The sequence below is a fragment of the Physella acuta genome, unplaced genomic scaffold, assembly GCF_028476545.2.
Source record: "Physella acuta isolate Inbredline_101_S28 unplaced genomic scaffold, ASM2847654v3 ptg000996l, whole genome shotgun sequence".
In the NCBI taxonomy this organism is placed as follows: Eukaryota; Metazoa; Mollusca; class Gastropoda; family Physidae; genus Physella; species Physella acuta.
Genome location: NW_026732513.1, coordinates 1 through 63,765, shown reverse-complemented (window position 1 = coordinate 63,765; position 63,765 = coordinate 1). Strand labels below are relative to the sequence as shown.

Sequence of the window (63,765 nt, the reverse complement as noted above, 5' to 3'; positions counted from 1 at the left end):
CCCCCCCACCCCCCCCCCCACCCCCCCCAATCTCCTAAATGATGTCATCCGGTGCGGTGCGCACCCCCCCCCCCCAATCACTACCCTAACCCTCTGGGTGTGTGTGTTTGTGGGGATCTAATATGAAGTGAAGTATTTGGGATATAAAAGTTTAGGGTTAGGGTTGCTACATAACATGTGGTTAGGGTTGCTACATAACATGTGGTTAGGCTTGCTACATAGCATGTGGTTAGGGTTAGGGTTGCTACATAACATGTGGTTAGGGTTAGGGTTGCTGCATAACATGTGGACTTTGGGTTAGTGTTGGGATTAGAGTTATATAGAGTTAGAGTTAGGGTTGAGGTTAGGGTTGGTATTAAAATGGATATAAAAATAAGCTCTCGAACATTCCAGGCTGAAAACATTGCCGTCCAAAAAATATTTGTGGGGGGTCGAGGCTCAGCTTTCTCAAGCAACTTATCAATGACGTTATTGTTGGCTTAAATCGCTTTGAATGATAAATGCTAGAACTGTTTGTGTATTCTATAGGCTACACCACACAGCCCAACTAATCACATCTCTTTATTCACGCTCAAGGTCTACACCCCCCCACCCCCGGGCTGACAATTATCAAACACAGGGATCATTGTTGTTTTTAAATTTCATTTGCTGAACATAATATGCAATCATTTAAAACGTTATATTCTAATCTGGGTATATTATGTAATCATTTAAATGTTGAATTCTAACATATTGTAATAATTTACAACGTTATATTTATCGCTCTTATAGATTTAGTATTGTGATTGTTTTAGTAAGATCAGGAATATTTTTCACCTTGATCAACATTATAAAAACGACATTGAATTAATTTTATTGAATTTTGTTGCTCAATTGATAAAAACAAAATCATTATATTCAACTTATTTAAAAAAAAAACTTTACAGCAAAGCGAGAGGTTTTTTTGGGAGGGGGGGGGGGGATATTTTACTGGCCTCACTAGGGGGAACTAACCTTAGCAGCCCCACCCTCTATTGGCCTACTCGGTAGGTCACGTGGTTTGGCTTTGCCTTCCTTGCTGGAGGCTATACATACAGTAGTATACAGCCCTGTGTTACAGTATGTGTTACAGTATGTGTTACAGAGTTGTGTGTTGAGCAGAGTTTCTTCCAGGCATCTCTTCGGGGGGGGGGGGGGGGGCAAAGCTCCCCCGAAAAAAAATTACCGCCCCCCCCCCCCCCCCCCCCCCGAACGAAATGAAATTTATATAATTTATATAGAAAATATATACTTTTAACAGTGTCCCCCCACCCGAAGAAAGTCTACCGCCCCCGAAAATTTCAAGTGCCCCCCCCCCCCGGAGAAAAGTCTTTTATACAACCAATTAAAGATCTATGTAACTGACCACATAACTTTATGAAGTCTTTTATACAACCAATTAAAGATCGATGTAACTGACCACATAACTTTATAAAGTCTTTTATACATCCATCATCTTCAACTTGAAATTAAAAAATAATTAATAAAAATCATTACACTATTCTTTACTCGTGCCGAATTTCAAAGATATTGTTCGGTCAGAAGTGCTTGAAATTTCGCTCGCTCTTTTCGATCTAGACAGACAGGAGAAAGACAGAGGAAGCAAGTTAAATAAAAGCTTGTTTAAAAGATGAATGACGAACGAATGAATGGTTGAATCAATGAATCAATATCTATCTATCTAATCTAATTTATCTCTCTATCTCTCTATATATCTATCTCTCTATCTATCTATCTATATATCTATATCTATATCTATATCTATATCTATATCTATATCTATATCTATATCTATATCTATATCTATATCTATATCTATATCTATATCTATATCTATATCTATATCTATATCTATATCTATATCTATATCTATATCTATATCTATATCTATATCTATATCTATATCTATATCTATATCTATATCTATATCTATATCTATATCTATATCTATATCTATATCTATATCTATATCTATATCTATATCTATATCTATATCTATATCTATATCTATATCTATATCTATATCTATATCTATATCTATATCTATATCTATATCTATATCTATATATATATATATATATATATATATATATATATATATATATATATATATATATATATATATATATATATTATATATATATATATATATATATTCGAATGTATCAACCATGAACTTTTTACCGACTCGACCACGCCTCCATCACAGTACGTGTCCACTGGTTATGACTCCGATTTCAGCCTGCTTTTCTTTTTGGATTTGCTTCCATAGCCTTTGTCCAACCAAGAACAAACTACAAGGCAGTAGTTGTTTGATTTTGGACTTGTCTCTCCTAGAAGAGTGGCTGTCCCCAGCTAACGAGCCTATCTGCCCGAGGGTTCGAACGCGAGACTTTTCGGTTTAGCTACCATGTGCTTTACCGACTCTACCACGCCGACCCCTTATCAATAAAATAATAAATCAATATATAAGAACAAAACACAAACACTGGACGCAAGGACAGGACACAAATACAAAATACTGAATCAACGACATAAAATGTGTTGACAGTCGTGAAAGTTAAAAAAAAATTAGGGTTAGGGTTTGTATTCTGTTGTATTCTCTTGAAATATTTATCTAACCCTAACCCTGCTTGACCTAACCCTTGGGGTGGCTTGATTTCATACCCCACCTGACTGTTGACCCCCCTCCCCGCCCCACCTGGCTATTGACCCCCACCCCCGCCCCACCTAGTCGAGTTGACCCCCCCACCCCGCCCCACCTGACTGTTGACACCCCATCCCCGCCCCACCTGACTGTTGACCCCCCCACCCCCGCCCCACCTAGCCGAGTTGACCCCCCCCCCCCCCCCCGTCCGCCTGGGTCTAAGAAACACTACGTTAAAATAACTTAGGCATGAGCCAACGAATCCAAATTTTGACCTACTAGAAGCGTGGTACAATTGCCTCTCCTAAAATTTAATTAATTACTTGATTGCCGCAATATGACAAGCGTCCAACAGGAAGTAGAACGATGATTAACGTTTATTTACAATGGTAGACGATGATGTGTAGATGCAGATAATAACATATGTAAGTGTAGATGCAGATAATAACATTTTAAGTGTAGATGACGATAATAACATATGTAACTGTAGATGCAGATAATAACATTTGTAAGTGTAGATGCAGATAATAACATATGTAAGTGTAGATGACGATAATAACATATGTAAGTATAGATGAAGACAATATCATACAGTGTTTCAGACTTTTTCCTCCGGGGGGGGGGGGGCACTTGAAATTTTCGGGGGGGGGGGGAGGGAGGACATTTTCTTGGGGGGGGGGGGGTGGACACTGTTAAAAGTATACATTTTCTATATAATTTACATTGCGTTCGAGGGGGTTAGGGTTAGGGTTATTTAACTTGCTTCAACTGTCGTACTTAGGGTTAGGGTTATTTAACTTGCTTCAACTGTCGTACTTAGGGTTATGGTTATTTAACTTGCTTCAACTGTCGTACTTAGGGTTAGGGTTATTTAACTTGCTTCAACTGTCGTACTTAGGGTTAGGGTTATTTAACTTGCTTCAACTGTCGTACTTAGGGTTAGGGTTATTTAACTTGTTTCAACTGTCGTACTTAGGGTTAGGGTTATTTAACTTGCTTCAACTGTCTTACTTAGGGTTAGGGTTATTTAACTTGCTTCAACTGTCTTACTTAGGGTTAGGGTTATTTAACTTGCTTCAACTGTCGTACTTAGGGTTAGGGTTATTTAACTTGCTTCAACTGTCTTACTTAGGGTTAGGGTTATTTAACTTGCTTCAACTGTCGTACTTAGGGTTAGGGTTATTTAACTTGCTTCAACTGTCGTACTTAGGGTTAGGGTTATTTAACTTGCTTCAACTGTCGTACTTAGGGTTAGGGTTAGGGTTATTTAACTGGCTTCAACTGTCTTACTTAGGGTTAGGGTTATTTAACTTGCTTCAACTGTCGTACTTAGGGTTAGGGTTATTTAACTTGCTTCAACTGTCGTACTTAGGGTTAGGGTTATTTAACTTGCTTCAATTGTCGTACTTAGGGTTAGGGTTATTTAACTTGCTTCAACTGTCGTACTTAGGGTTAGGGTTATTTAACTTGCTTCAACTGTCGTACTTAGGGTTAGGGTTATTTAACTTGCTTCAACTGTCGTACTTAGGGTTATGGTTATTTAACTTGCTTCAACTGTCGTACTTAGGGTTAGAGTTATTTAACTTGCTTCAACTGTCTTACTTAGGGTTAGGGTTATTTAACTTGCTTCAACTGTCGTACTTAGGGTTAGGGTTGGGGTTATTTAACTTGCTTCAACTGTCGTACTTAGGGTTAGGGTTAGGGTTATTTAACTGGCTTCAACTGTCTTACTTAGGGTTAGGGTTATTTAACTTGCTTCAACTGTCGCACTTAGGGTTAGGGTTATTTAACTTGCTTCAACTGTCGTACTTAGGGTTAGGGTTATTTAACTTGCTTCAACTGTCGTACTTAGGGTTAGGGTTATTTAACTTGCTTCAACTGTCGTACTTAGGGTTAGGGTTATTTAACTTGCTTCAACTGTCGTACTTAGGGTTAGGGTTATTTAACTTGCTTCAACTGTCGTACTTAGGGTTATGGTTATTTAACTTGCTTCAACTGTCGTACTTAGGGTTAGAGTTATTTAACTTGCTTCAACTGTCTTACTTAGGGTTAGGGTTATTTAACTTGCTTCAACTGTCGTACTTAGGGTTAGGGTTGGGGTTATTTAACTTGCTTCAACTGTCGTACTTAGGGTTAGGGTTATTTAACTTGTTTCAACTGTCGTACTTAGGGTTAGGGTTATTTAACTTGCTTCAACTGTCTTACTTAGGGTTAGGGTTATTTAACTTGCTTCAACTGTCGTACTTAGGGTTAGGGTTATTTAACTTGCTTCAACTGTCGTACTTAGGGTTAGGGTTATTTAACTTGCTTCAACTGTCTTACTTAGGGTTAGGGTTATTTAACTTGCTTCAACTGTCGTACTTAGGGTTAGGGTTATTTAACTTGCTTCAACTGTCGTACTTAGGGTTAGGGTTATTTAACTTGCTTCAACTGTCGTACTTAGGGTTAGGGTTATTTAACTTGCTTCAACTGTCGTACTTAGGGTTAGGGTTATTTAACTTGCTTCAACTGTCGTACTTAGGGTTAGGGTTATTTAACTTGCTTCAACTGTCGTACTTAGGGTTAGGGTTATTTAACTTGCTTCAACTGTCTTACTTAGGGTTAGGGTTATTTAACTTGCTTCAACTGTCTTACTTAGGGTTAGGGTTATTTAACTTGCTTCAACTGTCTTACTTAGGGTTAGGTTTATTTAACTTGCTTCAACTGTCGTACTTTTGACTTTCGTCTTTTGTCTTATTGGTCGAAACTGGCGACGTAATTTTGACCACTTCTAACGGACCACTTTCAACCTTGCCACGTAGGTCAAGACCCGTTGACAACGCAATCTGACATAAAATTTTACTTAATTGGATGTTTAATTTTTCGAGCTATCATATTGGAGCATATACGTACATTATTTGCCTTCATTTTAATAAAAATAAACCGGAAGTGGTACTTTTTCTACTTTGAATTTTTCAAAAGCCTATAACTTGAGTACTATTTCAGATAGATACATGAAATTTCACAAGTAAGTAAAAGATCTAATTCTCTACCTTCTGTCAAATTTTGAGTAATTTCCGTTGACCGGAAGTACTAATTTACGCTATTTCCGATTTCTCAAAAACTAATGTAAATTTATAAAGTACTAATAATATTCCGCACTATTATGCACATTTTATTTGGCGTTCACTTGTGTGCAATTTTTTTTTCTACGAGATTTTATTCTATTTTTAAAAGTTTAAGTATTTAAAATGGATTAAAATTCATGTCTATATCCCGAGTTCCCATCCACTGTTTTTTTATATAAGAATATTCGAGAAAGTTTAGGGAAGATCACTCCCGGTTTTTAATTTTTTTTCATATACCATTGACCGATATGTTAGATTAAAAGTCACTTTTGCTACACGGGCCATAAAATGAGATAGGACCTATACAAATGTTTAAAACTGTCTTCATTCTATAAATGATTTATGGCCTTAATTGTTGTGGTTTGTTATCTCTTGAGGTTGATTTTTGCAATGATAGACGTTAAATAGATTTGAAAAGTCTATGTAATCATACAAAATAAAAATAAAAAAATCTTTAAAAATTCAAATTAAAAAAAAACTTTTATCAAATTTGGCAAGCGATAAAACTATAGTTTCATAAAAAAATTAAAGCCGTTAAGGAAACATAGATTACACTCGTTTTTATATTTTTGTATTGAAAATAAGCCGTTGAAAAGCCGTTCAGCATTATTTTATCAATTCAAATTAAAAAAAAACAACCGCCCTCAACCTCTATTTGAAGTCAACCGGAATGGTCAGGGAGAGTAAAACAATGAAAGTCACAACAATTGTTTTCCATGATAAAATACACAAGAACAATCAATAGGGTATAGCCTAGTAGTTTATTTATATCAAGTAATATAACATCCCCTATCATCAAAACACCAAGACTCTACTAATCCAAATTAGAAATAAAATTACTATAAAATCACTAATAACTATTTGTTTGAGCATTTTTATTTCTCTAATGATATAAAATATTCAATTTTGGCTAAAAATATGCTCTCTGGCAACAACTGTTTGGAACCAGCATTTTAAGGCTATTACTAAATAGGATAATAAATTTTAGTGTTTTATATATATATATATATATATATATATATATATATATATATATATATATATATATATATATATATATATATATATATATATATATATGTATGTGTGTATGTGTGTGTGTGTGTGTATGTGTGTGTGTGTGTTTATCTGTATAAAAATATTTAGGGGTGAGAAAATTTTTTGCGGAGGTAGGAGGAAAAGGGGGGGGGGGGGTCTCATTTTGTCACATAATATCTGGATGTGTATCGCCATAATATCTGGATGTGTATCGCCATAACATCTGGATGTGTATCGCCATAATATCTGGATGTGTATCGCCATAATATCTGGATGTGTATCGCCATAATATCTGGATGTGTATCGCCATAATATCTGGATGTGTATCGCCATAATATCTGGGTGTGTATCGCCATAATATCTGGATGTGTATCGCCATAATATCTGGATGTGTATCGCCATAATATCTGGATGTGTATCGCCATAATATCTGGATGTGTATCGCCATAATATCTGGATGTGTATCGCCATAATATCTGGATGTGTATTATCAGGACTGGATGGTTCACGTCACGTTTGCCTGTCGTCCCTACTGGGACATAGGCCGCTGACAAGAGCTTTCAGACGTCTCTGTCCAGGTCTAGTCTCTCCAACTGTCCCCAGGTGTATCCAATCTTCTTGGTGTCTTCTTCCAGGTCACGTCTCCAGGTCTTTCTAGGTCTGCCTCTCCTCCTCCTGCCTTGTGGATTCCAGGTGAGGGCCTGTCTTGTTATGCTGGATACAGGCTTCCTGAGTGTGTGGCCAATCCATTTCCATTTTCTCTGGAGGATCTCTACTTCAACTGGCAGTTGATTTGTCCGTTGCCATAGAACATATTTCTGATAGTTTTAGGCTAGCGAATTCGCAGGATCTTTCTGAGGCATGCGTTTATAAATGATTGTATTTTCTTCTTATTTATAGCAGTTATTCTCCATGTCTCGGCTCCATAGAGTAAAACATATTTTACTAGTGTGTTGACGATCCGGATTTTTATTCCAATGGTTAAATCTCCAGAACCCCAAACATTTTTTAGTTGATTGAAGACTGCTCTTGCCTTGCCCATCCTTATTTTTATGTCTGCTTCTGTCCCACCCTGCTTATCAACAATGCTTCCAACGTAGGTGAATCTATCCATTTCTTCTAGGGCGTCTTCTGCCAGTGTTATAGGGTTGTTGTTTGATGCATTGACTTTGAGAACTTTAGGTTTCCCTCTGTAGATGTTCTGGCCAAGGGATGTAGAAAGATTAGCAACCCTGTTGGTTTTATCCTGCATTTGCTGTTGTGTGAGAAAGAAGGGCCAGGTCGTCAGCAAAGTCCAGGTCATCCAGCTGGCTCCACAGTGTCCACTGCATACCGTTTCGCGTTTTCTCTGTTGACATCTTCATAATCCAGTCTATGGCTAGCAGGAACAGGAATGGTGAAAGTAGGCAACCCTGCCTTACTCCAGTCCGTACTGGGAAGGCCTCTGTAGTCTGTTGGCCATGCACTACTCTACATTTCAGACCTTCATATCAAGACATAATAATGTTGACTATTTTCTGTGGCAACCTGTAGTGTCTCAACAATTTCCACATTGACTGTCTATCCAGGCTATCAAAGGACTTCTCATAATCTATGAAATTAATATAGAGAGATGAGTTCCACTCTTGGGTCTGTTCAACGATGATGCGCAGGGTAGCAATTTGGTCTACGCAGGACCTTTCCTTCCTAAAGCCCGCCTGTTGATCTCGAAGCTGGGGATCTATCACTTCCTTTATTCTGTTTAATAATATTCTGTTGAAGACTTTGCACTGGATGGTTAAGATGTTAATATTTGACTTTGTTTTCTTAAAGTCTTGCCAGAAGTGAGCAGCTACCCCAATGGTGCACCTGTGGCCAGTTGCTTCACGATGATGCCCAAACACAGCGGTACGCAGAGCCAGCTGGACAGAAGTTTCTTCCAAGTCACAACTTCATCCAACAGCTACACGCCAGGGCAGAAGATTAGAGGTAACTTATGACTTATGGTGGGGGGGATAGATGTATTCTAGAGGTAACTTATGTCTTATGGTTGTGTGGGAAAGATGTATTCTAGAGGTAACTTATGTCTTATGGTTGTGTGGGAAAGATGTATGCTAGAGGTAACTTATGACTTATGGTTGTGTGGGAAAGATGTATGCTAGAGGTAACTTATGTTTTATGGTTGTTTCGGATAGATGTATGCTAGAGGTAACTTATGTCTTATGGTTGTGTGGGAAAGATTTTTTGGTTCATTGTTTGTATTCATCGTCTCAATTTATTTTAAGTTTATAAAGTCTGAAAGTATACTCTTTTCTTAACATGAAAATTTATATATGTGTATGTGTATGTGTAGGCGTGTGCGTATGCGTGTATGTGTATGTGTATGTGTATGTGTGTATGTGTATGTGTATGTGTATGTGTATGTGTATGTGTATGTGTATGTGTATGTGTATGTGTATGTGTATGTGTATGTGTATGTGTACGTGTACGTGTACATATGTATATGTATATGTATGTGTACGTGTACGTGTACATATGTATATGTATATGTATGTGTACGTGTACGTGTACGTGTACATATGTATATGTATATGTATATGTATGTGTACGTGTACGTGTACGTGTACGTGTACGTGTACATATGTATATGTATATGTATATGTATATGTATATGTATATGTATATGTATATGTATATGTATATGTATATGTATATGTATATGTATATGTATATGTATATGTATATGTATATGTATATGTATATGTATATGTATATGTATATGTATATGTATATGTATATGTATATGTATATGTATATGTATATGTATATGTATATGTATATGTATATGTATATGTATATGTATATGTATATGTATATGTATATGTATATGTATATGTATATGTATATGTATATGTATATGTATATGTATATGTATATGTATATGTATATGTATATGTATATGTATATGTATATGTATATGTATATGTATATGTATATGTATATGTATATGTATATGTATATGTATATGTATATGTATATGTATATGTATATGTATATGTATATGTATATGTATATGTATATGTATATGTATATGTATATGTATATGTATATGTATATGTATATGAAACTGTATGAAGTTTTTGAGAATAGGCCTACTGTTGGAGATTTTTCTACGAAAAAAAAAATTTAAGTTCGCAGGGATGGCGGCCCGGCAGGGCGCGATAAACTTTTTCTACTTTGAATTTTTCAAAAGTCTATAACTTGATTACTATTTCAGATAGATAAATGAAATTTCACATATAAGTATAAGATCTAATTCTCTGCCTTCTATCAAATTATGAGTAATTTCTGTTGACCGGAAGTAATTTTCGCTATTTCCGATTTTTCAAAATTTATTAAGTGCTAATAATATTCAGCACTATAATGCACATTTTATTTTGGGTTCACTTGGTGTGCAATTCTTTTTTCTACGATATTTAATTCTATTTTAAAACGTGTAAGTATTTAAAATGGATTAAAAATCATGTCTATATCCCGAGTTGCCATCCCCTGTAGTTTTATATAAGAACTAGACTACCCGTTATCTAGTTAGATAACTGTAGGTTACGATGGTCATCCATAAATGACATCACGTCTGTCACTTATCATCACAAAAAAACCAGACCCCACATTCAAAAAGATGTTTTTTATCTTTTAAAACACCGATTTCGGACTATCCCTTCATATACTGACGTCACAGGTGACCTACTCAACTCTACTTCACCTGCACAGTGTCCCGCCAAGTCTCAGACAACATGTTTTTATCGTTTAAAAAAACGATTCCAGCCGAGCATGTATCTGACCACACTATCCCTTCATATGCTTAGGACAAAGAAACAGATAAACTCTACCTTACCTTCCATGTATCCCGCCAAGTTCAGATAGGCAACTTTATCATTCACATCTCAAAAATAAAAAAATTGAAAAAAAAAAATTTAACATTGACGTGTCTAGAACCTATGCCACCCGCATGAAAGCCGATTACACTAACAACTTAGCTATTTAACTCGTGACGTCATTTATGCTTTTTTTATAGTATAGTTTAATACTTTGAGTCTCCTTATGCAACTTGATTTACGCGCATAGATCTAGATCTAAGTCTAGTAGTAGTAACTTTCAAATTAAATTTTATCTTAAATTAGCCAATTACATAGCAAAACAAAGATTTATATAAAATAATGAAGGTTTGAAATTATCTAGATTTAGATTCTACGACTCATTTGCTTAAGTCTTAAGTCTAGTTTTGCGTAACTCTTGCTAGATCTAGACCTAGATCTAATCATTAGACCTATTCTAGCTAGATAGATCGATTATTGTAAAACTAAATGAAAAAGACAGTTGAAAATTTATAGAAGTGTTGGAACGTAATAAAAACAGCAAACGGACGTATTGTTAAAGTTATGGCCGACAGAAAATTAGCTTTAGAACGCGTTAAACTTTTGAATGGGCCTATGATGGAAGCCGCCATTTTATTGTACTAAAAAGTAAACACGTCATGTGACGTCACTATTCAGTCAAGGTAAAGCCATTTTTTTTTTAAATTTGAAATTAATGTGGTTAATCTACCAATGAATAAATCAATAAATTAATTAACTTCTTTAAATAAATTTGTGATTAACAGTCTGTCTGAAAACAAAAATTGTTCTCTACCTACATACTATTTTACAGTTCGCCATATAGCGTACATCCTCTACAGTAGTCAATCAGACAAACAAACAAATGAATATTCAAACATGTAAACAAACTTGAGTTTTAGTAGTATACTAGACTACCCGTTATCTAGTTAGCTAACTGTGGGTTTCGGGGGTCATCCATAAATGACATCACGTCTGTCACTAATCATCACAAAATAACCAGACCCCACATTCAAAAAGACTTTTTTTATCCTTTAAAAACACACTATCCCTTCATATACTGACGTCACAGGTGACATTTAAAAAGTTCTATTTAATTTTAATGACGCCGACTTCAAAATTTAGCCTTCATTCTCCAAAGCAAATTTTAAAATGCTTTTCTGGCATATCTAGACCTGGCCACCTATAGCATGTTTATATAACGTGAAAACCCGCCATTTTGCTCGTGGTAAACATAGCCTAAAAATAGTCGGAAGTCATGCGTCCGGTCCGGACGCCATTGTTGTTAGCAACCGACCACGCCTCCAATAAAGCGAGTAATCCTACTATATCTAGCTCTAGAACCTAGATAGATAAATCCGATGTATTCTCGAATTAGATGTTCATTGAAGCTAAACAAAGATTTATATAAAATAAGGCATGAAATAGATTCTAGATGTAGAATTTGCATTAAGTCTAGATCTAGAATTTACGTAGTCTAGTGACCTTAGATCTAGATCTAAAATCTTGATTTCATAACATGTTCTTCCTTCGACAGCTGATCTGTAGATCTAGAGAAATTTATTGTAAAACTAAATGAAAAAGACAGTTGAAAATTGATTTTAAGTGTTGGAACGTAATAAATACAGCAAACGGATGTATTGTTAAAGTTATAGCCGACAGAAAATTAGCTTTAGAAAGCGTTAAACTTTGGAATGGGAACAAAATCTTCTTCGATAGAAGCCGCCATTTTATAGAGTCCTTGCAAACACGTGACCTAAATCACGTGATACCTACGCCCGCCGCCACAGTGGTGTACATCAGACGTAAACACAATCAGCTGTTCGCCAGCGCTGGACGTGTTCACCAGCGCTGGACGTGTTCACTGTATGTAAAGAACCGCACCCGCGGAAAAGGAAAAATATGTTTAAAAACTTGAACTCTTAGGAATTGAAGATCATTATACAGTTATTGACAGTTTCGTGGATAATATAAATATGTGGCCGAAATTTCTAAATAAAAATACTGTTAGTAATACCGTTTGCGTTTAGAGTTTAAGTAGACGAAGCTGATCAAATGCAGTAATATATTATAGGTTATCTACTGTAGCAAACGTGAGACCACTTAACTCCTACAAAACCCACACTACAACGGCTAATATGTATAGTCCATGGGTAATAACCAATCTGGGTAGCATGTTATACAATTTAAGACCCTTATAATCCAGCAGGGAAGTAATCAGACACATTAATACTGACGTTCAACCCTCATGATGGCTGCCCCCACCTGTATCTAGCCCACAATAAAACCTAAGAGGAGTCTGCCCTGCCCTCCCCTGAAAATGTCTCACCTCCGTGATACCCAGCCCCACAGAGATAGTATTTCTTATATAATTTTGACCCTCAGGGTCCAGCAGGGAGAACAAAGGGGAAAGTCCCACTGCTCTCCCCTCAACACTTCTCACCTCGGTGTCATGTTATGTCATTTATAGCACACATCGCTTATCAGGAGAAAGCATTAAGGCATTAAGAATCTTAACTCTGGACAGCTACACACTAGTATACTAACTACACACTAGGTGCCTACTGTAAACTACTAGACTGTAGGCCCTATGTAGACCTGCAATTGTATCAATTGTAGACTGGGTCCATTGTTATTATTCTAAACCATCTCACTTATAATGTTTCTAGCTTGATTTGTTTCTTTTATAAACAGTGTATTTTTAAAAAAAAATTAGCCTAATCATTAACCAAATAATAATAATGTGGTTATTTGTTGTTGGCTGGTATGATCTAGATTGTACTACTAGGCTACAAAAACTTAGTAGACCAATTACTAGATATGAATTTGAATTTAATTAAACTCAGTCCAGTATCAGATACATATTGCTGTAAAAAGACAACAAAGTAGGTAGGCCTTAGTAATTTATTAAAGCCTTCTACTACAGTAATATCAACTACATGCTTGTATAAAGTTTTTACAATTTAATTTAAGTAGCAGATTCTAGATCTAAGTCTAGTCATACAATCCATTTCAATTTCAGAAAATTTCGTTTGCTAAAAAAATGATTAGATAATAGAGCGAGATTTTAGATCTTAGAGACAATTAAATGCTTTATTAGGCCTATTATGACTACTTTTGATTTATTATGGGTGTATTTTGAATCGAATGTAGATCTAAAGTAATTAAATTTAAGTAAAGAAGTAGATGCTAGATTCTATGTCTACCCAGCGGAGCCAGGTATTAGGCCTACTATTAGATCTTATTATTCTTATTATTACTTTTGACTTTGTCTTTTACTATTAGTATTTGTGAAGGTCGAGCATGTTTGTTTTATTAGTAGTTATCTTTTATAATTAAAATGAAGTTTATTATTTTACTGTCCTTACCTGAAACAAAGTATCGAGAACTGCATTTGATCAGATTCGGCTACTTTAACTCTAAACGCAAACAGTATTACTAACAGTATTTTTATTTAGAAATTTTGTCCACATATTTATTTATACGAAACTGTCAATAACAGTATAAGGATCAAGAGTTAGTTTTTTAACGTATTTTTCCTTTTCCGCGGGCGCGATTCTTTACATACGGTGAACACGTCCAGCGCTGGCGAACACGTCCAGCGCTGGCGAACAGCTGATTGTGTTTACGTCTGATGTACACCACTGTGGCGGCGGGCGTAGGTATCACGTGATTTAGGTCACGTGTTTGCAAGGACTCTATAAAATGGCAGTATCACGAACGGACGTGACGTCATATGAAAGGACTCTATTGTACTAAAAAGTAAATAAAAAATGTGACGTCACTATTCCGTCAAGCCAAGTCGTTTTTCTAATCTTTTAAAATTAATGTGGTTAATCTACCTATGAATAAATCAATAAATTAATTAACGTCTTTAAATAAATTTGTGATTAACAGTCTGTCTGAAAACAAAAATTGTTCTCTACCTACATACTATTTTACAGCTCTCCACTTAGCGCCGATTTTCTCCAGTATTCAATCAGACAAACAAAAAAAAACAAATAAATATTCAAACATGTAAACAAACTAGAGTTTTAGTAGTATATAGATAGATAGAAGATAGATTGATAGATATTCGAGAAAGTGTAGGGGAGATCACTCCCGGTTTATTTTAATATGAGAAATTGCTGTATAAAAAACAACCCCTAACCCTTCTCGATTCCTAGACCACATAATCCGTTTTGACATAACCAAGTTTGTTATACATTCTGTGTATAATTGACTAGTAAATTCTGCTCTAGTGAATGTCACAACGAACAACGCCATGGAATTTAAAGGCATCCAAATTCGGGCTCGGAGAGCGGATCTCAACTCAGAGGAGTTTATCGGAACTTTCGACATTCTGGGCAACACAAACAAACTGACATATGTGCGGTGTCAAGACATGCCACAGGTTGGTCAATACGGCAGTTAGGGGGTTAATAGGTGGGGGAGAGGTATCATGTCAATTCATCTCACATTCTATTTAGAAAATTATTAAACACAATAACAATAGGGTAAACAAAGAAATGCACTCAATCATTTAGAACTTGTTGTAACCGTTTCTATTAATATAGGACAGTAAATATTATTATACGAGAGTATTATTTAGGTTATGCCATTTCTTTTCCTTTCTTTTTGTTTTTTGACAATTTATTTATACATTATACAAAATATTCAATTTCATTTGATTGTAATTTATAACCATTAATCCGAATCTATTCTCCACAGAGTATGGTAACCCATAGCAACAATAGCACGGTCTCCTATGTTTTGGTTGATTGGTCAGTTAATCAAAACGTTGGACCAATTGTATTTGAGTAAGACTCGCCTTTTAAATTTGCCGACAAATATATGATGTCAACATTGTGGTTTAGTGACGTCAACATTGTGGGTTAGTGACGTCAACATTGTAGGTTAGTGACGTCAACATTGTGGGTTAGTGACGTCTACATTGTGGGTTAGTCACGTCTACATTGTGGGTTAGTGACGTCAACATTGTAGGTTAGTGACGTCAACATTGTAGGTTAGTGAAGTGTCAACATTGTAGGTTAGTGAAGTCAACACTATTGAATTGATGGCCTGTATCATAATCAATGTAAGCCCTGCTAGGGGGGGGGGATACCTTAAAATCTACCCTTCTAGGCTTATCTAACTAACTACTGTCCGGTCAGTGCAAGCCCGGATAAACCCAGACTGGTTAATAACCTAACCTTAGTCTAAATAATAAAACTACTAAAAATAAAACAAAAACTTAAACAATATAATAACATTTCTTTAACAAAATAAATATGGAACCAAGCTTATAAACAAACTAGAATTTAGGTAAAACAGAACACTGGAGACATACAAAACAGAAACAGAACTCAACGGAACAAAACACCCAATTTCGGACCACCGTCCTAAAGAAGAAAAATAGACAAATCAATTCAAAATGTAAAAACAGTTATACACAAGGCACTAAGAAGTTGACACAATTGAAAATAAAATGGATATTGTACAAAATGAACTTTCAAATAAAAGTAGTACAAAGAACACACTTAAACGTAAATATCAGGTCACTGAGCATAAAACTACTAGTTCAGTGCACACAATAATCAGCCTCAACAAGAGGTTCTCATAAAATATATAAGTAAAATCTAGAGATAGATTCTAGATTCTCTAGATCCATGACTAAAATTTAAACCCAGACCACCATACTACCACGTGGTCTAGATACATCAACCATTGAGATTTCTCAAAGTCGAAGAAACTAAATAGTATGTAGTCACTTCGTATATAAAATAAGAAAACCATTCAAAGGAAACCATAATAAAACAGTATAAAAATAGCTCTACGTTACCATACACCATATAAATGTGTTACAGAAACACTTAACACACAGGCCTCGACATTCCCGCTGAATGTCCCTCCCATTTTTGGAGTAAATTCAGATGATATATTCGAGAGAGAACCCTTATTTTTGACATTAACCCTAACCCTAAACCTTATTGTTGACATTAACCCTAACCCTAACCCTTATTTTTGACATTATCCTAACCCTAACTCTAACCCTAACTCTAACCCTAACCCTAGCCCTAACCATAATCCTAACCCTAACGCTAAGTCGGGCGTCACCCGGTGCGGCAATACATGGCGTCACCCCCACCAAGACAAAAATTATACTATATTATATATATATATATATATATATATATATATATATATATATATATATATATATATATATATATATATATAGTCACCAAAAAATCTAATTCTAATCTAAAAGACCTAACAGTACTGATAATTATGTACTAAAATCAGTATCCAGAAAAAAAAGGAAAATACAGAAAAAACTTTCAAACATCTCACGCATAAGCCTGCCACGATTTCAAAAGGTTTCGAACTTAATTGAAGTCTCGCAGCTGAACACTTCATTCAATACACATAGAAAATAGTTCTTAACAGAACGATAATTAAAGATACGATAGAAAGCATCAATTGAGACCATCCAATACAATAAGATTAACAATCATAACAAGCGTTCAAACAAAACATTCACAAACCATTACAATATGTGAAAACATAAAAAAAAATGCTGGAGAGGCTTAACTTTAACATAATAAAATAATAATAATTAATACAATCACCGCCCTCTACCAGAAACTTAAGTCACAGTTTCTTTTCATCCCAGCTATAACATTATACTCTGCTACTAAAATAATAAATACATTAACACCATCAGTAGAGTACGCGGGGGGAAGGTGGGGGGAGCCGGGGGGGGGGGTGCCCCTCCCCCACTTTATGGACAGTTGCGCCTTTTTCAGAGATTTATTAAATAAAATTAAAAACAAGTTTTTCGGAGGCACGAGCAAGGCGCTTTTCGTCACAATGTCAATCTACGCTAGCGTATGTAAATCAGCTGTTTGTCACCATGACAACCCACGCTAGCGCCTGTAAATCAGCTGTTTGTCACCATGACAACTCACGCTAGCGCCTGTACATCAGCTGTTTGTGTTCTTCTAGCTGGGTATGGACAGTCAACCACCCACACATCGATCTGATTCACAAGTGTAGCCTTTGCTTGAGTTATCAGGCTCGATTCAGCCATCCATCTTTTATACTTGAGGCCTATTATTTTCTGGTTTTAAGATCAGTTTGGAGACGTAGGGCAATTGTTTACGTAAAGCGTACCCCGTAGAATACGTTTCTACTTATCTTTGATATTTTAGCACTAGCAGGAAGTGAAATTGCAGGTCCCCTTTATGTCAACTGATATAGAACATTTCCCAAAGGCATCTTTTACTACAGATACACGTATTTTTGGGTGGAATGTGTTAAAAATCTGAATCAATTTTCTAACAAACACATTCTCACACAACTTCAAAAACGTCAGTATGAGTCAAGGTGATCAGCTGTACAGATGTACTAAACGAACATATGGTTAAATACCTCGGGTAAACTTAGTTAAAACAATACAAAAATACTGTAGATAGGAGTAAAACTGCCTCCAAAAGATGAATAACCAAAATTCAGAAATAGAAAAAAACTATAGTTTAAAAAAATCACAATTAGAATTATAGATTTTGAAACAGGTAAAACGGAGAATATTGTTTTTGCAATCACAACTAAAGAGGCGTGTGAGCAATACAGAGATCTAACCCACACCTAATTATCATGTTAAAAATAATTAAAGAACACAAAAGGCAGTAGCTAATTAAAAACTATAATGATCTGAGAGGCAATTTGATTTGAAAGAAATGAATTATGATAGTTATTAAAATGATCAATTACTTTTAGATTATGATAGTAGTGAAATACAAATTACGCTTATATATTCTCTTCGCTATCACATACATTCTTTATGCTTTGAAATTTTAGCATTTATAGCAATAAAATATTTAAGTTTGAATTAAGACAGTCGTTTATAAAACGAATTCTAGTAGCTTATTATACTAAATAAAATAAAATAGATGATTGACCTCGATGAATTTAAAAAAATATAATTAAATTTGTAGTCCTATATATATATATATATATATATATATATATATATATATATATATATATATATATATATATATATATATATATATATATATATATTAATTGAGTGATTATTTCCCCTGCAATGGTTTCCTTGCCTTGTCTTAATATTCGTAGTGAGGTCGGGTGTCACCCGGTGCTGCACTTAATGGCATCACCAATTTTCGATTTGCACCCCCCTCCAATTTTTTATTTCCACCCCCCCTCAAATTTTCGATTTGCACCCCCCTCTCGAACTTTCGATTTGCACCCCCCCCCCTAAAGTTTTTCTCTATATATTTTACTATTTTTTGCCTTGGTGTCATCCCCCTAAATGGTGCCACCCGGTGCGGTCCGCACCCCCACGCCCCCCCCTCGCTACGCCTCTGCCCTAACCCTACACCGTAGCGAAGCTACGTCATACAGCTAGTGTGTATACATCATATATATATATATATATATATATATATATATATATATATATATATATATATATATATATATATATATATATATATATATATATATATATATATATATATATATATATATATATATATATATATATATATATATATATATATATATATATATATATATATATATATATATATATATATGGTGCCTTTTGGTCGACATGCCGCTCCCCTTAACCCAAAAACCTGCGAACGCCTCTGAACACCACAGTTACTCACAATATTCATTGCTCTATTTAGTCCTAGATATTTAAACTGCATGTATAGGCGCTAATTAATCAATGCTCTAATTAGTTATGGATGAAATGACTCTATTTTTCAGCGTGACAGTAGTGAAAAGCTATTTGTACATTTATTTTGGCATCAAATCAGCAGTGATAAACCCAGCAGGCACGGGGCCTTTTGTGCAGCCTGTTGTTCATGTAAGAGTTATAGAGTATGTGTGTTTGTGTGTTGGTGTGTATGTTTGTGTGCGGGTGTGTCTGTGTGTGTCTGTGGGAGTGGGGTGGTTGGGTTCACAAGGCTGAGAGAAAGATACAAAATGAGCGACTGATATGGGTTAGCATATTCACGTGACTTGTTTTTTTTAGGCGTCGTCTGTCTCGCCTTTGGTGAGCCCTATAGACTGGGGTTTGTGCGGGAAATCCAAGGGCTGTCTGCTCTACCCCCGCTACTGCACTGGAGGGGACTGCAAGGCGGGGGTGAGCTTCTACGTCAACGGATCCACTGTGAACTTTGAACTTATGGCTAAAGCTGATGGCTACGTATCATTGGGCTTTTCTGACGACATGATTATGGTAGTTATTACTCTAATCCTAACCCTGCACTGCCGTTTTAATCTATAGTTTCTTGCAATTTACAACAAAAAAAAAATTAATAATTTTTTGTTAATGAACATTAATGAACATTTTTTTTCATGAAAGGGAAACGACCAAACTATAAGTTGCGCTACGTTGTTTGACCGAGTTAGCATTCAACACGGATTCAATCACCTCCAGAAATACAACAGCAGAGAACTTAAGGTCAGCGGTGCAGTAGAAAATTTAAACAAATTATTAAGTCGGCCGCCACAAAATTCATTGGTATAAACTAATAAAATGATAAAAAAACATTGAATATAGTTATGTTAAGTACAAACGTTATACCGTGATGTAAAATATAAACTAAATACATTGATGCCTCAGATAATCCTCTATGAAACCCGCCCATCACAAAATGTAAAGGTTTACCATAAAAAATAAACCGGGGGTGATCTCCCCTAAACTTTCTCGAATATCTATAATAAAAGCGGGCTGAGCGTGTCAGTCCTTCCTTCCGTCCTTCCTTCTGTCATCGCTATAGCTTTTGGAACCATAAAAGTAAATATCGCACCATGCAGCGCTTTTCAGTGCGTCGCAGCGTCTTATTATAAGTTTGTTTATATAACGACATAAAGTTATTTTATAATTGCCACTGTATTTACTCTTTTGCATAACGTAAAGAAAATATTAAATACACGAAAATTGCTAAAACATATTAAAAAGATTAATGTCAAATATCATTTTCGTTTATATTCCTAGAAAAAGTGGATATATTTTAATAACATAATAACAGGAGGGTAGAAAAATCTAATTAATTGAACTTTTTTTTTCTAATTTTGACAAGGGAATGTAATTAATACTAATAGTTTCGCTGTCTGTCTATCTGTGTATGTATCTATCTGACAAGAACGCTATAGAGAAAACACAAGCAACTTAAAAACATGCATAGTTAAACGAAAACGAAATATGACGTCACATTGGAGCATATAGTAGAAAATAGTATCAAGCCGGAGAGTGCACACAGTAATATGACGTCATTGATTCTCGAGTAAACATTGAATTAAAAAGCCAATTTTGTCTAATCTTAATTTAATGATCTACAAATGCAACCAATGTTTCTTTCAGACTTTTTCCTCCCCGGAGAGGGGTGGGGTTACTTGAAATTTTCGGGGGCGGGGGTAGAATTTTCTGATAGGGGGCGAACACTGGAAAAAGTATATAATTATATTTCGTTGAATGGGACGGTAGACATGTTTTAAGGTGTGTGTGGGCGGGGGGGGGGGGGGTGGTTTTAGTTTAGAGAAAATTGACAGCACTATCAACCTAGCGCCTGTTGTATCCTTCCTCAACGGGCCATTTTTCTCGTTAATACTAATAGTTTCGCTGTCTGTCTATCTATGTATCTATCTGTCTGACAAGAACGCTCAAGAGAAAACACAAGCAAATTAAAAACTTTCACAGTAAGACGGAAACGAAATATGACGTGACATTTAGCATATGGTAGAAAATAGTATCAAGCCAGAGAGTGCACACAATAATATGACGTCATTGATTCTCGAGTAAACATTGAATTAAAAAGCCAATGTTGTCTAATCTTAGGAGTGGTTTGCGTGAAGAGTTTCTTTCATACAATTCTTCGGTTAGTGGCGAAGCCCTCCCTCCGGTAGAACATCTAAGCCGCCTTCCCTTCCCCCCCCCCCAACCCAACTCAAAAGATATGACGTCATCGATACTCTATAATAAAAAGGACTGACATTACGGCATAATTAAAGTGTATAAACTTAAAAGTCTTTTGCATTTAGAGTTTCTTTCATAGAATTTTTCGGGTAGTGGCTAAGCGCGACACCAGTTTTTCTTTCAGACTTTTTCCTCCGAGGAGAGGGGAACTTTAAATTTGCTAATCTAAATAGTGTTATGCGTGCACATTATCTACCGTTAGTTTGTATGATCTACAAATGCGACCAGTGTTTCTTTCAGACTTTTTCCTCGCCGGAGAGGGGTGGGGTTACTTGAATTTTTTAGGGGGGCGGGGGTTGAATTTTTCTGGGATGGTGCAGACACTGGAAAAAAGTATATAATTATATTTCGTTGAATGGGACGGTAGACATGTTTTGGGGTGTGGCGGGGGGGGGGGGGGGGGAGGGGGGAGGGCGGAGCCCCCTCCTCCCAAGTAGAGTTGCCTGAAAGAAACTCTAAATGCGTTTTTGTCACGAATGAGATTAGGTGCATGGTTTAGGGATATGCCTATGGCTATATTTTGTATAAATTAAAGTACCGATTCTGGATAAAAATCCGTTTTCAATGTCATTTTTCGTTTCCGGTTAAATTTAATTAAGGTGGTGATTTTGGTTTTGGCTTTAGTTTAGAGAAAATAGACAGCACTATTAACCTAGCGCCCGTTGTATCCTTCCTCAACGGGCCATTTTTCGCGTTTAAAAATAAATTTAACTCAGGCTAATTAAAAAAATGTGAATGCAAATCTACGGGCGACCTAGAAGGAATTAGTGTTGCAATAATATAATTAGCAAAATGTGAATGCAAATTTTGCGGATGTGGAAGAGGAAATTATTGTTAGAAAATTATAATTAGCATGGATTGATAAAAGGCAATCTTTTATTTATTCTATTCACTGATTGTACTGTTTACTACTTCTAATTTTTAATAAACTATTCCGCACTATTATAGACGCGTCATCACGTTCATTGGGTGCGCAATGGTTTTAGTTATGAAACTCCATTGTAAATTTTTAAAATTTAAAGTACTGGAAAAAAATGCGTGAATTGATAAAGTGATATATGGTAGGTAAACCACGGATATTTTAAATATAGCCTGCTATTTATTGTATATTATTTATTATTATTCTATCCATTTTTACTTTCTCGTATATACGAAATATATAGAAAGTCTTGTAATCGTGAAAAAAAAAATCGAGATTTTTTGCAAATCTCGACGTTTTACAGCTCCCTGAGTCGGAAAAACATAGTATTGCAATCTTGTCCGTTTGTCTGTGTATGTGTGTGTGTGTGTGTTGGTGTGTCTGTAAACACGATAACTTGAGTACCGTTACAGCTAGGTTGATGAAATTTCATATATAAGTATTATATCAAATTTGTAGATTCGTATACACTTTTCAGCAATTTCCGATAACCGGAAGTGGAACTTTTTTTTGCACGATTACAATACTTTCTCTATACTATGTATACGAGAAAGTAATCACCAGCTGTGACGTCTCCAGATCTCGGTGTATGGAAAAGCATAGAAAACATAAACAGGCGCTTTATTTTGAACAAATTATACATATATATATATATATATATATATATATATATATATATATATATATATATATATATATATATGTAACATAGTGTAATCACTAGTACTTGCTTTGAGACGCTAGACGGGCACACATATCAAGTGAAAAAGTACACTCTGAATTACAGGTTCAAATTAAATCACTTTATTAATCGAAATAAAAGGCATATTCCACAAAAGGATAACATCAATGTTCCATATAAGAATAATATACAATCCACCAACAGACCTCCAACGTCACAAGTCCACACGAATTACAAGTTCCCTTGACGTTTCAAATCTTGTCCTGCTGTCTCTTCTATTGTTGAGCCCTAACCCTAACCCCGACCTTCAGTCGCTGGCCTTGTTAATGTTATTGAGTTTTGATTAGGAGTAAAGTTCTATTTTTAGTCAAACTATTCTATTTTAGTCACACGAGCTGCGTAACACCAACTTGTTTATATAGCAGTTACATAAGAACTCAGTTCAGGTTTGGCCTTGACCTTGTCCTTGTTGACAGACTAGTTAGTAACTTTCCACAATATGGAAGGTAACATTATTACATTATTCAGTGTTTCTTCCAGACTTTTTTTCCCCGGGGGGGGGGGGGGGTGTGGGGGGGGGGGTGGGGGGGGGGGGCACTTGATATTTTCGGGGGATCGGACAACATTTTCCGGGGGCGGGGGGGTGGTAGACAGTGGTGAAAGTGTATGTTTCCATAAATTCTATTTCGTTTGGGGGGGGGGGGGGGGGGCGGTAGACTTTCTTCGGGGGTGCTAATATTTTGGACTAAGAGACTCATGCTTTTCTTTATAGTAATTATAATAGTAATGCATTACTTAAATAAAATAATTTATTTTCTCCTTTTTAGCGCATTATTACATACAAGATTGTTATTAAAACGTTTTTTTATGCATTTCTTCAATACTTTAAAATTTTAACGTAATAGAATTGAATGACTAAAAGCAATTAAGCACCTAATGAACTTAAACAATGTGCGTATGATAGCTCGGAAAATATAGGATATTTAAATTAATTATTTGAAAATTAATGATTGAAAAGTTGTTTCCAAATGATGCCAAATGTTTGTTGCCAGAAAGCATATTTTTCAACGAAAAATTGAATATTTTATAACATTTGTTTAATGAGGACAAATGACTTCCGGTTTTATTAAGGATAGAAAAAGTCAAACAAATAATAACAAGTAATATAATAGTAATTTAGCTAACACTTTTATTTTTAATTTGTATTATTAGAGTCTTGGTGTTGTGGTGATAGGGGATGTTATATTTCTAAATATAAAAACAATACTAGACTATACATCATAGACCACCATTGTGTAATTTATCATGGAAAAAAAATTGCTGTAACTTTTATTGTTTTACTCTCCCTGGCCATTCCGGTTGACTTCAAATATAAGTAAAGGGCGATTTTAAAAAAAAATATTTGAATTAATAAAATAATGAACGGCTTTTCAACAAAAATGTGAAAATGAGAGTAATCGATTGTTCTCAAACAGCTTTAAGTTTTTAAAATTTTACTATAATTTGATCTCTTGTCAAATTTTTAAAAATATTTTTTTTGTTTAAATTTAGTATGATTACATAGAATTTTCATGCTTATTAAGCATCAAATTAAGTCAAATTTGATGTCACATTGCATTTTTATCGAATTTCGACCCACGTGCCTAATTTGAAAGAAATTGGTCGTTTAGAAGTGGTCGAAATTTTGGATTGTCACCATTCACCCATTTCGGACGAAGCAATGCACACACATGCAAAAGTGTATATGCAGTAGAAAGGAAGTTAAATAAAAGCTTGTAGAAATGAGAGGCTTGTCACAAGCTTCTATATTTCTACTAGCCGTCGGTACCCGTTACACGTGAATTATAGGTCTATATATTTTTAATGTTATACATTTTTTAGAAGAATATTTTATAAAATAGTTATTGGTCAAAACGCAATTTGCTTTACTACAGGTTTAACGATATTAGTGACAAATCAAAGAAATAACTAAATAGCTAAAAGTCCGACACATTAAAAATAGCATAGGCTACTAACAGAGGCGTAGCTAAAGAAATTATTTGAAAGCTCATTTTAAGTATCGAATTATACACTGTCAAAGCTACAAAAATAAACGACTACAAGGCTTTACACACTGATTTAGCAACTTTATGGCACCGAAATAGAAAATGTTTCAGGATTGTAACTGGTAAGAAGCGCCACAAACCTTTTTAACTGGGGGGGGGGTGCTTTTTCACAGACAGGAATAACTATATATAGAAATGGGGTGGGGGTTCAAAATTGATAGTCCAACCCGGGCGCCGTTTTAGGTCGCTAAGCCTCTGGCTACTAATACCTATTTGAAAAAATAAAACCAAATTATATATATAATTAGTCGACACAACACAATATTAAATGCACACATTGACTAAAAGACAAATGATTCCGTTAAAACCCGGCTTTTCAATGCTATTTATGTTGTTTTTTAAAGTAGTTTGTATTAGCTTTGGCCGAGGAAATTGTATACATTTCATAAATTACGTCTCGATAAGTAAATCTATAGATCTAAATCAAATTTTAATGAAATAGTTAATTTCTTCGTTTTCTAAAATTGGAAGATGACGCCATTGGTTTCGTGTACTTTTCGTACTTCAAACATATAACATGTGACGTCATCGATTTCGGCGTTCTTGTTCCAACTATAACACGGCGTTCTTGTTCCAACTATAAACACCTTTCGTGTTGCATAATTAAAACTGTTTTTCTACTTTCGAATATGCCTTTATTTTTCATTTTTAAATAAAATTTTGTTTATACATTTAAAACATCTACCATATTATTTTCAACAAAAGTCCGTAACAAGTTCTCCGTATATCGCTGAAGATTCTGATGTGATATCCTGCGAAAATATTTTGCGGACAGAGAGAAAGAAGTGCGCACAAGGGCTTTTAAATATTAGGATAGAGTGATTGCACTGTCCTATCCCAACCCTTATTGTTATAAAGAATTATAGGGGAGATCACTCACGTTATATTTTACTGAATAATAAAACATTTTGTTCCAGAATAATCTTACACTTCTTGAAGCAGCAAAAATCAATGGCAGAATTTGTTGTCGCTTCTCTCGTCCTGTGACCATGGCAATGGATGTGGCCGTTGATGAGTCAGAGGACGGTGCAACCAAAAAGTTGACCTTTAACCTTAACAACAAACATTATTTGTTTATTGCATGGGGAAAAGTATACACCTGTAAGTTGAATGGCTACTTTTTACACCTGTAAGTTGAATGGCTACTTTTTACACCTGTAAGTTGAATGGCTACATTTTACACCTGTGAGTTGAATGGCTACTTTTTACAACTGTAAGTTAAATGGCTACTTTTTACACCTGTAAGTTGAATGGCAACTTTTAACACCTGTAAGTTGAATGGCTGTTGGGTTAGGGTTAGGGGCTACTTGGTTTTATGTTGCATATTCTCATAACCAGGCAGCATACGGGTATAAAATGCGAGTATTGGATAATGAGTTCAGTGAGACAAATTACAATGTTTAAAAAACTAGAATATCATTTATGATTTATGAAATGTACGAAAACAATATTTTGTTTGTTCAGGCATATGACTAATATCAGTGCAAGTATATGACTAAATATAAGTTTAAGCATATGAGTAAATATAAGTTTAAAGTACTTTCAAATGTGTACATGAGCGTACCAAGTACTTTCAAATGTGTACATGAGCGTACCAAGTACTTTCAAATGTGTACATGAGCGTACCAAGTACTTTCAAATGTGTACATAAGCGTACCAAGTACTTTCAAATGCGTACATGGTATTACCTATTTCTTTCAAATGCGTGAATTAGGTTACCAAGTACTTTAAAAGCTTTTCTTCCAATTTATCGACACCCTAGTAAGATGTGGGGGCTATCGCAACCCAATCCTAGTTACGCCTCTGCTAAATGATAGGAGAAAAGGCTGACTGCTGTTATTTTAAAATAAATTTCTCTTTCAGTGACTGATGTTCTGGGTTACCACACTGAAATGCCTGTGATCTCGGAGACTGAAATAAATTTCTATGACGTCACCATATACAGGGGAAGTGTCATGCCAAACCTCATCAGGGCCCATGGTAAAAAAAAAATTGCTTGATGCAGCTCCCCCCCCCCCACACACACACATACTTTTGTTTAGATGGAAAAAGTCCAAGGTTCCTAAAATGTCTTAGTTAAACAATGATATTCTAAAATGTATGGTCCTAAACATCACATGTCTTTGTTTTGAAACAGCCTCGCTGATGGCGACGGCATGGATGGGCTTCGCGGGTCTGGCAATTGTTATTGCCAGATTTTATAAAGATGGCTTCCAGGATAAGAAATTTTGTGGAATAAAAATTTGGTTTCATGTAAGTCAATTTGACGTGACTCTAATCTAAACCAAACTTGTCTCAAATATCTGAACAGTTCTAAACTCTACATAACTTAATTTTGATATTACACCGTCTAACCCTAAGCCTAAGAGTAAGGGCGGTGTTCGTATTCTCCATAGAAAAAGCTGGTTCAACTTTTCAAAGACACCATAGGCAACAGTGTTGCTGTAATAAGGCTTGTAAGTCTTGGTCTCTCCCTATTCAAATTCGAAATCTTATTAGCAAGGCAGAGATAAAAAACATTTTGAGTTAAATTAATTGTTTTGAAAATAGTTCCCATTTATTACAGGAAAAAAAAACATGGAGGTTGTATCTTTAAGTAATAATGCACTAAAAGGGAGAAAATAAATGATTTTCTTTGAATATATTATAATACTCTACTATTTTAATAACTTAAAATGAAAGCTTGTTATTAAAACATTTTATGCATTTTTTATTTCTCGTATATTCAAAGTATAGAGAAAGTATAGTAATCGTGCAAAAAAAAAAATGTGTCGAAAATGATAGTTTTGCAATTATGTCCGTGTGTCTGTGTGTGTATGTGTGTGTGTGTCTTTAAACACGATAACTTGAGTACCGTTATAGCTAGGTTAATGAAATTTCATATATAAGTATTATATCAAATTTGTAGATCCGTATCAACTTTTGAGCGACTTCCGATAACCGGAAGTGGAACTTTTTCTACTTTGAATTTTTTAAAAGCCTATAACTTGAGTACCATTTCAGATAGATAAGGAAATTTCACATATAAGTAAATGATCTAATAGTCTGCCTTCTGTCAAATTTTGAGTAATTTCCGTTGACCGGAAGTAGTAATTTAGACCATTTCCGATTTCTTAAAAAACGCATGTGAATTGATAAAGTACTAATAATATTTCGCACTGTTATACACATTTTCTTTGGCGTTCACTTGGTGTGCAATTCTTTTTACTACAAGATTCTATTCTATTTTTAAAAGTTTAAGTAATTAAAAATGGATTTTAAAAATTGTCTATGTCCCGAGTTGCCATCCCCCGTAGTGTTATATAAGATTATTCGAGAAAGTTTAGGGGAGATCACTCCCGGTTTATTACTTTCTTGTATACAGAGTATAGAGGAAGTACTGTAATCGTGCACAAAAATCACATGAAATTTTGACAGTTTTCATCGTTTAACACCTCAGTACTTCATCATACAGTAAGTTGTCTCTTACAGTATGGTGTCTCTTACAGTATGTTGTCTCTTACAGTACGGTGTCTATTACAGTATGTTGTCTCTTACAGTATGTTGTCTCTTACAGTATGGTGTCTCTTACAGTATGTTGTCTCTTACAGTATGTTGTCTCTTACAGTATGTTGTCTCTTACAGTATGTTGTCTCTTACAGTACGGTGTCTATTACAGTATGTTGTCTCTTAGAGTATGTTGTCTCTTACAGTATGGTGTCTCTTACAGTATGTGCTACACATAATATTTATCTTCATGTCATTCCCCCCCCCCCTCTCACTTCCTCTCTCTCAATGACAGTTACACAGGATATCTGCATTCATGACATTTGCACTAACGGTAGCTGGGCTGGTTACTGTCTTGGTCAAGCTAGATGGCCAAATCACTCAGGTCAGTTTAGAATAGTTTTCAGTGTAAAGATCAGGGCTAGAGGTCAGTGTTAAAGGTCAGAGCTAGAGGTCAGTGCTAGAGGTCAGTGTACATTTTCTGGGGAGGGGGCGGAAACTCGTCAAAGTATATTTTCTATATAAATTCTATTTCGTTATAGGGGTTGGTAGACGTGCTTCAGGTGGGGAGAAGGGATTTTGTTATAGGGGTTGGTAGACGTGCTTCAGGTGGGGAGAAGGGATTTTGGTTTCGGTTTAGGTAAAAAGACAACACTATCAACCTAGCGCGAGTCGTATTTCTCACTCAACGGGCCATTTATCTCGTATATATATATATATATATATATATATATATATATATATATATATATATATATATATATATATATACATATACATATATATATATATACAAACCATGGCTTTATTTTACAGAATGAATCGGCCTACAACCACATGTGTCTAGGGTTTACAGTTGTCGCCCTTGTGTGTGCTCAAGTTCTCGCTGGACTCCTGCGTCCAGGTCCCCACCAGAAGCTGAGACCATTTTTTAACTTTTTCCACCGTTTTCTAGGATTTACAGCTTTAGTTATTTCTGGTACGTTTAAACATCAATACTTTCTTTTCGGGAAGGTGAATCACATTAATAATATCTTGGCCTACATTATTTTTAAAGCACTAAAAATTAGAAAATAAATAATTTTGTTTAAATATATAATACACTACTATTCAAATTACTATAAAGAAAAGCGTGGGTCTCCTCTTTAATATTAGCAAAGGTAAATAAACCGGGAGTGATCTCCCCTAAACTTTCTCGAATATTCAAATATAACACTACGTGGGATGGCAACTCGGAATATAGACATGATTTTTGTTTACTTAAACTTTTAAAAATAGAATAAAATCTAGTAGAAAAATGAATTGCGCACCAAGCGAACGCCAAAACAAAATGTGCATAATAGTGCGCAATATTATTAGTACTTTATAAATTTACATGCGTTTTTTGAGAAATCGAAAATTGCGTAAATTAGTACTTCCGGTCAACGGAAATTACTCAAAATTTAACAGAAGGTAGAGAATTAGATCTTTTACTTATATGTGAAGTTTCATTTATCTATCTGAAATAGTACTCAAGTTATACGCTTTTGAAATATTCAAAGTAGAAAAAGTACTACTTCCGGTTATCGGAAATCGCTCAAAAGTTGATCAGGATCTACGATTTTGATAAAATACCTATATATGAAATTTCATCAACCTAGCTGTAACGGTACTCAAGTTATCGTGTTTGCACACAGACACACAGACACACACACACACACACACAGACATACGGAAAAGATTGCAAAATTATGTTTTTCCGTATCAGTGAGATGTAAAACGTCGAGATTTGTAAAAATCTCGATTTTTTTTTTGCACGATTACAAGACTTTCTCTATACTTCGTATATACGAGAAAGTAAAAAGAGATAAAAGAGTGACGCATTCTTTTCTTGATAGTTATTTAAATAGTAGTGTATTATTATATTTTTAAAGAAAATAAATTGTCTCTTTTTTGTGTGTGCACTTTTACATAAAAGATTGTTATTTAAACTTTTTTATGCAACTTTTTTTACAAGCGATTTTTAACTTGCTTCCTCTGTCTGTCTATCTGTCGTCAACGATCGAAAAGGGAGAACGAAATTTCGGTTACTTCCAATTGACCGATTCGTTTCAAAGTTAGCAGGCTGGTCAAGACTTGAAGACAATACAATATGACACGGTGTGTCTGCGTGTCTTGTGTGTGTGTGTGTGTGTGTGTGTGTGTCTAAACACGATAACTTGAGTACTGTTACAGCTAGGTTGCAACAGAAACAGTACTCAAGTTATAGGCTTTTGAAAAACCGAAAGTAGAATAAATTCCACGTCCGGTTACTGGAAATCGCTGAAAAGTATATACAGAACTACACATTTGATATACTTCCAAATGATCTATATGAAATTTCGTCAACCTAGCTTTAAATGTACTCAGGTTATCGTGTTCACAGAGTGACACAAGGACAGAATCGCAAAGTTTTTTCCGACTCGATGACGCGTAAAGCGCCGAGATGCCGAGATTTTGATAAATCTGGATTTAGATTTTTTTGCCCAACAAAGTAAGTCCTCTATACTCCGTATATGATGAAGTACTGAGGTGTAAAGCGGTGAAAACTGTCAAAATTTCATGTGATTTTTGTGCACGATTACACTACTTCCTCTCTACTCTGTATACTACAATGTAAAATTTAAGTATAAATAAACCGGGAGTGATCTCCCCTAAACTTTCTCGAATATCTAATATATAAAGCTCAGTTCTGTATGTAACGCATATGTTTGTCGTTGGTCTTGGATGGATTTAAGTGTTAGACAATTATTGTGCGCATTTGTCTAAATTTATGAGTTAAAAAATTACTATTGAAAGTGTTGGGAAATAATTTTCATTTTTCAAATTATAGTAATAATTGTCGGCATGTTCATTAAACACAAGTTTTAAAAAAAATATCATCTTTTACAAAAATTCTAATTATGTCTTTATTTAGTCCTATAGCACTTACTTCCCTTTGATAAATTAGGAAAACACAATTACTTCCCTTTATAAAACCATTGCATTTGTGGAAAAGAATTTACTTTTTAATTACTTTGTTTTGGTGTTGGAAAAAAAATAATTACATAATTAGCGGGGATTGATCAAGTGCAAATGTTGTAGGTATTTTACGGATAAGCTTGGAGTATTAAAATTGTTCATTAAATTGAAACAGGCGCGTTCGTTTAAGTGAGTGCAAAAGACTATGAATAAGTTGGGGTACTATAGTCGTTCATTAAGCTAAAACAGGTGATTCCGCCCCGGGCGTTTATGTTCGCGTTAGTGTTTTCTTTGTGTTTAGGTGGGTTTGCGTTATTGGTTGCGTTTTGATTTGGTTCGTTTTTGTTCTTTCTTTTTTCGTTTTTGTTTGTGTTTTTTTGTTTGGGTTTGTATTTGTGTTTTTGGTTGGTTTTGCGTTTGGATTTGGTTTGTTTTCGTTTGCTTTTTCGTTGTTTTTTTACTTTCTCGTATATACGAAGTATAGAGAAAGTCTTGTAATCGTGCAAAAAAAAAAAATCGAGATTTTTGCAAATCTCGACGTTTTGCATCTCACTGATACGGAAAAACATAATTTTGCAATCTTGTCCGTATGTCTGTGTGTCTGTGTGTGTGTGTGTCCGTGTGCAAACACGATAACTTGAGTACCGTTACAGCTAGGTTGATGAAATTTCATATATAAGTATTTTATCAAAATCGTAGATCCGTATCAACTTTTGAGCGATTTCCGATAACCGGAAGTGGTATTTTTCCTACTTTGAATTTTTCAAAAGCCTATAACTTGAGTACTATTTCAGATACATAAATGAAATTTCATACGTAAGTAAAAGATCTAATTCTCTACCTTCTATTAAATTTTGAGTCATTTCCGTTGACTGGAAGTAGTACTTTACGCTACTTCCGATTTCTCAAAAAACTAATGTAAATTTTAAAAGTAATAATAATATTGCGCACTATTATGCGCTTTTTTATTTCGCGTTCACTTGGTGTGCAATTAATTTGTCTACGAGATTTTATTCTATTTTTAAAACTTTAAGTATTTAAAATGGATTAAAAATCATGTCTATAGCCCGAGTTCCCATTCCCTGTTATTTTATATAAGAATATTCGAGAAAGTTTAGGGGAGATCACTCCCGGTTTATTTTTTGTTGGGATTGTTGTTTGTGGTTGGGTTTGTTGTTAAGTTTTTGTTTTCGTTTGCTTTTTTTGTTTGTTTTTTCTTTGTGTTTGCATTGGTGTTTGTGGTTGTGGTTGGGTTTGTTGTTAGGTTTTTGTTTTCGTTTGTTTTGTAATTGTGTTAGCGTTATGTTTGCGTTTTGTTGTTTTGGTTGGTTGTGGTTTGGGTGGGCAATGCCGGGTTTATGATGATTACTAAACACACAGGTAATGGTCTTTAACAGAAAGGTTTTTTCACAGAAGCCAGAGCATGGCCTGGCCGGGACGACTAGTTTTTATATAAAATAACAGGGGATGGGAACTCGGGCTATAGACATGATTTTTGATCCATTTTAAATACTTAAAGTTTTAAAAATAGAATAAAATTTCGTAGACACACCAAGTGAACGCTAAATAAAAAAAAGTGCATAGTAGTGCGCAATATTATTAGTACTTTAAAAATTTACATTAGTTTTTTTGAGAAATCGGAAGTAGCGTAAATTACTACTTCCGTTCAACGGAAATTACTAAAAATTTAACAGAAGGTAGAGAATTAGATCTTTTACTTACATGTGAAATTTCGTTTATCTATCTGAAATAGTACTCAAGTTATAGGCTTTTGAAAATTTCAAAGTAGGAAAAGTACCACTTCCGGTTATCGGAAATCGCTCAAAAGTTGATACGGATCTACGATTTTGATAAAATATTTATATATGAAATATATAAATATATATATAAATATATATATATATATATATAAATTAATATATATATTATATATAAATATATAAATCCCCTGAACTTTCTCGTATATTCTTATATTACAGTAAAGGGGATGGCACTTTCGTGCTATCCGGATATAGAAATGTTTTTATTGGGTTCTTTTTTTACTTTCTCGTATATACGAAATATAGAGAAAGTATTGTAATCGTGCAAAAAAAAAAATCGAGATTTTTGCAAATCTCGACGTTTTACACCTCACTGATACGGAAAAACATATTTCGCAATCTTGTCCGTATGTCTGTGTGTCTGTGTGTGTGTGTGTGTCTGTGTGTGTGTGTGTAAACACGATTACTTGAGTACCGTTACAGCTAGGTTGATGAAATTTCATATATAAGTATTTTATCGAAATCGTAGATCCGTATCAACTTTTGAGCGATTTCCGATAACCGGAAGTGGTACTTTTTCTACTTTGAATTTTTCAAAAGCGTATAACTTGAGTACTATTTCAGATAGATAAAATTTCACATGTAAGTAAACGATCTAATTTTCTAACTTCTGTTAAATGTTGAGTAATTTACGTTAACGGGAAGTACTAATTTACGCTATTGCCGATATCTCAGAAACGCATCTAAATTTATAAAGTACTAATAATATTGCGCACCATTATGAACATCTTTATTCGGCGTTCGCTTGGTGTGCAATACTTTTTTCTATGAGATTCTATTTTATTTTAAAAAGTTTATGTATTTAAAATGGATTAAAAATCATAACTATATCCCAAGTTCCCATCCCGTTGTTTTATATAAGAATATTCGAGAAAGTTTAGGGGAGATCACTCCCGGTTTATTTTCTTTGCGTTTGTGTTTTCGTTTGCTTTTTACTTTCTCGTATATACGAAGTATAGAGAAAGTCTTGTAATCGTGCAAAAAAAAAATCGAGATTTTTACAAATCTCGACGTTTTACATCTCACTGATACGGAAAAACATAATTTTGCAATCTTGTCCGTATGTCTGTGTGTCTGTCTGTCTGTCTGTGTGTGTGTAAACACGATAACTTGAGTACCGTTAGAGCTAGGTTGATGAAATTTCATATATAAGTATTTTATCAAAATCGTAGATCCTGATCAACTTTTGAGCGATTTCCGATAACCGTAAGTGGTATTTTTCCTACTTTGAAGTTTTCAAAAGCCTATAACTTGAGTACTATTTCAGATAGATAAATGAAATTTCACATGTAAGTAAAAGATCTAATTCTGTACCTTCTGTTAAATTTTGAGTAATTTCCATTGACCGGAAGTAGTAATTTACGCTACTTCCGATTTCTCAAAACACTAATGTAAATTTTTAAAGTACTAATAATATTGCGCACTATTATGCACTTTTTTTATTTAGCGTTCACTTGGTGTGCAATTCTTTTGTCTACGAGATTTTATTCTATTTTTAAAACTTTAAGTAGTTAAAATGGATAAAAAATCATGTCTATAGCCCGAGTTCCCATCCCCTGTTGTTTTATATAAGAATATTCGAGAAAGTTTAGGGGAAATCACTCCCGGTTTATTTTTGTTGCGTTTGTGTTTTCTTTGTGTTTGTGGTTGTGTTTGTTTTTGTGTTTTCGTTTGTGTTTGTATTTGTGTTATGTTTGCGTTGTTTTTTGTTTGGTGTGTTTTGGTTTTGTTTGGTTGTGGTTGGGTTTGTGGTTGCGTTTGGATTTGTTTTCGTTTGCTTATTTGTTTGCGTTAGTGTTTGTGTTTTCTTTGTGTTTGTGGTTGGGTTTGTCTTTGCGTTTGTTTTTGTGTTTTTGTGTTTTCATTTTCGTTTGTGTTTGTTTTATGTTAGTGTTATGTTTGCGTGTTTTGTGTGTTTTGGTGGGTTGTGGTTAGGGTGGGCAATGCCGGGTAAATGCTGATTACTAAACACACAAGTTATGGTCCTTTACAGATTTGTTTTTCAGAGATGTCAGTGCAGGGCCTGGCCGGGACGGCTAGTATATATATATATATATATATATATATATATATATATATATATATATATATATATATATATATATATATATATATATATATATATCGGTGGCGTAGCAAGGTCGGGTTTCATCCGGTGCGGAACTTAATGGTGTCACCCCCCCCCCCCCGAGTCGTAGCGACCCTTCCCGGGGACAAAATTTCAAGTTTTTGATTTGCGACACCACCCCCCCCCTCAAACTTTCGATTTGCACCCACCCCTCAAGTTTTCGATTTGCACCCCACCCCCTCAAGTTTTTCTCTATATATTTTGCTATTTTTTACCTTGGTGTCACCCCCCTAAATGGTATCACCCGGTGCGGTCCGCAACCCCCGCCCACCCCCCTCGCTACGCCCCCTGATATATATATATATAGTGTGTGTGTGTGTGAGTGTATGTGTGTCTGTCTGTGTGTGTGGACAATACCTTAAAAGTGGTCTTTGTGATATTTACAGCTGCCACCATCATCTATGCCTACAAGATCTCCAACTTTTCTTATGAAATGCAAACATTTGGTGAAAAAACCATGGCAGTATGGGCCGGAGCTTTCACTTGCCTTTTGATTCTACTTACTGGCTATAGATATTTTGCTGCCAAAGTGATAGGTAAGAATACTGTTAATAATTAGCCGTGGTAAACAGCTCAATATCTCTCTCTCTATCTCTCTCTCTCTCTCTCTCTCTCTCTCTCTATATATATATATATATATATATATATATATATATATATATATATATATATATATGTAAGCCCTGCTAGGGGGGGGGATACCTAAAATCTACCCTTCTAGGCATAACTAACTAATCTGTCCGGTCAGTGCAACCGTGGTAGAACCCACAGTGGTTAAACCCTAACCTTAGTCTAAATAATAAGCTACTAAAATAAAACAAAAACTTTTACAGTTAATAAAATTTATTTATCAAGAATGACTAATATAGATTTATTCAACAAAATATGGAACCAAAAGTTATAAAAAAAGAATAGATAAAACTGACACAAAACAGAACCAAACGAAACAAACTTTTTACATCAAACAAAACATTACGTTTGACCATTTGCTGGTGTTGCGCCGACTTATGATGTCTAGGATGGTCCAGGCCCTGACACACAGAAACCTCCCTTCATCCATTCTCGACATCCAAAAGTCCACACCAAACAAAACACTACGTAAAACCACTACGTACAATACATTACGTAGAACACAATACGTACACAACAAACTTTTTACACCAAACAAAACAATTCATATATAACAAAACACCCAGCCAAGTTGCACAAGCAACCTCACTGGAAGGGGGGGGGGGGAAGAGAAAAAGAAAAGGAAAACATAAGAAAAATGCATGGTAATGGCAGATATATACATAAATATATATACAAGTTCAAAATGCTACCTACTACTACTATCTAGCAAAAGCCTCGAGTAAAACTAATCCTTACTATACAATTCTAAAAGCAATTCTCAAAAACAACTAACCACTGTCTAAAGAAGAACTAGCAACTTAAAAATAACGTGTAAACAAATTCATCGTAGAACCAATCTTTCCTACACAAGGAAGCCCGAAGCCATTGGTCTACCTAAACAATATCCATATTGATAACATTAAAGTTAACACACTCCGCTAAGGCCCCAATGAAGGCAGACACAAAGCAAGTGATACTCAACATGACGTTGCACGAAACAGCACACACATTAATTTTAAACAACCTAAAAACTCGAGGCAACTAAAATATACTAATCTAATTACTGTCTAACCAACTGACTATTGACTAAGCCAATCCTAGCCAATAACAACATCATAAAACAATCAGGTAAATGCACACACGCATTCACACCAGTTTAGGAAACACTCCTAAACACACTGGCCTAAACCACGTGGTCCGAAACACACGCCAAGGGTTTAGAAAACATCAAAAATACATTTTAATTCAAAATAACAAAATAACACACCACGTGCATACCAGACATGCCGATGCTCACTATCTCGTTTTAGACGAAAATGAAAGAAAACGAGAAACATCGTCAGTCGCATTCATACAAATCACATAAAGATAAAGTATAAAAAAACAAATACCTCCACGCGTGAGGTGCGCCACGCGCCCTCACAGAAACCTGACCCGACCTACATCTCGCCGCGGGTCAAAAAAAAGGAAGAAAATCACTCCGAGCGGTCAATTTATACTGACCGCTTCGGACGGAAGGGGACTCCGTGGCTGTTCCCCATTGGACCACCATGCACTCCCAGATTCGCAACAAATAAAATAATACAAAATAATCCATTCACCCGCTCACATATATATATATATATATATATATATATATATATATATATATATATATATATATATATATATAAAGCAATGTATGTATGTTTGTTTTTTTGTTTGTTTGTCTTTTATGCATTACTACAGCTCTTATCACATCGCCGTGAAACTTTGGGAAGGAAGTTGTTGAGAATATTCCTAGGGAGGTTTCTGCGAAAAAAATTTCAAATTGGCAGGGGTTGCGCCCCGGCAAGGCGCGATTTGTTTTTCTCTATGTATGGTATATAAAAATAAAAGTCGATTGCGATTTGACATCGTTTATCCGATCGCCATCAAACTTTGAGGAGTTGATTAGAACACTCCAGGTGAGGTTTCTGTAAATACATATTTTTTTTTAATTTAGCAAGGGCGACGCCCCAGGAGGGTGTGATTTTTCTCTAAATACGATAAATAAAAAAAATTGAAAGTCAGATGCGGTTCGACACCGTTTATCAGAGTGCCATAAAACTTTAGGGAGTTGATGAATACTCCCGAGATGATTGTTTCGGGGGGGGGGGGTTGAATTTCGCAAGGGCGGCCACCGGCAGGATGCAATTGAGCGACCTGGTCTTTTCCTTGAGCGCTAAGGCAACTACTTTCGTTCTAAACAGTGTGATAGACAATGGATAAGATGGGGCGTTACAGTCGCTCACTAAATTAAATCAGGCGTGTGTGCTGGCACCACGGTAGGGTGCGGTTTGGCTGCGAACAAAAATTTCAGTTTCAGCCCCAAAGGCTCACATAGGCCGCTGAGGGCCATGTAATACATGTTTTTAAGTAATCACATAAATTACCCAAGATTAGATTTTAACTGAGTTGTTTCCTTTTGTCATTAAAAAAAATCCTAACAGTTTCATCCCTTTGGGAATAATGCAATTAGCACCTATTTTTAGATGATCCAATCAGAAATTGAGATCGAGCAAATGCATCAGTCACACTGATGTTTAACACGTCAAATTGTTTTTCTACGTGTTAAAGAAAAAACCCTGTCAATTTGTGTCACTTTAACGAATGACGCAATCTGTATCATTGTTTCGGGATACCATGTAACGCTCTGGGTTATCCTGTGAGCACTATGGTGCCTATGTTAGTTTTAAGGAGCCAGGGGCCGTACGCGGCGCCTCTGCGGTAGTGTAATCGAGGGGTTCCCGAGAGCGCCCCTCTACGTCCCTGACACATGGGCGGTCACCGAAGTGTGTTACACCTCAGTATTTCGGTGAGTGATTAACGTACACTCAATGTTGTCTTGCGGTAGTGTAGGTAAACCCGTGTCCCGATATGTATGACCCAAGCGCAGGCATTGTTTATATTTAATTAGCTCACTTTTAAAAAACAATGTCACGCGTCTAAGAATATAGGATTGGTAACGCTGGATGAAACCCTTCTTATATATTTCGTCAGACTTTCTTCTATTCCCGCGGCAACGCGCGGGGACGGGTACGCTAGTGTTGAATAGAATTAACTACATTAGAGAGGATAATCAATCACATAGCGGTTTTTTTTAAATAAATAAATCCTGCACGAATGAGTTTCCTGTCAGGGTTTGTTCGGGGATAGAATAACACAAACTTACCACAAACGTATGAACTCGTGGACATCAAGGCTGTCACATCAACCACGACATCAAGGCTGTCACATCAACCACGACATCAATGAAGTCACATCAACCAAGACATCAATTATGTCACATCACATTGTATGTGTGTTTGTGGTTGGTTTTGCGTTTGGATTTGGTTTGTTTTCGTTTGCTTTTTCGTTTATGGTTCATCAATGATGTCACATTAACTAGGACATCAAGAGCGTCATATCAACCAGGACATCAATGATGTCATATCAACCAGGACATCAATAATGCCACATCAATCAGGACATCAAGAATGTCATATCAACCACGACATCAATGATGTCATTTCAACCACGACATCAATGATGTCACATCAACCACGACATCAAGGCTGTCACATCAACCACGACATCAACGATGTCACATCAACCAGGACATCAATAACGTCATATCAACCACGACATCAATGATGTCACATCAACCTCGACATCAATGATGCCACATCAACCAGGACATCATGAATGTTTGTTTTCGTTTGCTTTTTCGTTTGTTTTTTCTTTGTGTTTGTATTGTTGTTTGTGGTTGTGGTTGGGTTTGTGTTAGGTTTTTGTTTTCGTTTGTATTTGTAATTGTGTTAGCGTTATGTTTGCGTTTTGTTGTTTTGGTTGGTTGTGGTTAGGGTGGGCAATGCCGGGTATATGATGATTACTAAACACACAGGTAATGGTCTTTAACAGAAAGGTTTTTCACAGAGGCCAGAGCAGGGCCTGGCCGGGACGGCTAGTTTTATAATAAATTTTTTATTCTTTTTTTAATTCTATTTTAAATTATTTTTTAATTCTATCTTTAATTCTATTTTTAAATTCATTTTTTAATTATATCTTTAATTCTATCTTTAATTCTATCTTAAATTCTACCTTAAATTCTATCTTTAATTCTATCTTTAATATTATCTTTAATTCTATCTTTAATTCTATCTTTAATATTATCTTTAATTCTATTTTTAATTCTATTTTGTCTATTTCGTCCGGGGTTGGGTAGGTGGTGGAGGGGAGGGGGATGGACTTGTTCCGTTAGGTAAAGTATCTCTCTTCCCCCCCCCCCCCCCCCACCCACCCCCCACCGAGAGGTGTGTGAAAGAAACTCTGAGATAGACTACCCCTGGCCGTGCTACAATGTGTTACCTTTTTCTAGTCGGCAGATCAAACTCTGACGAATACAACTTGGACAAGATGAGCAACAGCCCAGAGCCTGACGAGTCCAGTCCACCCAGCCACATCCTACTCGCAGTTTTCATTGCTTTTATTTTGTCTTCTCTCACTGCCGCACTGGTCATGACCATCTTTTTCTAGTTCCCGCTATCAAACCTGACTTGCTGCATCAGTGCATCAGTGGCGAAACTACAGCATAAATAGCCACAGTGACATATATAAATTAAATAAATAAATAAATAAATATATATATATATATATATATATATATGTGTGTGTGTGTGTGTGTGTGTGTGTAAACATATATAAATTTATACATGTGTGTGTCTATATGATCGGACAAATAGAGCCGATGAAGTAAAGTTCTGCTGTTTAAATGACCTTGGCATTCAGGGGTACCATGTGGCCAGCAATCGGCGCAGTCGTCCTTATTTCCCCTAAAGTGTGTCAGGTACTCAAAGCTCAGTGGACTCACTGACGCCCTCGAGATTCGAACCCGGGATTCCGAACTCGAGACTTTCTTTTTAGCAGTCGTAAGCTCTACCACATATAACCTATATATATATATATAAATATATATATATATATATATATATATATATATATATATATATATATATATATATATATATATATATATATATATATATATAAACTTATTTGCAGAACTATATTCCTAGGCAATATAAATGAATCACAACAACAATGTAGTTTATATACATATAGCCATGGTACCCGTTTCACGTGAATTATAGGCCTATATATTATAGCCCTGTCTATATATTATAGGCATTTTAATGTTAGACTTGTTTGGAAAAAAATAAGTTATAAAAAAAAAAGTTATTGGTTAAAACGCAGTGTTCTTTACTACCCGTTGAAGAACATTAGTGACAAAGCAAACAAATAATACCAAATAGATAAAATCCGACACATTTAAAATTACCTATTAGAAAAAATGAATGAAAATAGTTCATTTCTTCATATTCTGAAATTGGAAGATGACGCCATTACATGTAACTTTTTTTTTTTTTGCGTTCTTGTCACACACGCTGGCGAGAAAAGTCTCAAAGGTATTTGAGAGGTCCATAAATTAATTTAAAAATTATGCACGGCGTAGTTACAATTAATATGGTTATAAAATCCTGCCTGTCTGGTTTTTTTCGGACTTAACTAAAGATTGGATGTATTTGATGTTTTTAATATTTTCGGTAACTAAAAAAAAAAAAAAAAAAGCAAAAACAATTTGGTTTTCACGTGTAATGGCGACATAAACAATGGCACCCTGCTATTCGATAGGCCGCCATAAATTTTATTGTACACATTGTAAGCTAAAAAAATAAAAACTAGGTCATGGGGTTTAAATTTGCATTGTTATTTAAAAACTTGATCTGCAAAGTTTTGTAAACAAAAAAAAACTATAAAGTGGGGCTGTCAGAAATCGATCACGGAATTCCTGTACAGCCAATCAATGTTTGTCTTACGAAAGTAAAACATCGGGTTATAACTTAGGCTTGATGAAAATAAATAGAAATGTAGCCTTAAACGCAACAAATTATTTTCAAGTTCTCTGGCTCTGCAACTTGCATAGCATTGATTCTAAAAATATAAAATTTCTGAATTAATTTTAGGCTTAAGTTTTTAATAAAATTGTATCTTTTATTATTTTTACGGTCCTAAATCTAAAAAAGCGCATTTTTATTCCATGTCAACAACATTACGAAAGGATTTTCGTCAACTCACTGGTGTCCATTTTAAAAAAGTGCATCTATGTTCGAAAATGACTTTATTTTTGTTTCCTTCTTAACATATTGCTTTCGACAAAAGTCCGTATCTTTAAGTTCTCCATAATAATGATCTCATTAAGATTGGAAAACGGACTCCTCAATATTTAAAAATCGTATCAAATGCATTTTTCATAAAACGTCATGCTTAAAAGCTTATCGAGGCAACTATAAATCTTAGAAATATACTTCAACAGCCAAATAATTTATATTGGAATCTACTAATATTAAAAAAATAATATAACAGTGCAGATAAAAAAGTATTAAAAAAACATCTTGGTGTTTATTTTTATTTGTTATATAGGGGAAAGTTTCGAGAAGTGGGGCGAGGGTTAGGGACGAGAGAGAATGGGACGGGGGAGAAGTGGGACAAAGGAGAAGTGGGACGGGGAGAAGTGGGACGAGGTAGAAGTGGGAGAGTGGAGAGAAGTGGGACAAGGGAGAAGTGGGACAGCAGAGAAGTGGGACAGCGGAGAAGTGGGAGAGTGGAGAGAAGTGGGACAAGGGAGAAGTGGGACAGCAGAGAAGTGGGACAGCGGAGAAGTGGGAGAGTGGAGAGAAGTGGGACAAGGGAGAACTGGGACAGCGGAGAAGTGGGACAGCGGAGAAGTGGGAGAGTGGAGAGAAGTGGGACAAGGGAGAAGTGGGACGAGGGAGAAGTGGGACAGCGGAGAAGTGGGAGAGTGGAGAGAAGTGGGACAAGGGAGAAGTGGGACGAGGGAGAAATGGGACAGCGGAGAAGTGGGAGAGTGGAGAGAAGTGGGACGAGGGAGAAGTGGGAGAGTGGAGAAGTGGGACGTGATAGAAGTGGAGAGAAGTGGGACGACGGAGAAGTGGGACGTAGGAGAAGTGGGACAGGGGAGAAGTGGGACATGCTAGAAGTGGAGAGAAGTGGGACGACGGAGAAGTGGGACGAGTGAGAAGTGGGACGTGTGAGAAGTGGGACATATTTTACTTTTACTTCGGCGCCCCACGTTTTTCATTTTTTGTCATAATGCGCACGCAGTTTGCGATCGCTTATAGTAGAGTGATCGCTTGCATTATTGTGATGTATAGCATTTATTTTCTACTTTTTAGTTCAATCAGAAAACTTTTTTTTTTTTTTTAAATTTACTGATAATTATTTACAAGCTTTTATTTAACTCACTTACCTCTGTCTGTCGTCAGTCTGTCTAGATCGAAACGCCGAAGCGAAAGTTCTGACACTTCTACTTGACAGATACGGTTCACAGTAGGCACGTGGGTCAAGACATGAAGACAATGCAATCTGAAATTAAATTTGACTTAATTGGATGCCTAAATAATTTTTAATTTTTAATGAATTAATTAAAATTTTGACCGAATTAGTAGGCATGTCTATCCAACCACACCACACGCATCATCAAGTTCACTGGCGCGCAATGGTTTTTAGTCATGAAACTCTAGTGTAAATAAAACATGTAAAGTACTGGAAAAAAAATCATAAAAAACGTTTTAATAACAAGCTTTTATGTAATAATGCACCAAAAAGAAGAAAAAACTATAGACTACTATTTAAACTGTAATATATTGAGCTTTATATTGAGGGGAACTCACTCTTCTTGTATTAGTCTTATAATGTTTGAGTGATGTCCCTTGCATGTGATGTGCTTCCTGTTTCCGATTGAGAATAAAACGTGGTGTGCATAGAACATGGCTTCCTTGTCTGTTGTGTTACCTATCTAAGTACAAATCTACTTCATTTGGCGACGAGGATAAATCATCCACTAAAAAGATCACATGCTTACTTAAGAAGAAGCTTGCTAGAGCATATTGACTAAGTATTTACAGGATAATGGCGCTGTATGGCCAGATAAAAGAATTTAATTAGAATGAAGAAACCATTCATGATTATCTAGATAGGTTAAGCTTTTACCTTGAAGCTAACGACGTGACGATAGAAGCCAAAAAGAGAGCTGTTTTGTTAACAGTCATAGGGCCTCAACAATTTAGGCTATTAAAGGACTTATGCGCACCAGCTAGTCTAGCTACCAAGAGCTTTAACGAGCTGAGCAAACTGCTAACAGACCACCATGCGCCCGCACCACCCAAGTTCCTGTGAAGAGCCAGATTTGACGGTAGGACTCGTCAACCAAACGAATCAATATCAGAATATGTTGCTGCTTTACGTCATCTAAGTGAATTCTGTGAATTCGGGGACACGCTGTCTAGACAGACTATGTGAAAAGTTTGTGACAGGTGTAAACAGCCCTGATGTTCAAAGAAAGTTGCTTCTCGAGTCAGATCTAACATTGGAAAAAGCAATACAACTTGCAACTTCATACCAGCAGTCATCCGAGGCGGCCAGATCTCTGGCGCCTTCAGGGATCCATGCAGTAGACAGCAGGTCAGTCAACAAACACCAACCCCATCAGAGCAGCTCTACTTATGCTAAACAGCCTGCAAGTTCAAATCCTAGATCTAAATCTATTAATAATTATCAAAAATGTCATCGATGCAACGGTCCCCATGCATCTCATCAATGCAAGTTCAAGTCAGCAACTTGCTATAAGTGCAGTAAGCAAGGTCACATTGCCAAGGCCTGCTTTGCAAAGTCTTCGTCTGTTGCTAGATCTAGTCAGTCAAGACAGTACCGCAACCAAAGGCAGCACTATGTTAACCTTCACCAAGACAGCCTAACCCAACCAATGAACCACTCTACCTGTGAAAATGCTCAAACTGATCCGCAGCCGGAGTTCAACCTGTTCTCTGTGAAATCAACAAGTCATGCTCCCATCAATGTACTAGTTTGTATCAACGGTAAGAGCATCATCTTCCAACTTGACAGGGGAGCATCTCTAACCGTCATCACAAAGAAGGACTTTGACGCTGTCACAGGAGGGTCAGTGCCTCTACAACCATGTCACAAGTGCCTAACAACATACACAGGTGACAAGGTTCCGGTGATAGGAGAGTGTATGGTTCATGTAAGCTATAATGGTCAAAGTGTTAAACTTCCTCTTCCTGTGGTTGAAGGAAATGGACCACCATTACTAGGTAGGAACTGGTTAGTTGATCTTAAGTTAGACTGGGGGAGTATATTTTCAGTGAACAAAGCAAGAGAATCTAGTTTTACTTCAATAGATAAAGTTGTATCTGAAAATGAAGGTGTCTTTGGTAGTTCAGGGTTACTAAATGATAGGACAGTGAAGATAAGCATTAAAGACACAAATCCAAGATACTGCAAAGCTAGAGTTCCACCTTATGCAATGAGGGATAAAATTGAAAATGAGCTAAGTAGATTGGAATCTAATGGCATCATAAAGAAGGTAGACTATTCCGATTGGGCAACGCCCATTGTGCCAGTGTTAAAGAAGGTTGGTTCTGTAAGAATTCGTGGAGACTATAAAGCTACACTGAATAAGCAAATAGAGCTAAATAGGTACCCTATTCCTAACATTGAGGAAATTGCTTTGAATTTGGCAGGAGGAGACAAATTCACTGAATTAGACTTTAGTCATGCTTATACTCAACTAGAACTTCATCCAGATTCAAAAGTCTATACGACAATAAACACACATAAGGGACTCTACCAATATGAAAGACTATGTTTTGGTATATCATCTAGCCCTGGAATTTTCCAGGCTGTCATGGACAGTATTTTTCAGGACATTCCAAATGTTTGTGTTTACTTTGACAATGTATACATGTGAGCGGGTGAATGGATTATTTATTTTGTATTAATTTATTTGGTGCGAATCTTTGAGTGCATGGTGGTCCAATGGGGAACGGCCACGGGGTCCCCCCCTTCCGCCCGAAGCGGTCAGTATAAATTGACCGCTCGGAGGATTTTCTTCCTTTTTGACCCGCGGCGAGATGTAGGTCGGGTCAGGTTTCTGTGGGCGCGTGGCGCACCTCACGCGTGGAGGTATTTGTTTTTTTATACTTTATCTTTATGTGATTTGTATGAATGCGACTGCCGATGTTTCTCGTTTTCTTTCATTTTCGTCTAAAACGAGATAGTGAGCATCGGCATGTCTGGTATGCACGTGGTGTGTTATTTTGTTATTTTTTTTAAATGTATTATTGTGTTTTCTAAACCCGTGGCGTGTGTTTCGGACCACGTGGTTTAGGTCAGTGTGTTTAGGAGTGTTTCCTAAACTGGTGTGAATGCGTGTGTGCATTTACCTGATTGTTTTATGATGTGTTATTGACTAGGATTGGCTTAGTCAATAGTCAGTTGTTTTAGACAGTAATTAGATTAGTATATTTTAGTTGCCTCGAGTTTTAGGTTGTTTAAAATTAATGTGTGTGCTGTTTCGTGCAACGTCATGTTGAGTATCGCTTGCTTTGTGTCTGCCTTCATTGGGGCCTTAGCGGAGTGTGTTAACTTTAATGTTATCAATATGGATATTGTTTATGTAGACCAATGGCTTCGGGCTGCTCCTTGTGTAGGAAAGATTGGTTCTACAATGAATTTGTTTACACGTTATTTTTAAGTTGCTAGTTCTTCTTTAGACAGTGGTTAGTTGTTTTTGAGAATTGCTTTTAGAATTGTAATAGTAAGGATTAGTTTTACTCGAGGCTTTAGCTAGATAGAAGTAGTAGGTAGCATTTTGAACTTGTGTATATATTTATGTATATATCTGCCATTACCATGCATTTTTCTTATGTTTTCCTTTTCTTTTTCTCTCCCCCCCCCCTTCCAGTGAGGTTGCTTGGGCAACTTGGCTGGGTGTTTTGTTATATATGAATTGTTTTGTTTGGTGTAAAAAAGGTTGTTTTGTACGTAATGTCTTCTACGTAATGTATTGTACGTAGTGGTTGTACGTTGTGTTTTGTTTGGTGTGGACTTTTGGATGTCGAGAATGGATGAAGGGAGGTTTCTGTGTGTCAGGGCCTGGACCATCCTAGACATCATAAGTCGGCGCAACACCATCAAATGGTCAAACGTAATGTTTTGTTTGGTTTAAAAAGTTTGTTGTGTACGTATTGTTTTCTGCGTAATGTATTGTACGTAACGTATTGTACGTAGTGGTTTTACGTAGTGTTTTGTTTGGTGTGGACTTTTGGATGTCGAGAATGGATGAAGGGAGGTTTCTGTGTGTCAGGGCCTGGACCATCCTAGACATCATAAGTCGGCGCAACACCATCAAATGGTCAAACGTAATGTTTTGTTTGGTTTAAAAAGTTTGTTGTGTACGTATTGTTTTCTGCGTAATGTATTGTACGTAACGTATTGTACGTAGTGGTTTTACGTAGTGTTTTGTTTGGTGTGGACTTTTGGATGTCGAGAATGGATGAAGGGAGGTTTCTGTGTGTCAGGGCCTGGACCATCCTAGACATCATAAGTCGGTGCAGCACCATCAAATAGTCGAACGTAGTGTTTTGTTTCGTTGAGTTCTGTTTGTTTTGTATGTCTTGAGTGTTTTATTTTATCTAGATAGATTCTAGTTTTTTTTATAATAACTTTTAGTTCCATGAAATAAATTTTATTAAATTTATTTAAAAGTTTTTTTGTTTTTAATTTAGACTAAGGTTAGGTTATTAACCAGTCTGGGTTACCGGACTTGCACTGACCGGACAGTAGTTAGTTAGATAAGCCTAGTAGGGTAGATTTTAAGGTATCTCCCCCCCCCCCCCCCCTAGCAGGGCTTACATACATAACTGGTAAGAATGACACTGAACCTCTTAAAACACTTGATAAAGTCTTGAAAATAGTTGGTGAAAAAGGTTTAAAGATAAACAAAGATAAATGTCAATCCATGCTGACAGATATTAGTTTTCTTGAGAAAACAAAAGCCATTAAAGAAGCACCCAAACCTGAAAATACCCAACAGCAAAGAGCTTTTTTTGGCTTGATAAATTACTATGCGAAGTTCATAGGGAATCTGTCTGGTAAACTATCACTACTGTACAAGCTGCTGCTTTTAATGCAACTTTGCACTGGGGTAAACAACAAGAAGCTGCTTTTAATGCAGCAAAAGAAGCTTTGTCTTCTGACAACTTACTAACTCACTATGACCCAGGGAAAAGACTTATCTTAACATGTGATGCTTCGCCAGATGGTGTAGGAGCAGTTTTATCCCACATAGATGAAAATGGTGACAGACCCATTGCTTTTGCCAGTAGATCTTTGAACCAGAGAAAAATTATTCTCAGTTAGATAGGGAAGGCTTAGGCATCATTTTTGGTGTTAAGAAATTTCACAAGTTTCTGTTTGGTAGAGAGTTCACCATCTTTACAGATCATAAGCCATTGCTGGGTTTGTTTGGGGAAAACAAACCCCTGCCTGAGCATGCCTCACCAAGGGTTCAAAGGTGGGCTATCACACTAGCCGCATACAATTATGAATTGAAATACAAACCTGGATCTGAGAATAGTGCAGATAGTCTTAGTCGTTTACTAAAAGAATACGACTTATGTCTAAGACATTAACACTTTGCATTAAAGCAATTTAGGTTGTAATAAAATAGATAGTAAATAATAAAAAAAAAATAATTTAACCAGATTTATTGTTGCAAGCTATTCTTCAACTTTCCTTGTCCCGTATGTAAGTGTGAACGCTAAAGTATCTAGAGCAGGGGTTCCCAACCTTTTTTTTTTTAACTCTAGAGCACATTCTAAAATATCGGTAGGTTGGCGGGCACCAGCTATTTTAAATCGACAAACTCCTTCCAGAGGCGTAGCGACCCTTCCCGTCACCCGGGGACAAAACTTTCGATTTGCATCCCCCTCAAACTTTCGATTTGCACCCCCTCCCTTCAAACTTTCTATTTCCACCCCCTTCAACCTTTCAATAATGTTTATGAAAAAAATTCTGTCTCTGTCGAATAGTGAGAGGCGGGCACATACGAATCGTTCTAGAGTCTATGTTTTGTGGAGAAAATGTTTCCAGATAAAAACAACTTTTGGTGGGCTTTTGTGTTCTAGACATGTACAGTATACATGTATGGTATGCAAGTGTAATTTAGTGTAAACCTTCAAATGCTTTTTTAAAAATGAGCTCTCCCTTAAAGCTATTCTTCCGGTTATATTAGAATATATATAGTGAGAAATTTAAGGTTTAACTCATTTCTATTCTAGATCTACGTCTAGATCTAGATCTAGGTCTAGATGTAAATGGATTCTTGAACATCTGATGTTGTGTAATGTGCACATAAAAAATCCATTAGTCATGCTTATATAAGTAAAGTAGGCCTAATTAATTATTGATCTATTTCTGCCGGCAGTAGTTTTCTTACTAACTAGAATCTAGATCTACTAGACTACTAGATCTACTACTACACTACTAGGGTTAGATCTAGTAGAGATTCTAGAATCTATCTACTCTAGAATCTAGATCTAGATCTAGTATCTATGGATCAAAACAAGGGTAATTTAATAATAATTATTAGCCTATAGCCTACTTATACATTGCCTATAGATCTAGATTATAAATTATAGTATTGTATTAATGTACAGTAATTGTATAGGCCTACTATAGACTATAGACAAGTAATTATACTAATTAATACTACTATACTAGTAATACTCAGTAATACTAATAGGCCTATGCTTTAATAAATAGTAGGCTAATAAATACAAGTCAAGTAGACCTATGGCCTATGATTTATGAATAATTTGATGTATTAAATTTGTGTCAAATGTAATAGATTAGGGGTAAAATCTTAGTTTAGCATAGTAAATTCCAACGTAGCTAGTAATGTGCGATGAAGGTAACTAATGAATATTTCTTTCATTTGGCCATATTTATGTCATATTTTACATAATATAACAGATAATTGAATAACAAATCATAATCCAAGACCAAACCAGTCATAAATATCCTGGAATAAACTTTAAATACAAGCAGCGGCCATGTTTCAAAAAACAATAAATTGTCTATTCGCATGTCTTTTGTGTTGATTTTGTAGTTTAATATGATTATTTTGTATTGTTTTAATATATTATATGCCTGGGGGTCGTCCATAAATGACATCACACTCGTAGGGAGGGGGTTCCGTAATTTTGTGACGTTGTGTGATGAGGGGGAAGGGGGGGGGGGGGGGGGGTTCAGATGGTGCGACGTCACACTTTTGCATTTTAAAAAGCAATGTTAGAAAACGAATTTTAGACGTTATTTCGCGTTTTAGATAACTGTTTTAATAAATTGTAATAGTTTAGCAAGATTTTGAAAAAATATCAATGTATAAAAAAGTTCAACTGCAATTTTGAGGGGGGGGGGGGGGGGTTGTAGGTTGAGGTGTGACATCATTTTAGGGGGGGGGGGGTCTGGCTGTTTGTGACGGAGGGGAGGGGGGAGGTAAAAATCGTTTTAAAAAGCGTGACGTCATTTATGGATGACCCCTTATATTGAGGTCTAGAATCTACTCCCTCTAAAATAAAGTTAAAATTCGTACAGAGGCGTAGCGAGGGGGGGAGACTTATGTCCCCGGGCAACGACCTTAGGGGGCGCCAAAATGGGTTGGAAAAATAAATTGAAAGCCTGAAGGGGTCGCAAATTGAAAGTTTTTGGGGGGGGGGGGGTGTGCAAATAGAAAGTTTTCCCCAAGCGCCGGGAAGGGTCTCTACGCCTCTGAATTCGTAGCAGAAATGTCATCTATTTGTTAGTTCACGTGCGATTGACATCATTTACCACCGACCCCTATGTTAAAAAAATAAAAATGCACTTCGTCTTGAAACTTTCACGTTCCAGTTGCCCTCCCCCTCCTTTGTCCATATAAAATCATATGAGTGTGCAAACCTTGCCAGGAGACGATCGGCTCTAAAAATCGTCCCTTGATACAGCGTCTTCTGTTAGTGCATTAAGCTACCACCGTATGTACTTAGGCTGCCCACTAATAATTGTAAGCCCTTCGAAGAAGCTTGTGATTAGGATGTACAAAAGAGGCGCTTTGGGTGGTGCCGGACCCCACGCGGATGGTTGTTTTCCTAACGCGCCGACTTAGAGGCTGTTGCTGTTAAACTACTGATTTATATTAAACTCATGCATATACAAAGCTCTGGCATTACATTAGGTCAGGGTGTACATATATGCAGAAGTCTTATAACAGTGAGAGTTGAGCTTTTGTTATACGCCATGTCGTGAAATAAACTGTTTTGTCTAGCTTTGCTTGCGGCCGATTTTGTCTTGGGCTCTTTTGTCAATGTCATTTTTTCTCAGGAGTCATTTGATTTAAGCCTTATTATTAGAAGTACCTTCGTTAAGAGTCAATATGTTGGGGCATTTTTGTCGGCAGGCACTTGGTGGCAAGCCTTTTTGACGGAGTTATTGTGTTGAGGCCGTTTTGCCAAACGTCTCAAACTAGCAGGCTTGCGACATTTATGATCATCCGTTCTTAACAAGGTATACGTATACTAATGTTTAATCAACGTTATTTTGATTGAATATAGGCCTAGTATTTCCCCCCCCCCCCCACCCCCCTCCCCTCCGTTCACCTTCTTTCATTAGGCATACACGTCATAAATAGCGGACCCGCATTCTTTCACTTCACAAACCTTTACTGCCTCCCGTAGCATATCAGATGTAACATCATTTAAGAACAACCCCATATCATTAATTTTTGTGTGTGTAATTGATATTGACATTTTGATAACAAAGTATAACCAACATATGTCTGAAAGGTGGTGACTTGGGATTGACCATAACATGACGCACGTAAATGGTGGAGTGACTGGTGTTTTTATATGATGTTTTATGAGGGAAGCTGGTAGAAAATAAATATAAATGTAAAAGTGATAAAAAACATTTATTTTCGTCAAAATTATGGTCAGACATCTTAGAAAGTAGGCTTATAGAGTGAAACTGTGGGTATTTTGTACATTGACTTTTTAGGAAAACGATAATACAATGGAGGTTGGGGGTTTAATTAAGGTGAAGAGAAGTAAAAAAAAAAAAAGACAAAATATACGATTGAATCACTAACTAAAGAAAAGAAGCACTTAAAACATTAAATGAAAATAGCAAGCATTCAAATAACAAGAACAAATTAATACATTTACATGCGAATAGAAAAGGGAAGCTATTCTAAATAATATTTTTTCAAGATGGCTGCTGTTTTTAATAGCAAATTTACTGTCTCGAACAGAGTTGATAAAAATTAATTTCAGGATAGTTAAATTGATTTAACCATAAAAGGTGATCTATTATTCAATTATTTATAATATTTTATCAAAATATACGAAAATATACTCATATTTATTATTTAATGACATATTCATTAATTCACTCTCTCCAACATTACTAGTTTTGGCCGAATTTACGACGCTAAACTAAGATTTTACCAGATTAGGACCTCTTTAGTCTTTTAGCCCTAGGCCGGTGGCCTAGATCAGGGGTCTCCAAACTACGGCCCGCGGGCCCCGCGAGGTCCTCTCATCCGGCCCGCGGAGATCTTTTTGTCCACGGAAAAAACGTTTGTTGGTGATAGCTGAGCAACTCTGCCCAGAAAAATCAAAGACAGGACTGGAAGAAATTGGCCCCCGAACTGAAATTTGATAGTCAATACGGCCCTCGGACTGAAAAGTTTGGAGACCCCTGGCCTAGATAATTGAAATTAAATTATAGGCCTAAACCAAATGCAATGTCTAAAATCTAGATCTAGTGATGCTCACTAAATTTGAAATCTCATTAGGCCCCTATTTTTACAAGCTTTTATTTAACTTACTGTCTCAGTCTCTGTCTGATCGAAACGCCCAAGTAAAATTTCGGCACTTCCAACTGTCAGATTCGGTACTAAGTTGGCACGTTGATCAAGACATGAAGACAAGTCAATCTGACATTAAAATTAAATTTGACTTAGTTTAATTAGATGCCTAATTAATTTTTATGAATTAACCTAGGCCTAATTAAAATTCAAATTAGTAGGCTGTCTTATCCAACTGTTGTGCACTATTATACACACGTTATCACGTTCATTAGGTGTGCAATGGTTTTTAGTCATGTAGGCCCTAACTCTATTGTAAATTTTAAAAATTTAAAGTAGGCCTAGGCCTACTGAAAAATAATTTATAAAAAATGTTTTAATAACAAGCTTTAAAGTTATAATGCACTAAAAAGTAGAAAATAAATAATTTTCTTTAAATAGGCCTATATAGTAATACACTACTATTTAAATAACTAAAGAAAAGCTTGGGTCTCCTGCTAAATATTAGTAAAGGTAATGACACACTATAGGGCCAATTTGGGTGACTCTAGGGTTCTATTTAAAATTTTGCATAGCTCAAAGTTGACCAATTTTTATGTTTTGGTCTTCATTATCAGGAGCAAATTTCAAATTAACTTTAAGAAAGCTAAGTGGCTGACCACATGTGCAATATGACTGACTGTTACATGGGTTTGTCAGTACTTAAACCTCAAGCAGGCAACTTGTGTAGCTTTGTCAAGTTGTTGAATGATGTGTTGCACCTTAAATAAAATATCAATTCTTGAAACAGCAAGAGAAGTGTCCCTTTTAGAATCAAAATATATTTTTCTTGATGGACTTAATTATTATTGTGTTTCATCATGACGACAAAAAGACTGATCTGTTTTGAATATTTTCTAGTTGCTCTTGTTGAGGACAACTCTTGTCCACTGGGTGTGCAGCTTGTCAACACTAGAAGAACCAACAAACCATCAGACTCATCTGACCTTGTGGAGCTTGCCCAAGCTGTCCAAAAGGTCACTTCTTAATCCCTACTTCTTGGATATTTTTTATATTTATAAATCATTCCCATCCTGTGTATATTTTGTTGAATTTTTAGAACTTTGCCTTTTATTTGACAGGCTGATGAATTTACAAAAGCTGCTGCTTACAGTAAACTGAGTGTTATCGCTGAACAAATTCGATTTCTTCAGGACCAAGCAAGAAAGGTAAGAGGACATGCTAGGATGAAAACATATTGAATTGTACTTTTATTACATTGTTCAGTTTTAACCCACCAACTGTGGTAGGCCTGCTCCATATTGTGTGGCCAAAAATGTACTTCCAATCCAATATTTTCCCAGAAATGACCTTTTATTTTTAAGTTATTAAATCTTCTACTGGTTAATGCTGTCTGTTGTTAAATTTAATGGATGGAAGTGTTAAACAAATTTATATTTGTCATACAATTTTACACAATTTTAAATAACACAGATCATAGTTCAGACTGATCTGTGATCTATACAATAACATTAATTATTCAACATTGTATCTAGAATCTAGTAGTAGTGAAATAGAAGTGAAGATCGTTCTTAGACCCACCCCCACACCACTTAAGCAGATGGGCGCCTTGAATTGGTAGATTACTGGATTCCAGTCAATACTAAATCTGATTTTAGGACAAATTAAAACAGGGGTTCCCAACCCTGTGCCCGCGGGCGACATGGGGCTGCTGAATGATTCATACGTGCCCGCCTCTCACTATTCGACAGAGACAGAATTTTTTTCATAAACATTATTTTAAAATATGATTTATTTTTGTTCATTTGTTACTGTTTTAATTTTTTTTACTGCCTAGGTTTATTAAATATGTTTGATACTTGTCTAGCGGCGAGCCAGACTGCACTATTTATGCTATCCTGGAACGGCTAGTGCCATTTGAATCATTCTTCGGTTCGAGATATTTATGCGAATCATTGTTTTCAAACATGAACTTAATAAAATCGAGATATAGATCTCGACTCACCGATGAGCATCTTTATGATTGTCTGCTAACAGGATTATTGTCATACGCTCCTAATTATGAAGCTCTGGCCAATGAAATGCAATGCCAAAGATCACATTGACTTTATTATATTTTTTTATTAAATGTTTTCTTTGTATTTATATGTTCTGTTTACTTTCTTTACGTTTTGTAAATACATTTCTCTGTGTGTATGCAATTTGAAAAAATGCCAAATAATTTTATTATTTTGAAACATTTTTGTTTATTATTTATTAATACATGATGACTATAAGAAAATAAGAAAATAAATTATGGGAAAATGACATGTTATGGAAGGAGTTTGTCGATTTAAAATAGGTGGTGCCCGCCACCCTACCCATATTTTAGAATGTGCTCTTGAGTAAAAAAAAGGTTGGGAACCCCTGAATTAAAATAATTTAAACAAAGTCTAGATTTTCCAAAACAGGAATCAGAATGTTATAAATTATAATGCAACAACATTTGTTGTGAAATAATTAGTAAACAATTTGCAGCAAATGTGGACCTAATAGAAATAAATTGCATCTGAAAACAAAAATTTTAATCTCAAACTTTCCAAGGTGAATATCATCCACTAAAAAAATGCTTTTAGCCTCTAATTATATATCAATTATCTTGATTCATGACCATTTAAGAAAAATAAGTTTTAAGGGTCTGTCTGCAATTTTTGTATGCCAACTCTTCTAAAGTCATATCCAAAATGCTCAAAAACTCCCCACACTACAGAACATTTGTATACCACTAAATGCCAGGCCCTAGAAGAAACAAAATGCTTTATTCATTCTCTTTTTACTTAGTTCACAACATCCTTTTGTTTGTTTGTGGGTTTTTGGCAAATAACTAAATTTAACCCACATTTAATGCAGCCATTTTGCTCAGATTTTTCAGCGGTCTTCATCTTCAATGTTAATACTATAATGTCTAATTATCAAGTTAACTAGAGAGACAATTTAATCTTAATGTGGAGATATCAAGATTTTATAAAGTACTAGTTAGCAGTCGCTTAATTGGAGGGCGGTCAAGGTTAAACTGTAAATCACAATTGGCTGATTTCTCTCCCTATGATAGACCACGAACTGAGTATAAGTGTAGTGAAAATTAGAAAATAAAGCTAATTTACTTTCTTTATTATAACATTTAATAAGCTCTAAAATATCTAAGGGATCACATGATCTACCAAAGATTTAATTAAAGAAAGCAAATTAGTTTAAAATTTTAAATGCATTCAAAAGCTTGTTTTTATAAAGGTTTTTTTATTTGTTATATTTAAACTCCAGGTCCTTGAAGAATCCAAACAAAATGCTTTATTGCACCATGCTGCATGTAACCTTGTGAAAAGACCTGGAACAATTTATTACTTGTACCAGAGGGAGTCAGGCCAAAGCTATTTCAGCATTTTGTCACCTCAGGTATTCAGGTTTTTGATTTTTTACATCGGGTTTGTTTATGGTCAAATCTTGTGACGTCCTCACAAGATGAAACTTTTCCACTTTTTTTTTGTCCTGGAAATCTGCATATTCAACTGAAAAAAAAAATATTCCACCTACCCACTTTTTTAGAAAAAAAAATCTTCTGTCGATTAATTTTTGTCTAGATATTTCTGGGTGGTCCCACATTTCTTTAATTCTCTAGACCTTTGCTTTGACTTGTGTATTTCTTTGCCATTAGGGTTTTTCCCTTTTTTACTTTCTCATTTATACGAAGTATAGAGAAAGTCTTGTAATCGTGCAAAAAAAAAAAATCGAGATTTTTACAAATCTCGACGTTTTACACCTCACTGATACGGAAAAACATAATTTTGCAATCTTGTCTGTGTGTCTGTCTCTGTGTAAACATGATAACTTGAGTACCGTTACAGCTAGGTTGATGAAATTTCATATATAAGTATTTTATCAAAATTGTAGATCCTGATCAACTTTTGAGCGATTTCCGATAACCGGAAGTGGTACGTTTTCTACTTTGAATTTTTCAAAAGCCTATAACTTGAGTACTATTTCGGATAGATAAATGAAATTTCACATGTAAGTAAAAGATCTACTTTCTCTACCTTCTGTCAAATTTTGAGTAATTTCCGTTGACCGGAAGTGCTAATTTACACTATTTCCGATTTCTCAAAAAACGCATGTAAATTTATAAAGAACTAATAATGTCCCGCTCCATTATGCACATTTTATTAGGCGTTCACTTGGTGTGCAATTTTTTTTTTTTTACGAGAATCTATTCTATTATAAAAAGTTTAAGCAATTAAAAATGGATTACAAATAGGCCTATTGTATATGTCCTGAGTTGCCATCCCTTGTAGTTTTATATTAAAATATTCGAGAAAGTTTAGGAGAGATCACTCCCGGTTTATTTCCATAGTATAACTTCAGTACATTTCTCAGGCTAGCTGATGTTCAGTATGCATTGCAGGCATCAGATAAAGAGTTTCTTTACAAATAAATGTAAAATATGCTGAAAACGGCACCACCAAGCTTTTCTTAATTGACTTTAGTAGGTTTAATAGAGCTAAAAACATGCAGCTACATAATAAGGTTTTAGCAGTCAAGTGCTATTTTTATTTTTTTTTAGTATATATCTAATATTAAAGCTTTTATTTTTCAGCTTTGTTAGATGAACTAAACCCCCTTCATAGCAGAGTTTAAACAAATTTCTGAATGATCAGTTCATTATAAAGTTATAGTTTAATAAAGTAGAAAAACTCGCCAAGTTCATTGATTGTTTTTTTTTTAATTGTTGATGGCTCATCCAACAGAGGGGGAGGGTTAGGAAGAGCTAGATGGGTATTGCTGTTGTTACTCTGTGCATATATATTAATTGTCCACACTCATGTGCAGATGTACTTGTATACTTTTACAAATACAACTTCTCAAACATGGCACTTTTTAGGGTGTCAAAAAAAGTTAAAAAAAAAACTAAATTTTATAACATAACTTTTGACTGCTTGAGGTATATGACCAAATTTGGTATCAAGTGTGTGTCTTAATCATAATCTTGTGTTCTTAACATAGCAGCTTTCAAAAAAACATCTGGGATGGTTTTAAAAAATGAGTTTGACAAACCAGCTAAAATGGAAACCTGAGACGACATGTGATTGGAGATGTGATGCTTGTAGAAAAAGTACAGGAGTCTCCTGTTAATTCTGACAACCAGTAATGTAGGGAAATTAATATGAATCACTGATAGAGGTTTTGGTTTGATAGCTGGGGGGGGGGGGGGGGGGGGGGATTTTACTTAGCTTGGACTGTCTTTAGCACTTGTTTTAGGAATTTTACTTAGCTTGGACTGTCTTTAGCACTTGTTTTAGGAATTTTACTTAGCTTGGACTGTCTTTAGCACTTGTTTTAGGAATTTTACTTAGCTTGGACTGTCTTTAGCACTTGTTTTAGGAATTTTACTTAGCTTGGGCTGTCTTTAGCACTTGTTTTAGGAATTTTACTTAGCTTGGACTGGGATGTCTTTAACACTCGTTTAAGGAATTAATGTTGTCTGAAGTTGAGGTCAACCAGCTTTTTGGTTTGAGTTTGTTCTTCTCATAATCCAGTCTCTGGCTATCTAAAAGATCATTGGAGAAAGCATACAGGCTTGTAGTTTTCACTGAAAATTGGCTGTTCAACTAGTTTTGTATTACTGTTGTGTGATGATGTGTTATGGAGGCATCACATAGCTCTTCATTACCTGCCAAACTGTCCTCACTATAATTAAAAATCTACATAGGTCGTGTAGAGAGGCAATAGTCACTCACCTGACTGTTCAATAATATATGTCATAGTGGCTGCGTTCAGTGCATAAGACCCTTCACCTCCATCTCTTATGGAACATAACAAGTCCGTAACTAACACAATCATTTTAGTTTAAGAGCTTAGTTTACTTAGCTACAACTAATGCCACTAATGTGAAGAAAATATGGCAGCAAAGCTACTTTGACTGGCATTGGATGGTTCATAAAAAAACAGGATGTGTTTGTCAGTGTGGGGTTGATCAATAGTTGGGGCAGAATCCAATGCTCTGTATACACATGGATAAGACCTGATTCTACTTGGCTAACACATACACTGAGAATGTGGGCAAATAGTAATGATGGAATTGAAATTTTTTTTTTTGTTAATTGCAGGAATGGGGAAAGACTTGCCCTCATCAATTTTTGGGGGCTTATAGGTTGGAGTTTGACCAGACATGGACCCCTTTTACAGTGCTGGAGCAGAAAGATAAGGAACTGGCTTTCTTAGATCAAGTTTTTAATGCCCAGCAGGCCCTAGCTGCTGATGATATAATAGAGTTGAAGAAATCCTCTAGTTTAGCACAAATTTCAGACAGGGCTGTTGGCAAATGTCAAGAGAGCTGAGTGGACAGTAGGTCATGGGATTGTGTGATGGGGAGTGTACAGTAGGTCATGGGTGTAGGGATTGTGTGATGGGGAGTAGACAGTAGGTCATGGGTGTAGGGATTGTGTGATGGGGAGTGGACAGTAGGTCATGGGTGTAGGGATTGTGTGATGGGGAGTGGACAGTAGGTCATGGGTGTAGGGATTGTGTGATGGGGAGTGGACAGTAGGTCATGGGTGTAGGGATTATGTGATGGGGAGTGGACAGTAGGTCATGGGTGTAGGGATTGTGTGATGGGGAGTGCTTGCTTCCAATCTGGCACATTTAACCTGTGCAACTCTGGTATATACAGTTTAAAATTGTCAGTGGAGTATACAAATAATATTTGGTGTAACATGTATTGTGCTGTTTATTTTTGTTCACTTCTAAAGTTGAGTAAGACAATTACATTTTTGTGAGAAACCTTGATCATGTGATTTCAAATGGTGCCTGCAGTTGGCAAAGCAATGAAATCTCAGTCTATCAAATTTCTCTCATTCATTAATTCCAATGCAATCATACAGAATATCAGAGGTAATAAAGTTAACAAAAACTGTGTTTTGTAGTTTTGATCTGATGAAGTAGGGGTGTCAAACTGATTAAGCTTTGTATCTGGCCTGCTTTGTTGATCTGACGTGGTTGAGTAACAGAACAATGGCTGCAGGTGTCATCCCAGGGATACGACTGGCAGCAGCAATCTGAAAAAAGTTTTTTTTTTTTACTTTGAGTGACATTTTGATTATTTAGCAATTTGTTTCATTGCAAAAATGTACATTGAGCAAATTATACTGCACTTTTTCCTCCAAATGAAATAATGTATTTCTTTATGTCCCATATCACTGGTACACTAAGCATACATTGTAAATAAAAAAATTCCACAAACCGAGGCTGGTCTGGCTTGGGCTAATTTGACTTTAGCATCCGTAGACATGTTCAGACTAGAAATAAAGAGCAAGCAATCAGTTCATAGGAAATGTTGCAAAAATAAAATTAGGCTCTAGATAAGTAGTGAAGTACTCTTTCAAACATTATCGTCCAAGGGGATAGTATGGTTAGCACTATACCCAACTGCTTTTACTTTCCGTACTACTATGAGTCAAGTGCCCATCAGAGCCAATGCCGGATTAATGGGGCGAGCGGGCAGCAGCCAAAGGCCCCCAAATTTCTCTTATAAACCATAGTAAATTTCACGTAACTCCATTACTCTTGGATTTTACTTGCTTATTTCAATTTTTTTTTAAAAATAAGTACCAGCTGTCATCACCTCCTACCCAGACAGTGTTTACATAAAGCCAATGATCCCTAAAATAACATTCTGGGCCACAGTTGATTTTATAGTTAAAAAACAAACAGCAGCAAAAATTTGATTCTACTTTACAATTGACACCTCACACAGTAATGAATGTTGTTTCATCAGATCGCGTAGTGAGGTGGTAACCAAACATAAATTTTAAAAATACAAATGCTGGTCTGTTAGGTATAGGATCTACACCTCGAATTAGCTCTCACTCAAGCATGCAGACTAGCAGCATTAAAGTATAACTCCAGCAAAAAAAATACCTAGCTTTGATCACCAGCTACACTACTAAGAAAGGTATTTAGGTATGGGAAGATGCTTTACATTTTTTATTTGAAATGAGGTTTTGGATAATTATAGGTACAGGGTATCTAGACCTAGTAATTTTTATTAGTCATCAGAGCAGGAGGTAGAGTTTACCTATTTCTGCGAATGACATTTAGATAGTTCTATGCCTACCCGCCTTAACTTTAAAAAAATATGAGAAAGGTAACCACCAGAGTTGGGTGTTCTCAGATTTGAGCCCGATATACAAACTCAGGACTTTTGGGTTAGCAGTCAGTTGCTCTACTTCCCGACTTTACATGCAATTTCTCTGTCTAGCATTGCCATTGTAAACTTGCAACATCTAATTTTTTAAAATCATAATAGGCAGCAACCAGTTAATTAGCTTGTAATTTCTATGATGCTAAAAATAGATTTATCTTGAGATTATAAAAAAAAAATCATTCATTTTGCAGTTAACCCAAGTTAAAGGACAACCATATTATGGCAGGTTTATCTATAATAAGTTAGGTCTACATTCAACAGAAATACGGGACTTTTGGGTTAGCAGTCAGTTGCTCTACTTCCCGACTTTACATGCAATTTCTCTGTCTAGCATTGCCATTGTAAACTTGCAACATCTAATTTTTTAAAATCATAATAGGCAGCAACCAGTTAATTAGCTTGTAATTTCTATGATGCTAAAAATAGATTTATCTTGAGATTATAAAAAAAAATCATTCATTTTGCAGTTAACCCAAGTTAAAGGACAACCATATTATGGCAGGTTTATCTATAATAAGTTAGGTCTACATTCAACAGAAATACGGGAGATGAACATGGGTTGGGCAATCTAATTTACATATTTAAAAACACTATTAGTATTAGGCCTAGATTCTCTATAGTTTTTATTAATAGGGTTTGAGCATCACTAGTCCATATCATGAGGTAACATCTGTACATCACTTACCTCATATAGTCCATATCATGAGGTAACATCTGTACATCACTTACCTCATACAGTCCATATCATGAGGTAACATCTGTACATCACTAACCTCATATAGTCCATATCATGAGGTAACATCTGTACATCACTTACCTCATATAGTCCATATCATGAGGTAACATCTGTACATCACTTACCTCATATAGTCCATATCATCAGGTAACACCATCTGTTCCTCACGTTTAACACGTTCCATCTCCTCTGTCTGACCAACAATTTCTGCGCTGTACTTGACTATAGGGTTCAAGTAGGAAATAATAAATAATTATCAACTACTGTCACAAAACATAAAAGTTTAAAACTTTTCTTACAAAAACGTACAAACTTTATAGCTTTGGTTACAACAAGAAAAAATTAACACATTTGTTTTTATGCTAAACAGATATGTTAGTGAAACTTGGTGAAAGAAAAAATATCAGTGTGAATATAAGGAGAAAGTTGGATTGAATATCAGTTGGATATTATAGTACTGTAATGAATGTGGGAAAAAAATGAAAGTAACCTTCAATCTCAATTCTCTCAAGCAGATGCTTGCTAGCTGTTCTCAGGTGACGGAGCTCAGGTATGGCCACAGATAAGGCTTCTATGTTCACCAGTGGGTTACACAACACATCTCTGCCACTAAATTCATTCACAGATAGGCATTCATAGATTTATGTATCTATATATATATATATATATATATATATATACATAAATATATGTACTAGCCATCGGTACCCGTCTCACGTGAATTATAGGCCTATATATTTTAAAATGTACTTGTTTGAGAAAAATTCTAGATCTAGAATCCAAATAGATAAAATATATATATATATATAAGTTTAGGCCGGAAAAATTGTATTTTACACATTTTATAGCGTACGTAGATCTAAATCAAATTTGAAAGAAATAGTTCATTTCTTTTTATTCTAAACATGGCAGATGACGTCATTAGTTAATGTATAAACATTAGTGACGACACTGTTTTATGCGTTCTTTTTCACAACTAAACGCTTTTCCTATTGCATAATTAAAACTTTTTCTAAATTCGAATACGCCATTATTTTTCTTCTGTAAATAAAATTGTGGTTACACATTTAAAACATCTACCATATTATTTTCAACAAAAGTTCGTATCAAGTTCTCCATATATCGCTGCAGATTCTGACGTGATATCCGGCGAAAATATTTTGTGGACACAGAGAGAGAGAGAGAAGTGCACACATGGGCTTTTATATTTTAGGATATATATATATGTATATATATATAAATATGTATATATATATATATATATATATATATATATGTGTATATATATATGCGTGTATATATATATATGCGTGTATATATATATATATGCGTGTATATATATATGCGTGTATTATATGCGTGTATATATATATGCGTGTATATATATACATACATATATACATATATATATATATGTACATATATATATGTGTGTATATGTGTGTGTGTATGTGTGTGTTTATGTGTATGTATATATGTATATATATATGTATATATATATATATATGTATATATGTATATGTGTATATATGTGTATATGTATATATATATATATGTGTATATATATATATATATATGGACATATATATGTATGTGTATGT

At 35.5% G+C, this 63,765-nt stretch overlaps 3 protein-coding genes across 7 annotated transcripts; 2 read left to right on the top strand and 1 right to left on the bottom strand.

Moving 5' to 3' along the window:
• Positions 1-8,622: 8,622 nt before the first annotated feature.
• Positions 8,623-40,976, top strand: LOC131954411 (putative ferric-chelate reductase 1 homolog; the record flags this gene model as incomplete). Its single annotated transcript, XM_059318068.1, is given in 13 exon segments — positions 8,623-8,778; positions 14,924-15,075; positions 15,393-15,481; positions 19,467-19,566; positions 19,735-19,941; positions 20,068-20,166; positions 26,305-26,488; positions 27,251-27,367; positions 27,525-27,640; positions 29,169-29,258; positions 29,690-29,852; positions 36,187-36,336; positions 40,791-40,976. Coding segments are annotated over 13 exon segments (1,781 nt in total), but the record flags the coding sequence as incomplete, so codon positions are not given.
• Positions 40,977-49,611: 8,635 nt separating this feature from the next.
• On the top strand, positions 49,612-60,138 carry LOC131954410 (uncharacterized protein C1orf50 homolog). Of its 5 annotated transcripts, XR_009388769.1 has the most exons (7): positions 49,612-49,921; positions 54,096-54,211; positions 54,317-54,403; positions 56,496-56,627; positions 59,333-59,574; positions 59,650-59,693; positions 59,731-60,138. XR_009388769.1 is itself a non-coding variant. In XM_059318067.1 (6 exons), exons 1-5 carry the CDS (start codon positions 49,906-49,908, stop codon positions 59,561-59,563), a joined length of 582 nt encoding a protein of 193 aa, XP_059174050.1. In that variant the 5' UTR covers positions 49,612-49,905; the 3' UTR covers positions 59,564-59,574; positions 59,691-60,138. The 5 variants fall into 5 exon arrangements, 4 of the variants coding, with proteins under 4 accessions (XP_059174050.1, XP_059174049.1, XP_059174048.1 ...); XM_059318067.1 differs by having other exon boundaries at positions 59,691-60,138; XM_059318066.1 differs by having other exon boundaries at positions 59,650-60,138.
• On the bottom strand, positions 60,138-62,773 carry LOC131954409 (protein MTO1 homolog, mitochondrial; the record flags this gene model as incomplete). Its single annotated transcript, XM_059318063.1, is given in 4 exon segments — positions 60,138-60,280; positions 60,466-60,520; positions 62,290-62,386; positions 62,655-62,773. Coding segments are annotated over 4 exon segments (370 nt in total), but the record flags the coding sequence as incomplete, so codon positions are not given.
• Between the last annotated feature and the right edge of the window lie 992 nt (positions 62,774-63,765).

What these genes read in the sequence shown, in the direction of transcription:
- LOC131954410 (XM_059318067.1), top strand. An exon ending in TTGCCCAAGCTGTCCAAAAG is followed by an intron (nt 54,212 to 54,316) that starts GTCACTTCTTAA and finishes TTTATTTGACAG; the next exon opens with GCTGATGAATTTACAAAAGC. An exon ending in TCAGCATTTTGTCACCTCAG is followed by an intron (nt 56,628 to 59,332) that starts GTATTCAGGTTT and finishes TGTTAATTGCAG; the next exon opens with GAATGGGGAAAGACTTGCCC.